General features: G+C 37.9%; 3 protein-coding genes across 12 annotated transcripts; 1 reads left to right on the forward strand and 2 right to left on the reverse strand.

The window, feature by feature from the left end:
• The first annotated feature begins 15,859 nt into the window (after positions 1–15,859).
• On the forward strand, positions 15,860–22,752 carry LOC113299582 (DNA-binding protein RHL1-like). 10 transcript variants are annotated; one of them, XR_003335124.1, is made up of 14 exons: positions 15,860–16,212; positions 16,302–16,412; positions 16,893–16,979; positions 17,085–17,317; positions 17,566–17,690; positions 17,854–18,020; positions 19,690–19,729; positions 19,820–19,875; positions 20,014–20,062; positions 20,677–20,711; positions 21,564–21,605; positions 21,811–21,884; positions 22,019–22,057; positions 22,380–22,752. XR_003335124.1 is itself a non-coding variant. In XM_026548627.1 (13 exons), exons 1-12 carry the CDS (start codon positions 15,901–15,903, stop codon positions 21,841–21,843), a joined length of 1,290 nt encoding a protein of 429 aa, XP_026404412.1. In that variant the 5' UTR covers positions 15,860–15,900; the 3' UTR covers positions 21,844–21,884; positions 22,380–22,752. The 10 variants fall into 10 exon arrangements, 7 of the variants coding, with proteins under 7 accessions (XP_026404412.1, XP_026404410.1, XP_026404413.1 ...); XR_003335123.1 differs by having other exon boundaries at positions 21,811–21,864; XR_003335122.1 differs by having other exon boundaries at positions 21,811–22,057.
• A 2,256-nt stretch (positions 22,753–25,008) lies between these two features.
• LOC113293363 (pentatricopeptide repeat-containing protein At1g08070, chloroplastic-like) lies at positions 25,009–27,672 on the reverse strand. The gene is made up of 3 exons (XM_026542019.1): positions 26,658–27,672; positions 25,738–26,280; positions 25,009–25,555 (listed from the first exon to the last, which is right to left on the reverse strand). Exons 1-3 carry the CDS (start codon positions 27,662–27,664, stop codon positions 25,048–25,050), a joined length of 2,058 nt encoding a protein of 685 aa, XP_026397804.1. The 5' UTR covers positions 27,665–27,672; the 3' UTR covers positions 25,009–25,047.
• A 27,635-nt stretch (positions 27,673–55,307) lies between these two features.
• LOC113295953 (uncharacterized mitochondrial protein AtMg00810-like) lies at positions 55,308–55,800 on the reverse strand. The gene is made up of 2 exons (XM_026544283.1): positions 55,615–55,800; positions 55,308–55,445 (listed from the first exon to the last, which is right to left on the reverse strand). Exons 1-2 carry the CDS (start codon positions 55,798–55,800, stop codon positions 55,308–55,310), a joined length of 324 nt encoding a protein of 107 aa, XP_026400068.1.
• Positions 55,801–72,089: the final 16,289 nt, after the last annotated feature.

Here is a 72,089-nt window from a genome sequence, read left to right on the forward strand (position 1 = left end):
CTATTCCTGAAAAGGATATTGTGATGAAAATTCTTAGATCTCTACCAGCTAGATACGATTCTAAGAAACATGCCATCGTTGAGGGAAATAACTAGAAACACTTTCTAGAAATACTCTTGTTGCAAAGTTAAAGATCTTTGATCACGAGCATTTATCCAAGGCCAGAAAGGATATTACATTCAAAGTAGAAAAGAACACTAGCCTACTTGATAAAAGTAAAAGTGTTGGCAACTCTGTGAATGATCTTATTGATACTGGATCATCGGATGAAGATCTTGACAACTCAGTCACTCTGATCACAAGAGAATTTAGAGATATTCTTTTGAAGAGAAGTAAACGCTTCACTAGAGACAAACCCAAATCATCAGTTAAGGCACATGATCGTGTTCCTCCTAAAAACAGAGATATTATTGACACTGATGATAAAGATATGCCACAGTGCTTCAAGTGTAAAGGTTTTGGGCATTTTGCTAACGAGTGTCCAAATCATAGAAAGTACAGTGCCAACAAGGGGCTCGCTGCAACTCTTGATGAAACATCTGATCACTATGATTCTACAGAGGATGAAAAATCAAGTGTAGCTCTCTTTGGTGAAAACTTCAATTTTGATGGTTATGGAAATACCCATATCAATCTTGACGTTCTTCCTGATGATGCATCATCAACAACACTAGATGGTGTAATGGATTTTTCATTTGTTAATGAAAACTCTACTTCTCATGTTTCAGGTACCCAGCTTTGTCTAACAACATGTTCTACCCCGATGTCTGAACTATCCTCCACATTGACATGTCCTTACTGTACTATTAGGGGTCACAAACTCTCAAATTGTTTTAAGTACAAACACAAAGTAAGGTATGTCAACAAACTACAACGGAGAGCTAGTCTATTAGCCAACAAGCTCAAACTTATTCTGAAATCTAATCCATCTGAGGTATGTAAAATTAACTCTTCTCCTAAAAATTTGATTTCTAAGGAAAAAGTTAGATATCTACATAAAAGAACTAAGTCTAAATGATCTATAAAGAGGGATGTTGATAAATTTGTGGATGAATCTTGTGGTGAACAAATTTTTGTTCACCCCAACACAGCCTAACTGTGTTGAAAGTGCATCTTGTCTCATGTGCTCAAAAGAAAAAGAGACAAGAACCGTGCACAACCGGGTTTTAGGGTCAGAAACTATTCTAGTATGTATCTTGAATATTATTATTTTTTTTTTAAGTAATGGTATTGAAAATATTTATCCATATAATAATAAAAGGTTAATATCGACATTACCACCCTTTTAAGGGTTTTCTGTGTTGATTTTACGTGAACCCTACGTATCCTGTATATAAGTTCTGTAATCCTGCAATTATATTCCTTATCTGAAATTCTTTCATCAAAAGTTTCTTCTAGAGCTGTTATTTGTGTATTCACAAATCTATACTTCAAAACTATAGAGACTCCAAGCACCATCCTTCCCGAAGGAAAAGATGTCAATATGATTGTCAAAACTTCTATCATGAAGGAAAAAGAGAGATGTTGTTCCTCTAAATCAACTTTGAAAAGAAAAAGGAAAAATATGAAGAAACCAAGAGCTAATAACTCAAATATTAAAAAGTTTTCTATTGCTCTTGAAGAGTTAAAGCAAGTCAGGATGGAGATTCAGGAAATTAAGGCTCTCTGGAGATTCAAAAGGCCCTGATTCGACAACAGTCAAGAAGGTTTGTTGAAACTGACTCATTTCTTCATGAACCTTGTGTTCCAGTGTCTGTTGACGATAAGGAGTTCGGGGACGATAAAGAATTCTTCAAAAATCTTAATGTCTAGGAAATTTCTTTTTGAGAATTTATTCTTATGTTTAAGAAAGATAACTAGGGTTTGGTATAGCAAATATTGTGAATACACATAGCTATTTCCAACGTTTTTCATCTTGCAATATTTTTAGATTTATTTATTTTAATTCTAAGTTTTTGGAAGATGATCTTGCAGTATGTAATCTTATTGATTTTATATATTGCAAATGGTTATGAGATATATGTGCCTTTACGTTCGTGAACTGTGTTATTATCCCATATTGCTCAAAAGTTAAGTCTATTATGTCTTTATGCATATATTGATAAAAGATAGAATGAACTTTTTGAGAAATTCCGCAAGTTTTCTTATGTTGAGTGATTTCCGGCTAAATTAATCAATAAGATCTTATTGTGGTTAATTTACTCGAGGTTTACTAGATACAAATCCATGTGATTTTTTAAAGTCCAAAGAAATCCTTCTTTTCTTGTAAAAGTAAGGTCGCTCATGTTGTTCTCTTGGGAATGACATCTAATGGGAGAGAATTCTTAAATTAACTTGTGCTTAATTGCCATATCTTTGTGGGGAGAGCGGTTGTGGAATTTGAAGGAACTAACTTGTATCTTAATAAACTCCTTGATGAGTACACTAAGTTTCGACTATGTGAAATCATTGAAAAAATTTGATATGTTTCTTTTTAGTCATGAATTATCTTTTTAGAATTCATTATAATCCCATAGTTTTCGTACCTTTGCCAATTTATATTGACAAAATGGGGGAGAATTATTTAGTAGTTCACACTACATACATATGGTTTACAGAGTGGATTTCAATCTAAGATGGAAGTATTGACTAAAGGGGAGTATTATTTCAATCTAAGATACATATCACCATAGTATTATTTCTAAGTTTTGATGCAAATGAACTCTGATTCTATATAATAATATTATGACACTGAATAACAATGATTGAGAACTTTCGTTTTCACATTGTTATTGCTACGGATCTTCAACAACAATGATGCTGAGTTGAACACATCCAAAATTGATGGAGAACTTAAAGCAACGAAGAATTCAAGGAAGTTGAAGAGCCAAGGAAATCAAGCATGATAGATCAGAAGCTACAAAGTTTGTTTATTTTGTAATTCATATGTATTGATAGTTTTGTCACTAAAATTGACAAAGGGGGAGATTGTTAGTGTTAGAGCACTGCTCGGTCGAACTCGCAAGCGTTGTTATCTCAAGCTTGTGTGTCAAGTTTAGTTGTCAAAACTATAAGTCTTGATTTCTAGTCTACTTATAGCTAAGTCTCAGATTAGGGTAAAAAGTGTAGTTGAGCATTAGACTTCACGACGTTCATCGATTGAAGACGAAGAACTACTAAGGGGATCTTGTGGAACTTCATCAACAAAAGGTATGAGGAGACTTGAACTCATCTATCACTCAAAAGCCTATCTACCATATCTCCTATTTGAGACAAAAGTCGTATATCTATATAGACTTCGATTATACACATTTGATATTTCGAGCTGAGTTTAACTCGCTTACATATTTCTCGAAATATGTGTTGGTAAGTTTTCGCTTTAAACAAGTTCATCTTATATTCATTGACGAAAGTCAAAAGATGATCATGTGAAAATATCCTTGTAACATCTTACATGATTTGTGTGAGACAGTCATTTGATGTAGACTCGGAATGTTTCATATTGATCATTTGATCACTTGAAAATTGCTTTGAAGCTAATAGTTTGTGTGACGCAGCTATTGTCGTATTCCAAGAATGTTTCAATAATTGAAATGAGGGTTTAGAACATGTAACCATGATTGTATATAAACATAGTGTGTATTCACATTTGTGTAATGTCCAAAATCGGGAACCATGGTATGCGTACCCGTACGCGTACTGGTTGGTTGTTGGAAGTCCGAAAACTAAGTATGCGTACCCATACACGTACTGGCGGAAGTTCAAGTCCGTGAATTTATGCTGGAGTTTGGAAGAGTAAATGGTATGCGTACCCGTATGTGTACTGGCGTAACCAAACTCAGTCCGGCTACTTAGGTATGCGTACCCGTTTGCATACTTAAGTAGGTTATGTTCTGAAATCGATTTGTTCATGAACTAATACATTTATATAATAAGGAATGCAATCTTTTGCAAACCATGGCTATAAATTATAATGTTCATGAAATGATTCGAGTGAATCAAAATCGATTTTTCTTCAATTGTGTCTTGTATACTTTTATGAGAATATAAACAAATGAACAACTCTCTAACTAGTTTCATTTGAGTCATTTGAACTAGTTACGATAAAGATGAATAAGGTTGATATGAAAGTGCTCATATGGATAACCATTGGTTAACTACTGTTGAACCAACTAAGTGTACACGTTTAGGTACGGTTACCTTTATCTAAATGATGCTACATTTTATTTCTGCATAACAAGCTAAGTTCGATCTAACGGTTGAAATATATTAGCTTGAATCTAATCAGGTTTCATCTAACAGTGAATATTGAATGCTTTGTTGCCAAGGTAGCATTGATTGCAAACCCTGATTTGGAGACTATATAAAGGAAAACTCTAGCAACTGGGAAACCTAATCCCCACAGCTCCTGCGTGATAGTAGTTACGACTAGAGTCGATTCTCCTTTAACCTTATGTTTTTCACGAAACCCTATAGGTTAATGACTTGAAGACTTCATTCGGATTGTGAAGCCAGACCCAATTATTTCTCTGTAGTTGCGTGTTATGATCTTGTTGTTTTCTATTGTGTTGAGTATTTTTTTTTAATATTTACTCGTGATTTATTCTCCGATAGGCAAGATTGAAAAGTAGTCACAAACATCTTCGTCTCATCGTTTGTGATTCCACAATATCTTGTTTCGTTAATAGATTAAGATTATTGAGAGGTGATTGATAATACTAGGTTGTTCTTCGGGAATATATGTCGGGATTATCAATTGGTTCTTGTTCACCTTGATTTATCAAAAGATGGAACAAAACTCATAGGTATATATGTGGGAGACAGATTTATCTATTCAATAGACTTTTCTGTGTGATACAGATTTATTTATCATGTCTTCGGCTTTGGGTCGTAGCAACTCTTAGTTGTGGGTGAGATCAGCTAAGGGAATTAAGTGCGCAGAATCCAGCGTGGTTCAAGAGGCGTAAGGAACCCAACTGTACCTTGATCAGTGTGAGATTGATTAGGGATCAACCACATTCCAGACCGAAGTTAACTTGGTAGTAGGCTAGTGTCTGTAGCGGCTTAATACAATGTGGTGTTCAAATCTGAACTAGGTCTCGGGGTTTTTCTGCATTTGCAGTTTCCTCGTTAACAAAATTTCTGGTGTCTGTGTTATTTCTTTTCCGCATTATATTTTGTTATATAATTGAAGTATCACAGGTTGTGCGTTGAATCGATCAATTGGTAAATCCAACCTTTGGTTGTTGATTGAAATTGATTGATCCTTGAACACTGGTCTTTGGTACCGTTCAAGTTATTTATCCTATATTCAATCGGGCTCGCAAATTCCTATTTGCTGATTGCAGATTGAATTGAGAAATTGAGATACAACTCTTGGATATACTTTTCTTGAGATTGAGTCTGACTGTATAGTTGATTCTCTCAAAAGTATATTGGAGTTTGTCCATACAGATTGCTAAGCGAAATATTGGGTGTGGTTGTTAGACCCCCACTTTTTCAGTTAGAGCACTGCTCGGTCGAACTCGCAATCTTTGCTATCTCAAGCTTGTTTGTCAAGTTTAGTTGATCAAAACTATATACTTGATTTCTAGTCTACTTATAGCTATGTCTCGGATTAGGATAGAAGTGTGTAGTTGAGCATTAGACTTCACGGCGATCACCAATTGAAGAAGAAGATCTACTGAAGAGCTTAGAGGAACTTCATCAACAAAAGGTCTGCGGAGACTAAAACTTATCTATCACTCAGAAGTCTATTCTATTATATCTTCCAATGAGACTAAGTCGTATAGCTATATAGACTTTGCATTATACACATTTGAAATTTCGAGTCGAGTTTATCCCGTTGATATATTTCTCCAAATACGTGTCGGAAGCATTTTAGCTTTAGCTAAACTTCATCATCTACTTGACAAGATTAGTCATAGACAATTTATTTGTTGGAAACTAAATATTAAGTCAAGATGATCATGTGAAAATTACCTTGAACATCTTACATGATTTGTGTGAGACAATCATTTGATGTTAACTTGGGAAGTTTCGTATTGATCAATTAATCACTTGAAAATTACTTGAAGCTAGTGGTATGTGTAAGATTACCATTGTTGTCTTCTAAGGATGTTTCAATTATTAAATGAGAGTTTTAGAACTACTACCAATGTCTGGATATAACACGGTATGCGAACTGTGAAGTTCTAGTTCAGGTCCGGAACTCTTGTATGCGAACTGTGTTTGCGAATGGGTTTACCTGTGAAAGGTCCGGAACTGTGGTTTGCGAATAACAAAACTAGTCCAGGTCCGGAACCGTGGTTCGCGTACTCAGTTTGCGAGAACAGTGGTTAGGTTCTAAAATCGGTATGACAATTCATACTCATAAACTCAGATTTGTTTGTGAACTCAGTTTGCAAACTAAAGTCCCTGGAACTTTAATGAAATAAGGTATGCGAACTTGTTTTGCAAACCGTGGCATTATGTTCATGAATTGGTTCTTGTATAAGTACTTTGTACAACTACAAACCAAACCGAATATGTTTCAAATTGTTCATGGATATTTCTATGAGATAGTGAACATTTGAATAACTCTCTTAAAGCACATTTAGATTCATTTGATTATCTGTCATGATTGATTGATCATCATATTTGATCTAGAAGCGTTAGATGAATATGGCTAAACTAAAAGTGTTCATATGGCTAACTTTGGTATCATCCATATCTAAATATAAGTATATTTTATTTCTGTTTATCAAGATAATATCATCTAACGGTGGAGATTGATTGCTTATTTTCTAAGCAGACTTGGCTTGAATCTTAAATCAGGTGTTCATCTAATGGTGGATATCAATTGCTTTGTTACTAAGCTATCTTAGCTTTGATTATAAGCAACCCTGATTTGAAACACTATATAAGGGAGAACTCTAGCATTTGGGAAACCTAATCCCGAAACTCTCGTGTGTCCTAGTTGCAAACTAGAGTCGATTCTCCATTAACCTAGGTTTTCCAAAACCATTATATTAGGTTAACGACTTGAAGAATTCATTTGGGATTAGTGAAGCCATATCCAACTATTTTATCCGTAGTGGTGTATCCTGATCTTACTTTTTTTTTCATGTTGAGTTTAATCTTCTCTAAGATTTTCTCGAGATTTATCTCTGATATGTAAGATATAAAAAGTAATCACAACAGTTTTTCGTCTCAGACTCTTGTGATTCCGCAATAACTTCTTCTGCAAATCAATTAGGTTATAGTGAGGTGACTAATATTTCTAGGCTACTCTTTGGGAGTATAAGAACGGATTATTAGTTGAGTTTCATGTACACCTTGATCTTTATCTTAAGACGTAACAACAAACAGAAAAGACTTATCTGTGGGAGACAGGTTTGTTTATAAGTCTTTGACTTTGGGTAGTAGCAACTCTTAGTTGTGGGTGAGATCAGATAAGGGAATCAAGTGCGCAGAGTCCTGCTAGGATTCAAGAGGCATAAGGAACGCGACTGTACCTTAATCGGTGTGAGACTTGGTTATGGCTCAACTACATTCCAGTCCGAAGTTAACTTATAGTATGTTATATTCTATAGCGGTTTAATACAGTGTGATGTTCAAGTCTGGGCTAGGTCCCTGGGTTTTTCTGCATTTGCGGTTTTCTCATTAACAAAATTTCTGGTATCTGTGTTATTTCTTTTCCACATTATATTTTGTTTATATAATTGAAATCTCTGGTAGGCTCAGAAACCTACAATAATAATACTGCAAGTGCACAGTGTCTAACTAGGAGAACAACGACAAGTACAGGTCGTTCCCACGAGGAGTATGAAATACTTCTACTAACTAATACCAAGAATCAACAAATTAATAAGGTGATGTTTAACGATTTTTCAGGAATTCGGGACAAAATGAAATAATAAATAATTGTTAACAATAAACGGAATGAGAGCGGGTTATTAGGATTTTCGTTTTCCACCAAATAACTATGCAAACTCTACTAATCTTTAAAAATATATTCCATGCTTTTATTTTCAAATACTGTTTCTCCGCTATAGTTTTCTTCGCTTCATGGGTAGTGATTCTAAAGCATTACCTATCAATCCTTGCATACCACGTCTAGGGATTTAACCGAAGCACGAAATATCAATTAAAAAGCATAAATAATCAAGAAAATCACATAAACGATTAAACACCAAGCTTTGTAAAGAAAAACTATTAATAAATCAAATAATTATTAAGCATATATCAATGTAGAGTTTTCACAATTAATTGGTTTCTACCTAAACCCTAACAAACAATCTAGCAAATCATGGAGAAAAGAAAATCAAAACAGCAAAACCCTCTTCTCTATAAACGGCCGTAGCCGCGCCTCCCCGTTTCTCAAATAGTCACCCCCTTCTTATACACCTTCCTTTTCTTTTATTTCATTAACCAAAGTATAAAAATAAATTATTCTATGAAATATCTTGCATGCAAGTTGATGTTGTCATCAATATCTTTCCCCAAATAGTATTGCCACCTCGTTCTTCCAATGAAATAATAAACTCCCCTTATTTCCAAAATCTCCCAAATGAAGAAAGAGTTATTTTATTTCCAAAATAGTCGTGTGTAAATATTCCTCAATTAATTCTTCACATGACAAATAAATTATCTTTCTCGGTGGAATATATTTGTAATAAAGTAAGAAAGATAAAATAGTTCCCATTTTCAGTTTCCATGTGCCAACCCCACTTTGATTCAATTCCTTTGCTGCGTTTCTGCCTCGCCTCTGAAACAATTCTATGCTGCTGATATATATGGAGATACCAGGCCAACTACATTTTGTCATTGTGGTTGCTGATATATGGAAATACCAGGCCAACCCATTTCATCATTGTGGTTGCTGATATATGGAAATACCAGGCCAACCCGACTGCTGATACATGGAAATACCAGACCATCATAATAAGTGCTGCTGATATATAGAAATACCAGGCCAACATAATAAGTGCTGCTGATATATGGAGATACCAGGCCAGCATAATAAATGCTGCTGGTATAGAAATACCAGGCCAGCATAGTAAATGCTGCTGATATATAGAAATACCAGGCCAACATAATAAGTGCTGCTGATATATAGAAATACCAGGCCAGCATATTTCATCATTGTGGTTGCTGATATATGGAAGTACCAGGCCAACCACATTTTGCCATTTTCGTCGCAAACACCATTAAGTCTCACATTTTGCTGTTTATTCGCTGGATGATCGAATTCACTTGTACTTTCTACAAAAGCACTAAAATAGTATTAGTAACTAAAATATTTTATCCTAGCTAATATAAATATGCGTATAAAATGTAGCATTTACATGCTTATCAATATCACAGGTGGTGCATAGTTCAATCATAATGGATAAATCCGACCTTGTTTGTTGGATAAGACTTGATTGACACTCGGTCATTGGTTTTTGGTACCATCCGAGTTATTCTCATAACAATCAGTCACACGGATTTCTATCTAGTTGATTTACTGATTGTATTGAGAAAGAGATAAAGCTATTTGATATCTTTCTTGATTGAGTTTCACTTTTAAGTTGGTGCTCTTGGAATGTTGAAGTTTAGTCCATAAAGATTGTCGAACGAATTAGTTGGGTGTGGTTGTTGTACCCCTGCGTTTTCATACTATATACCAGGTGGACATCTTGTGGTTGTTATCTTCTTGACAGTATCTGTCTATTTTAGAACACGCAAGGTGTGTCTTGAATAGGTTGATATCCAAAACATTATGGTGTTCTTGGTACCCTCGTCAAGGGGGTCGACTTGCGAAACTTGATTCGTAGTTGAAAAGGCGATTCAAGGATCTAATCTAGGACCTTTCTTACAAGGATATAATCCATGACCAAACTAAACCTTATTGTTATTTTAGTTTTTTGATTAATTTATTTGATTAAGAATTAACATTAATATTTATCCTTGATAGATCATACTTTTTTAATATGTCCTCCTTCTCTTCTAATATATAAGGCTCTTCAAGTTTGTTTGAGAATTTGATTATTACAGATCTAGTGATTCAAGATCTAATATTTTTTCGACCAAAGTTGATGCTACTTTTCAATAAATACTGAATCACCCCTCCAAATTTTTCTTCTTCTTTGGCTCACTCCTCCACTATCTAAGTTGTTGTAAACAAAATTTACTTCGTGTGTTATATTTTCAATAAATAATTGACTTGAAAGAATAGTAGATAGAAATGGAACAAGTCAAATATGTTGTTACTAAAATCGAACTGAAAGATGATTTCTATGTTGTTTCTGGTATGTCTTCAGGTTATTTTTGAGTAGCAAGAGCAAGTTTCAACATTTCTATGTTCCTAGTCTGACCTAACGAAGTTGACTCTAGTAATCAAGTGACTTCGAGTTTTGGAGAGAAAATTGACAACCAAACTTGACATACCAACGCTTGGTGAGTTCAACCAAGCAATGCTCTATCAACTGTATTTCCTAATAAGACAAATATCAAAGTTAACATGATTTCTTAATCTTTTACAATTATGTGTTCCTTAAATTAAAAAAAAAAAAACATTACAAATGAAAAATTACATTTTTTGGTTACAGATTTTCAATGCAAATTAATAAAAATGGCTACACCATAACAAAAAGATTTATCTTAGAATTTTGTGTATGAAAATAAGACACTTTCAGCTAATTCTTAGAGATAAAAAACCCGAGTTAATAAAGTTTATTTCCTAAAACTGAAAACTTCGAGAATTAAACACAACAAGGTTTATCAATATAGATTGATGGATGTTTATATAAGAAACCTTAACCATGAAAATTGAAGCATAACTTCGCTTTACGCATAGAACCATCTGACTCTATTAATCTTTTCAAAATCTAAATACAGTCAAAAAAATATATTCATGTTTCTCTTGATATAAAAAGGATAACAAATTTTAAGATCCAACTCTAGAACGCGTGTACAAAATCATAGATACTATAGATTATGAACATATTAACGACATGATAAAAGGCTACGTTGGTTATATTGAAGAATTCTTCAACAATATTAGCATGTTCCAAGGCATATCATTAGACTCAAGGTAAGAGTGACAACAATAATTATCAGTGATAGAATAATAAATATGACGTTCCTAACAGAAGCCCAACTTTGGTAAAAGCATTATATGAGAATATGATTAAAGCTGAAATACCAAGCGGAGAACAAGCTGGAAATAACATACCAAGAATTATATTCACTCTTATGTGTTATGGAATGCGTATGATAAACATTATTTGAATAACGGAATTTCCAATATTGTTAGTGGAAAACGATGAAGAACAAGAAGACGATGGTGATTTATATGGGTAATGCACTAATAATTTTATAAAAAGTATCATACGCAGTTTTTTGGGAATACATAAGTATTTTACACAATAGAATTCAAACTAGTTTTCAATAGTGTATACATATGTATCAATGATATGCAATCTAAAAAATATTGCAACAATGATATTTAAGGATTATATTTTACATATATTTAACCATATTATGTTGAATGTTTTAAGTTACAAAACGAATAATAGACATAAATGCAAACCATACAACATAAAATGGTAGATCAGGGTGATACCTATTGTATCTATAAAAATAAATCTATCCCTCAGGTCACTTTAGATATACTTATATTCAGATATGGATGAACCGTAAGAAAACGACGATTAAGTATTCGAGGTTCATGTAAACTCTCCAATAGAAATAACATACTTTTCCTTTTGCGGATTGAGGTATTTCATTTCACGGATATTCTCCATGACACGCTTTAGTTCATCTAAGTGTCATATAATTATTTTTTTTTGCATAAAAACATTCAGAAAATAAAAATTGCCAAATTCAATTGAAATACCAAATCAATGCTAAACCTAAATTACGTATCTTCACCAATTAAGATAAAATTCTCAATTCCAAGCTCATCGACTAACTTAACGTGCAAGTATTCAACACCCTTTAACTTTACCATTCCCAAATCAAGAGAACCGGTAGCTTTTGCAAAGGCCTAATAAAAAAAAAACAACTTAAATCACCATTCCGATTACCAAACAACAACACACAACCACAACATAAAATAGCTAATTAATTTTATTATAAAAAGTTGATACATTAGCATGTTACTAGTATTATAAAATGTCGGTAGAATAACTACCGACACTCCTTCAATTGCAAATCAGCTCATCACTCTTGCGGTAGTGATTCTTAAATCCTCAGTGGTGTTTAATAATGAATGATTAACTTTAATAACCAATGATAGTTTTGGTGGAAGTGTAACAGATAACGATACTCACAATCGGATAACTCCAAGTCCATATATCAATTATGTGCATTTCCTCTGTAGTTTTATCCTTTTCCGAAATCGGTGGATATGTTCCATATACATGTGTTTTATCCACCGATTATGTGAGATTCATTTTTTGGAGTTTTTTCCCAGTAAGAACCACCGTTTTCTCTCTATTGTTTTTGAAACTTTTATTTTCAATCATTCTTATATCTTTGTTTTTTAGTCATGCATTTATCAAGCTATCGAGCAAAAAGATGTGGATAGGAAGCCACGAAAAATTATGAGAACCACATTTTCCTATGGTATAGAGATAAAACTATAACAAGTTGATTTACTTGTCTATGAAGAGCTTATTGAGCTTATCAAATGTGCAACACAATATGGAGAGAACATGAGGCATAAATGAAGACGATGAAATAAGAAGTAGTTGTTGTTGATGGCGATGCTGATAATGTTAATGCTCCTGATAACTAAGATGTAGGAAAATAAGTAAAAATGGTTTTTTATTATAATCAAAACATATTAAATTTATAAGACTTGCCTTGGTTGATTTGGTTTGTAATTATTCTAAAACTTGTTTGGATTATGGTGTTTAATCATGGTTTTATAAATTTATGAACTTAGGTATAAATATGTTATGTGAGTGGTTCATTGATGACTACTAGCTCTATCATCTGTAAAAAAAAAAAAATTAACAATAAAATCGACGGTTATGGACTTGCGTAAAGGTCAATTGTTAGTCTTTGCAACTTCTTCTTTTTTCTGTTGCTTTTTGTGGACATAATCGGCTCTTATGGATATGTTCATATGCCGATTGTTATTGGTAACCATTTCTCCAAAATATTATAAGGTTAAACCAGACTATAATGTACTTATCAGCCGATTTCCTAAGGCTTATGTGTTACTTTTCCTTACTCATCTCTCAACCACTAGTTTTTTATGAAAATATAGATGTTCTCCCTTTATACATATAAATAAGTTAACCCATTCTCCATCATTTACTACTTCATTCAAAGAAGTCCTTCTCCGTCATTCACTACTTCATTCAAAGAAATCATACTACAGTGTCAAATCCATCTTCATTAACTATCAAGTCAATTGATATTGTGGAAGAAGAGATTATCAGAAGAAACAAACTAATTAAACCGATACCAAATCCATCATTATCAACTACCAAGTCAATCATTGCTATGGAAGAAGATATACGTAAAAGAAACAAACAAATAACTCCAAAAACAACCGCATCATCATTAACTAAAAATTCAATAACTGCTACGAAATAAGAGATACTCAAGAGAAATAAGCAAGTTCTAAACCAAATCAAACAAATGAATATAGATAAGGATGTTAAGAGAGAGACCGAATGTGTTAAATTTCTCTACACAATCATGGATCTTTCCGAAGAAAGCTGACATGAACAACTATTTTGGAATCTTGTTAGTACATGTCCTTTCATGCCCAAATAGAACGGTAAGTACAGGAAAGCACCACTATATTACGAGGGAGAGTATGCTTCTTCAAGGACCATTCATGTTAAAAAATTATTCAACAAGTACGACAAGTTTCTCGCTAGGCACAGAGGGGACATGTTTGCGGCATAAGATAGATATGCCAAATAGAGAGGAAAGTTGCTTTATCATCTTGAAGGTGCCTCATATTTGAATATCGCACTGGGAGATAGAGAAAATTGGTTGTGTACTCAGTACCCCCGTCTTTTCAATTGATATCAGAGCATGCAAATACGAAAAGATCTAAGAATATGTGTTTGCTGCGATTCAACCTATAAGATATGAATTCAGGTTTGTATGAATCGAGTTCAGTCAATGTACCACAAAAATTTGATGAAACAATTATCTTTGGTGGAGGACACAATTGAAGGATTTCTTGAAACTCCCATTTCCAAGGAATTATTGAAAGATGATAAAATCCACGACTTCTCTAAAACAAGAAATTTTTGATCTGCTAATGAGTAACGGAGATCCCAAGTACTTTTTATTTTCCTTCTTGTCCATAGGATTCACTCCCAAAATGCTACTTAGAGTGTCACAAACATCAGTGCTAGGTTGTCCCTGAAGAGGATGAATAATTCGTCAAAATTAATGATTTGACCAAATCGGGAACTAAACCTCTGCATCACTTGAAGGAGGTTAGTAATACTGGTTAAATTTTCTTCCGAATCACCTGCTAAGAGCAGATCATTAATTGGTTGAGTTCATCCTGTAGTACAAATTTCCTTAATAACTTTGTGTTGTGAGCTTGAGTCAGAGTTCTGGAAAGCCACTCCATAACTAGAATAAACAAATAAGGTGAGAAAAGATGGATTTATTTGCATGGTGAGCCATTAATTTATAAGAAGAGATAAATAAAGTACTTATGCGCAGGTGTATTGATTAACACCAATCTTCGTAAATTTAAATTTTTTAAAGCCTTGAGCAAGAATTTCACTCAAATCATCAGAGGCATTAGAGATATTAAGAGATAGCCAACCACTTTCACCTTTTCTCATTCTCACGGAGTGAATAAGTTTATGAGGAATGATTGACAAAGATTTAACCAGCTTGGTATGGGGAGACTATTTTCTTCCACTAAAGGTTTCATCGTGTGTATATTATAATATAATATAAAATGTATTGCACAATCCTGTGGATCTGAAATCAACTGAATTTGAAGGTTTTTTCTTCTTAGGAATAAGAGAAATATAGGTTCCATTCATGTACTTAAGAAAGTGTTCAGAGTTGAAAAATTGCTTGACCATATCATATGTATCTTTACCCATAATATTCCACCGAGACTTATAAAAACTATTTTGAAACCCTTCTGGTCCCGGAGCAGACCAACTATCCATACTTTTAGAGTGGCATGTATTTCATCATTAGTAGGTGGAAGCATTAAAACTCTATTCTCTTCATCAGACACAAGAATATGAAGAATATTTGTAGTGTTATTTTTGTACAGAGGGAGCTGTAGAACTACTTATATCTTGAAAATGACTTGTAACAAGGTTAGAAAGACAATTTTTAGAATGCATCCGAGTATTATCCTCATCTCCCGGAGAATCATTATTATTCCCAACTCTTTTTCAGTTCATAAGAGCATGGAAATGTTTGTATTATTGTCCAAATCCTTGATGAATTTGTCTCTTGATTTTTACCCGTGAAGATCAAGTTGAATTTGATGCCACTTATTGATCTCCCGAGTGACTTCATAAGCTTTATACTCTTACAGCCTATTATCTCTTGAATAGGCTCCAAAGTCCAAACCATTTGTTGGTACACTTCTCCAACTCTTTTTTTTTTTTTTTTTTTTTGTAAATAAGATACTTCATATTAAAACTAGGACTTCCTAAGAGTCGTAAATACAACAGGAGTAGAGCCATTTAATCTAGAGGTTTGAGCCATCCCCACATTAGATTTATCTACTAAGAGTTGTTTAAGAATACAAGAGGGGATTAATATCCCAACTCTCCAAAGTCTTCATGCTTGCATAGGGATTTTTCTGTAAATATGTCTTCAAAGTGAGGGTGCATCTTAAAACTTATAATAAATAGCGCCAAAAATTAGAAAAAGGAAAAATTTGTGTACAAAGAGTAGTCTCGAATTGGAGTTAGAAAAAAATCAGGACGAAACACAATGGTTAAAGCAACGAAGAAGAAAAGTGGAAACGAACTGCCAAATCCAGAAGCAGAAGAAAGAAAAAGATTAAAGAATTTAGGGTTTTCAAGAAACTTATTATCTCAAACTCCTGCAAAACCTTATTCAACTCTAAATCCATCGAAAACTGTAATCAAACATCATGGAAAAGATATAATCAAGAAATCACAGAGAAAAAATAGATTTCTCTTTTCATTTCGTGGTCTTATTTCTCCTCTTACTGGTGGAAAGATCGGTGAATTGAAAGATTTGGGTACAAAGAATCCAATACTTTACCTAGATTTCCCTCAGGTATTTTGTTAATTAGGGTTCTTTCATTTTGTTGGTTTAATTGTGTTAGTACTTGACTTCATTTTATCATTTGTTGTTGTTGTTGATAGGGTCAAGTGAAGTTATTTGGTACTATTGTTTATCCAAAGAACAGGTACTTGACACTTCAGTTCTCAAAAGGAGGGAAGAATGTGATGTGTGAAGACTATTTTGATAACATGGTAAGCTAGTTTTCCGATTTTGGTAGAAGCTCGATTAAATATGAACTAATATGCTTGGAGATTCAACAAATTCATATGTTTGCCTCCGATGCTGTTTATGAGTTGTTGTTATTCTGTTTTTGTAAGTGGATAGTTTCTGTTGGTGAAGTTTGACTTAAGGGAAACAAAAGTGCGTGTGGATTTAGTTTGCACTCGAAGCTGGTATGAAGTAATGCAACCTAGGAGGTGTATTGATGTCCTAAAGTGTTAATCAAGAGAACTCTAATGACAGTAAGCAACAGAAGTTGTGAAAAACTGAATTGTTAGACAGAGTAGAATGTACATGGCAATAATATGTAATTATGTCAATTTGAGTGTATGACCTTGGATATTTGTTTCATTTAGCTGATAGCATTTGTTAGTTGTATCTATATCTTCGCTTGTGTTACCAGTTCCCACTTACCAACTTGTATATTCTCACTACCTGTGACCTTTTTATAGATTGTATTCTCTGAAGCTTGGTGGATTGGGACAAAAGATGAGAATCCAGAAGAGGTCCGACTTGAATTCCCAAAGGAGCTCAAAGAGGTCTGCTTCTCCTACAGTTAGGCTTATTTTTGCATTTTTTAATTGTCAAAATTTCAGAAGATTCCTCTTATGTATTCTGCGGTTTCTCGCTATCTTTCTATACAGGAAAAACATGTTGACCATGATTTTAAAGGTGGTGCTGGTGCAGGACCTGAAGAAAAATCTGGTGGAATTAAACCTAGAGAGGAGAAAAGGAAACCACAATCTCCAACAGATAGCCTGGAAGATGATATTGATATCTCTGACGACTCTTGTCCTTCACCTGGAATAACTTTGAAAGATGGGATGGAGGTTACACCTGTTAGACAGTCGGCAAGAACATCTGGGAGAAGATTCAAGTAATAACTATTCTTAATCATTCAGTTTCATAGTATGTTTTCGCCCTGTTGAAAAAAGAAGCCTTTTTGGTTCCTAAAGGGAACAAACTAAGCACCACTCTTCTAATTTTATATAAGTAGTATCATAATCGAGAACACTGTTACTTGTGCATAATTACCAATTCATTTGGATTTACTAACTGAAAGTTCGTTATACCATACAAATCAAACACTTTTTAACATTTGTTTTTAATTTTGTGTGTGCATAGTTTTGCAGAAGATGATTCTGATGGAAGTGGTCCAACTGATGTTGACTTATCTGAAATCAAGGGAAAGAAAGTTATTGAGGAAACTGAAGATGCTAAGACTCTTAAGGGCATTCCTAATCTTAAAAATATCCAAAGTAATAAAGTATATTATGACGTGGACACACACTCTTAGTGTCTTCAAAGTGCATATTACATGATTTTTTACTTCACTGGAATTTCTTCTTCGTAGTCAAACACATTGATTGTCTCTCGGTCCAATAAAATATTCGATTCCTTAACTGATATTACAGACGGCAAAATCTAGGTTGGTGCTTCCTGATTCCAGCAATGATATTCCAGCAAAGGATAATCAGTCTTCTCTTTCAGTGTGCCGGTCTGAAAAAGAATCTGAGAGTAAGCAAGGTCCGCTTGTGCAAGCTACTATAGCATCACTCTTTCAGAAGGTCGACACTAAGGTAAACCATTATGCTTCAAGTGAACCTATAGCGTCAATCAATCCTGTGAAAATATGGTGAGGACTATGTTTAGATTTTATCTAACAATCTGCTGCTAAAGAAAATGAAAGAAAGAGAATAGATGGGTTTTGAGATCCATGTATCATTAATTCATTATAGACTATTAGTATTTCATGTGTTTCCCCTAAAACCTACTGGTTGCCAATGCTAAACTGACTTGCAGTGCATAGGATTTTCTTTTCAGGATGCATTGCAGTCTTAATTGGTTGAAAGTGCAGTGTGCAATATGCATCCTTTTGTCAAGAATTATGAGTGTACTCGTATATTAGGCAATCCAATAGCTTCCCTGTCAAGTCTGAAATAATTGAAACTGTAATGGATACAGTTGTCATTTATCTGTTGGCAATTGTGAATTAAGAAGTTGAAATCTGGAGTATGGATGGCTACCACACAATTTTCTTATCTTAAATTAGGATTGCAAGGCAAAGATAAAGTATAGGTTGTGCGACTTGAGTTAGGAGACAAATGAACAACACACAAGGAATTAACTGTCTTTGCGGCTCTGGTTCAGTTTTAAATTGCTGGGGTTGATGAGACAATGGAGTAGACATGTTGTCCAACCGAGCCAATTGACCATCAGAGTGCTCAGTTGGCTTGTGATAGACCCGGCTTACAAGATTGTTTTCAAGCTTGATTTGAATAGTTTTCTGAAGCTTGAACATGGCTTATCCATCTTGTTTCTGTTACTAGATCAAGACAAGATCTTAGTCGAGCTTTAGCTTGCTTCACTTGAGCTGAGAATTGTAACTTAAGCTTTCAATGCATTGTTTATTAACATAATCGATTCTCTGGAAATGTGAGATTTGATGCCTTCGACATATTGTGGTTAATTCAGAACAACATGGAGACAGATAAAATAGATTATATATAGAAACTTTATAAATCATTTTTGAGCATAAACCAACGAGTGTAGTTGAGAGAAACAAGATGAACTCAACCTCGAGTTGTCTCACGATAAAATGGTCACTCAGGAGTCACGAGCTACACAAGTATAAGACAATAGGCTCAGCCTTGGATTAGTTTTAACATAAGCTTCGTCCAAACCAGCTGCAATCAGGTGTAATTGTTTTAACGAACTTGAGTTGTATTGAGCTGATTGTACAGTCCTTATCTAGACAGCAGGTTTTTTGTATGTGCCTTTCTTGCGAGTATTTTTTAACAGAGGAGTACCTACCAAATTGAAAAGAAAACTAATGACAAATAGATTGAATATGGCTGTGAGCGAACTGTTGCTTACTGAAGAAACAAGATGCTCAAAGGGTGTGTAGTGATGGATGATGACACTGTGAAATATCAACATAATTGTAGCGCAGTTGTGCAAAATAATCTTAAGCATGCCTCAACTAAAGCTAAGTAGGGCCCATATTGTCGACCATCATTCGGGATATGACATTAGCCATTATAGTTATCTACTTATCTGGCATTGAATTCAGTCTACGCAGTATAAATTCTTAAAACTACACCTGTTTACACTCATTGATCGATGCATTAACTCGTTCTATCTTTAATAAAAGGTGCAATGATATATTCTTTAAAAAGCTAGAGATGATTAATGATCTTTCCGAGTCCTTGTAATTGTAATTTTCTTATACCTTTTTTGTAATTTCAGAAGTTAACTGGAAGTGTAGAAAAATCTGCAACTGCAAAAGGTTACTGCTTTGGCCTATTGTCTTCTTTTATCGAGTCATGTTTGGACAACATACATACTAAAGGAAACACAATTTATTGATACTTTCCAGTTGCTGTGAAGAAGTCAGCGAAAATCAACTTGAAACGAAAGGCTGATCAAGTTGGGGTAACTAGCTATTATCTTGTTGTATTTCGAATTACTGAATTGTGAAGAGGTCATTGTGATAATGAACTATGGTCATGAACTGTTTCTTATTGATTTTGTGGTAATGTATATTTGTTTTCTGTGTGTTCACATTTACAGGATGGAGGACCTAGAAAGAAAGGGACAGTGGCCAAGGAAAGCAAGGCTGGTTAGTGTTTGTTTCACATTTGTAAATAAAGATGTTTGGCTTAGATTTGATAGCTAATAGTGGCTGTAAATCAAGTCGTATAGTTAGTACAATAAGAATAACTGGATGTCAGACTAACTTTAAGATTAAGATCATAATAAACTCCAATATTTGGCGCCTCGTTTTGATTGAAAATAATGAAAAAGACAAACTTCGTGGGTCACAAAAATACTCTTATATCTTAACCTTTCTTACTTCTTCCCATTCTGTATATTTAGTGGTTGCACTTGTAAGAAAACATGAGGCAACAGAAAAATACATATGTATAATCAATATCTCGAGTATATGCTCTTTATATGACCAAGACACGTCTTGGTGTGGTGTATGCTGAATGAAAAGTCGATGAATTATGTTCACCATTTAGCTTAAGTGGATCAAATAAATTTCATCTAGCAAGAGTAGATGTTAAGTTAAAAAAAGTACCGTGCAACCTTTTCCTTTGTTTTGGATAATTCTAAGAAGTGTAATTGATCCAGAAATAACTGACCCGTCAGAGTAAGCCCCTAGAACAAGTGCTATTCCTACACTGAGTTGTAAGTTTAGTGATTTATGTCCTTGTACTTGGTGAACTGCAGAGAGAGGATCCTCAACCAAGCAAAAGCAGCAACAGGTACTTTTTGATGAACTTGAACTTATATAGTTGCAGATTTGGTGATTAATTTTCTTTTTTGCCACGTGTTCTGGTTCTCAATATGCATTAGAGTATAGTTATTCATCTTTTCGGCTACAGAGGAACAGTGGTGGGTCGAGCCACCTAGTATGATTTACACTGTGATGAGGGAAGACAGAAATGTCTTGTCCACCTAAAGATTTAGTTAATAATTTTTCTTTCTCTTCTTTCTCTCCTTTCTCTTTTGGAGTTAAGGTTCTTGCCCCTCCTTTTTTGTTTTTAATTTCCTTTATCAATAAAAACAGCCTCTCTGTAGGTTTCTCTTTTTAAAAAAAAGTTATTCATCTTTTAAATATGCATTAGAGTAGTTATTTACCATGTTCAGTTTAGTTGTGATTCTCCATAGATACTTTTATGTTCTCTTGTACAATTGTCTACTACCCTTCAAAAAAAAAAAAAAAAAACTAGGGTGCAGAATGTTTACTTTCCATGTATGAACTACTGACCAGATTAGGTGTGCTAGACACTACAGTTTTGGCAATGTATTATGTGAGACATCTGTGGAGCACTAGATCACATTCACCCTGTTTTGTATACCTTAACTTTCATGAATATGTATTACAATTGAGAAATTTGTCTTTTTTAGTATGATGAAAATAATTTGCTCCATAGTAAAAAGGCGGGATTGGGTAACTTAATGCCGTTGTTGTAGAACTACCCTGCTTTAGGATTGTACAGACAACGTGTTGAATTCTGGGTTTGCTAACCTAACCATGAAGAGACATGAATCTTTTTTGCTTATTTGAGAATCCTCGGACTTATACTGACATCATTTATAAACCTCTTTTGCAGGTTGAATATGAATCCATAGAGGATTCCTCAAGTGAATCAGAGGTTCGATTTTCTGTCGATTATCTGAATCTTGGTTATGTTTTTCGGTGCGTTGGATTGCGTAAAAACTTAGTTGTTAGGTAGTGATCACTGATATAGAAAATGGCAATATCCTGAAAACCCCGTCCCTATTGTAAACCTTGCACTGGAATTTGGGTGTTAGTTGATTTTGCAGTTTGGTATGTTTTAATTTCAACATTATTTTCAGGGCATCGAAGAAAGTGATGATGATTTCAGCTGAATTGCAAAAGCATCACTTAATGTATGTGCCAAAAATTTCCAGTATGTGTGCATTTCTGGGCTGATTTTTAGTCAGGAAGTTCTCCTCACCACCTAGATCTTACTGAGAAGCAGATTCTAACACTTCCGACGCACTAACATTCAGTTGCACTAACATTGAATCAACTGCTTGACAGGATTAGAAGTTTCTAATGGACTGATTGAAAACATACAAGGTGAGTAGGAAATCCTCGACAAAATCCGACCCTATAAGAGTCTCCACATTGGCCCTCAAATGCAGGATATATATTGCTAATAGTCCTCGGAAGTAAAATAAAAAATGAACAATAGTAATGCCAGGTCTCTATCTGTACAAAAACAATCGAGCCAACAAGAAAAGGGATAATTTTGTTTACCTTACGTGTAATGTTGATCCTCGAAAACTATCTTATTCTTCATCTTGCTTTTGTATGAACATCTGTCTGATGATATCTCAACATTGATACTACGTAATTCCAAAATAAGTTTCAACTTTATTCTTTATATTTTCTGTTTCAGTGATGTTGCTGGATGTTGGTATCCTCTTTTTCACAAGGTTTCGTTTTGAAGACCATGGTTATCTTGATTCTGACTTTCATGGCCACCATTCTGAAGGAGTAGGGCTCGAACTACAACTCCATGTTCTTGCGGGATGTTCTTGCTCTCCATTTTCCTTGTTGCGGGGTTTTCACAAACCTTAATTTTCTGCCTTAGTGTCGTGAGCAAGATTTAAGTCGGTCAATGTTCTTTGGCTATCTGTGCTTTGGTCAAATAAAGCCGATTACTTATTGCTAGGGATATATAATGGTTATTAAAACGCTCATAACACTTCTTATCTCCACATTTAACCGCTAATATCATTGGAGTTATTTATTCATATTACACCGCAGCATTCTATTTGTCGCAAACGTTTAAGTTTAAGATTCTTTAAAATGTTATTATTATTCAGCTTCGGAACCATGATTATTGTTATTGGGGCTACCCTTGATCAGAAATGTGGTTGAAGGCTTGAAGCCTTATGAACTGTTGTTTACCTTTCCCTCGAAGGCTCAAAGCTTTGCCTGTGATCTTTTTTTGCAAAATTCCATATTGTCCCAGTTATTGCTAGTGGCAGCATATCTCCCAGAGCTGCACCAGCTGTTGGCACATTTTTCATCTTCCGAACTCTTGACAAGTCAAGTAACGCACTTGAGCTTTATCCAGTCAATCAGTAAAACCGCTGAGGGATCCCCACCTATGGTGGCGAGTGCAGTTAAAAGGTTCCCTACGTCCAACAATAGCTGAGAAATGTGAGAAATTGCCATGAGCCAAGTATACAAGTCTTGATAATTTTCTTGGCTTTTACCTTCCACCTGCGACTGTAATACTTGTTTACATCTTCAATCATCTTATCTAAGAAAGGTACTTCCGTCAATCTAATTGATTTACACATCCCGTTCCACAACTTGGCTACTTCTTGGTCTCTCTTAAAAATGGTCGACAACTATTCCACTTTGTCTAAGCAACATCGCATCCTCTCCCGTGTCAATAATCCCATTCATCAATTCAGTATAACGTGCAAAAACTAATGGCCCGGATGCATTTGAGGACTCATATGCAACTAAATTTCTTAATACCACCTCCGAGTTGACATCCAAGTCCATTTATTAATACCACCTCCGAGTTAACTTCCAAGTCCAATATAGGTAGGTGAATTGTCGCCGTTTTCTCATCAAAACGCACACTTTCGATATTACCGTTTGTGGGTACGAATCGGATGCCAGCAGGTTTATAGAGCTGGGAAACTGATGGGATGTTAATTTCTCCCATAGTTGGAGGTTTACTCATCACTATCTCATCAGATTTTATCTTTTCTTTGTCCTCTTCATGAGAAAAGATGAAATTTTTTATGGGTTCTGCTACAAAGCCTAGTAGATACCTTCTCTGATAGCACATATTTGAAGAAATTCGACTAAAAACGAAGCATCCACTGCCATTATCCAAGCCAGAACATCAGGTTTGAGTTCAATATACCCCTTATTGAACAAGATGTTCAAATTTGAGGTACGCTGATGACGACGATGAGGTGCTGTTATCAAGAATGTTAATGTTGAGGTGTTTCTGGATCCTCCTGGCAGCAGCAACTTTGTGTCTCGACATCTGGTAACACTTGGGACGCATGTAATGGTAAGAGCAACTGCAGTGGTGCGAGTATAACCAAAGATCAAAGACCAAAAAAAATGATCAAATTTGAGTTTACTCTGTACTGTGACGTTAGGGGTAGAAGATTAAATTTGGTCGACCGTAAAATTAATCACCGTACGAAAACGGGCGTAAATTTGGTGTACGCTTGAATGGGGCGTAAAATTGGTTTACGCCCGAAATTTGAATGGGGCGGATGGTTTGGTGTACGCCCCATTGAGTAAGTGAACGGGCGGATGGTTGGGTGTACGCCTGATGAGATTTCATTTTGAATGGGGCGGATGGTTGGGTGTACGCTCCATTGAGTAAGTGAATGGGCGGATGGTTAAAGTCACGCCTGATGATAAGCGTAACTTTGGTATACGCCCAGCAACAAGCGTACTTTAAATTTACGCCCGACTATATTAGAATTTGGGATTTGATCGCGACCAAATATGGTCTGGAATTTGATTTTTGGCTGGGATTTAATCTTTACTCTGTCCCACTGCGTTACGATTTCATCCCAAATTTATGGTTATACTCGCCCAGTGTGGATGCTCTAAGGACCTATTGAAACATGCTGAGGAATATATGATTCTGGTTTGTAAGACATTAGTACTTTAGGGACATTATAGATGCAGACGGGCATTTCGCTATCGTTGTCATCTTCATTCTCTTCGCTTAGAGCTTCACGAATGTGGATTAACCACTAAGGCTCGTCATCAGAACAAGAGGTGGCGGTTGTCATTCTGGTGTTGCAGTTGCTTTGATATTGGAAGCTAGAGACAGGATGTTATATATATATATCATATATTCGTGGATGGGTAGTAATGTTGGATGCATATCAAAAGAGATCGCAAGGTAGTTTATTAGATATATATGGCTTCAGGTAACGAAAAAGAAAATATGTCATGTGGATGTAGTTGTAACGATTCCTAGCCTCCATTCAGTTGAACTAACAATGCTAACTTGAAGCTATTCTGTCGTCAAGTACATGTTTCATTTTTATTTTTTTAAGCATAATTTTTTACCAATAATCTTTACAAGAACATTTACCTTCTTTGAAATGGTGGAAACGGTTTCGATCCCTCACTATTATCTCTCGCTTATAAACCTTAGAAATCAGTTTTGTAACATCGTGACAGTCTCTGCAAACTCGAAGATTCTTCACAATTCGAATGACATTTTCTTGAGGCAATTCTAAAATCCCAAAAGCAATTGCTAACCTTTCACTATGAATTGTTAATGCATGTTCCTTTTCTTCTTCTTCTATGTCAAATAACACTTGATTTGTATCTGGTAAGTAGCCACCAGCGTTCTTCACACGCGCAGAGATCTCAGCCAACTTTTCATAAATGCGGATCGAATCAGAATGGGTTTGATCACTTGCTACGAATCGATGTACAATCCCTTTCAACTCTATAGTGCTCACGCCTGGCACTTTCACAACATTTTTGGTTTTCATCAGTTTTCTCACTTCTGTAGCATCATCCCATCTTTTTGCAGCTGCATATATGTTCGATAACAGTACATGCCTATTGAAAAAGAAGAAAAAGACAGCGAAAAAGTTAGTATAGTTTGTGTGAACCAAACCAGAAACCAAGACCTTCCCATCAAAGCAATCCAAAAAGGATGAACGGCATTACTACGTCGCAACACAAACTTAACAAAGGGAACGGTTATATTCTTCCAAAAACTAAAGAGCAGCAAATTTTACCGGCCACTATGATGAGGTTGGAGGCTAAGAAGGTGTTTTCCAACATGCTCCCCCACGTTGATGTTCCCGTGAATTCTGCACCCTCCAAGAAGCGCCCCCCATGCGTTTGGATTAGGTTCCATCGGCATAGTCTCAATCAACTCCACAGCCTCCTCAAGAAGTGCGGCTCGGGAAAGAAGATCGATAACACATCCATAATGCTCAACTTTTGGCTCGATTCCGTAATTTCTACTCATGCAAGCTAATACTCTTTTACCTTCCCCGACCATCCCTACATGACTGTATGCACTAAGAATGGCTCCAAATGTCATATCGTCTGGGTTCACTCCTCCTTCTTGCATCTCTCTGAAAAGCCGATCAGCTTCTTCTGCATACCCATGCATTGCCATACCCGATATTATGGTGTTCCAAGCAAGTACATCTTTGTATTCTATAGCACAAAACACTTTTGATGCTGTTGAAATGTTCCCACACCTGGCATACATATCTACCAGTGCTGTCCCAAGAACTGTATTAATCGAGATCTTTTGGCTATTGACGTACCTGTTGGCATTAAGCATTTAGATGTGAATCACAAGATACACATAATACACTATTAACTTGTACATACATATAAATTGTTCCTGGCTGTGATCAAGATTCAAGAGGCAACTCACTGGTTCTTGACACAATGATTACCAGAAATCCCAGAAAATGTTTGGTTTAAGAAACTAGCTTTATATCCAATCATACAACCACGAAAATAGACGAAAAAAAAAGTAAATTTGTTTGTAGAGTTATTGATATACTTGACGAAAAATGGTTTCAAATATCAGTAAAAACTTATTTTTGAAACTTCAATCAAATCTATCTGAATCATGTTTAAAGCTTGGATGCAGTAAAAAATAGGACTTCAATTTTCAATAATTCAGACTTTATACCTGTGTAAACGTTCCCCTTGATCCAGGGCACCTAAATGAGCACATGCCGATAACATGCTGACAACAGTAGCCTCAGTCGGCTTTACACCAACACTCTTCATTTCATCAAATAACACCAGAGCTTCATTTGATAACCCACTCTGTGCAAAACAAGCCAGCATTGTGTTCCATGAAATTATATCTTTTTTAGGCATTTCAAGGAAAATTCTGCGAGCACCTTCAATATCCCCACATTTGACATACCCTGCCAGCATTGAATTCCAAGAAACCACATTTTTCTTGGGCATTTCATTAAATAAATTCATTGCTTCTTCGATATTCCCCAACATTGCATAACCATTAATCATCGTATTCCATGATATCACATCTCTACAAACCATCCGCTCAAATATCGCTTTAGCGTGTTCCATTGACCCACATTTCACACACCCATCAATCATAGAATTCCAAGAAACAACATCTCTGTCAGAACATTTATCAAACAACAGCTGTGCAGTATTCAAATCTTTCCCATTGGAATACATGTGAATCAATGAACTTTGAATATAAGAATCATATTGTAAACCAAACTTAATTACATGGCTATGAACTAAAACACCGAATCGGATCATCGAAGACTCTGTACAAGCTTTAATCACAAAAGGAAAGGTATAATTATTAGGTTGGAAACCTTTTTGTAACATATTTAAGTACACTGAAACTGCTTCAAGTGGGGTTTTACTTGAAGATAAACCTCTAATAAGTGAATTCCAAGTAATAATTGTTGGACACCGAAGCCGGTTAAATATAAGTTTAGCATAATCTAAGTTTCCATTCGTTGATATCGCACAAAACGAAACCAACTTTGAATTTGCAATTGACGATTCATGAGGAGTTAGGGCTTCTTCTTTAATGATTTGAGCATGAATTTGTTTCAGTTCTCTTATGCTCTTGCATGAATCCAACAACGGAATTAGTGTGTTTTGAAGGGATAACTTTGCTGCTTGAGCGAGAGTCTTACTATTCATTTGGCAAATAGCGGTCATAACTGTAATGGGGCACTTACCTCTAGGGATCGATGTTAACGAAGTTTGGTAGAGTAATGGCCGAGATTCGCGCGGGAACATCACCTCTAAGTGAGTGCGAATTCGTGCACACTCTTTAACGAGTCTATATTTCACATTTTAATCTCTACCCTTAATTTAATTTAGGGAGTTATGTAACGAGGATCGTGATTCTAAACATGGAGGATAATGAGACCATCAGTTAAATAATCAACCAATCAGAAGAACATGTGAAATATACACTCGTTAGAGGAGTGTGAACAGATTTAGACTCCCTTTAAGTTCAAGTGAAGGTTCGTAGACATACTTATTCTGACGCAGAGACAGCCAGGAAGTTTTCCGAGAAGCAGCCACCCTTGAAATAGCTCACTAGTAGAGCGCCCTTGTGCCGAAGATGAACGAGGCTAAGCAATTTACCGAAAAAGAATGTGCAATGAAATAGAATGAATGGCTCGCGTTGACCATTGTTAGGAGTTAGGAGCAGGTAATCCGTTCATGTTTTGTTTTTTTTTTTTGTTTTTTTTTTGTTGAAGAATGAAATTTTATTAAAAACTAAGTAGTGACTGCACGAGGGTATATTTTACCCCGATGAGTCATTTATTATAGTTTGGTTAATGCAAGATGAGGTTATGTGGTCCGAGTTCGATGTTGACAGGTTTCTCAACTAGCTGGTAGTCACAACAAGATTCGCTAGTCCACCCGTCGCTTAATGTCTTTCTCTTTAGTTGTTTTGGATGGTGAATTATATTATTTAGCTCATGGCCAATTTGATTTCAGTGATTATGCCCGAAATGTACCATGGTGGTTCAGCGTCTGAAGTTAGGAAACGAAACAGGTTTTCCAAGTCAGTTTCAAATTGTATTTTTGGCCAACCATGTTCTTTTACTGTCTTTGACGTTGTTAGCATCGCCCAAGATTTAGTTGTTAGAGCTCTAACACGTGATTCCCAGCAGTTGCCCTACCGTTAATAGGGTTCTAGTTGTTGCATCTCTGCATATGAAACCTGTTCTTACTATTCCAAGGTGTCCTCGCGTTGCTTGCCCATGTTGATCTTGATCCAGTCTAACCTAGGTCTGATCTAGCCTACTCAAATTTTTGTAGACACCGGTGCTCAATTTCCAGGGTTTGTAAGAGCTGGAATTCCAAGTAACACAGAAGGGAGGTTTTTCCTTGTGCCTGAGAAAAATCTTGTCGAAGACTGAGAGCAGTCTGTGCTATGTGTCTCGAGTTTGGTTGTTTTTGGCAATATATAGATGCATTCCTGGCTATCCTTAAGGGACAAAAAGAGGGAAAAAAGAAGCAGTATCGATAGTGGAGTGCAACTTTATTTTTAGAATTTGTAAGGTTGTTTTTCGAGGGATCAGAATGTTTGGAAGATTTTGGACAGTGATTGAGTGACTAGGTAGCCTCTTTAAGAAAATGTTCCATGAGGCCACAATAACTTGACAGTGAAGGAGTATGTGACCAGTAGTTTCCGGATCAAAATTGCATTGGGGAAGATATTGGAATAGTTGAAGTGGATATGGCTCAGAATATCGAGGATCGGGATGCCTTCGTTGATTGCTTTCCACAAAAGGAATCGTACTTTTAGGAGATGCAGAAGTGTCCAGAGTAACTTCGATGTTGGCAACGGGTTTTGATGCAATTGATGTAAAAAACTTAAGCATTTTGTTTGTGGGTGAAAATTGTTTCTGCTGGTCTTGGTAAATTTGGGTGTGTGGATGAGAAACGAACCTAAACCCTAAGCAATACACTGCACGGGAGTACTTTTGATTCGAGAGATCTGTTAGAGCATAACTCGGTCAACCTCGCATGCATTGCTATCTCAAGCATGTTTGTCAATGTTAGTGATCAAAACTATAAGTCTTGATTTCTAGCCTACATAGCTAAGTCTCGGACTAGGATAGAAAAGTGTAGTTGAGCTCAAGAACTTCATGGCGATTCATCATACAACGACGAAGATCTATACAAGGAACCGTGGAACTTCATCAACAAAAAGGTATGTGGAGACTTGAACTTATCCATCACTCAAAAGTATATCTCTTCTATCTCCTACTTCTTATGAGACAAAAGTTGTATGCTATATAGACTAGATCATACACATTTGACATTTCGAGCTGAGCATTCATTGCTTATCTTTTATCTCGAAATCGTATGTTGGTAAAGCTTTCGCTTTGATCAAGTTTATATTCACCTAGTGAAGAAAGTCATGAAAAGTTTCAATCACTTTGAGAATTGCTCTGATGTGAATCGGTCTGCGAATAACGGCTACATAGCGTCCTCTGAGAATGTCTCAATGATTGAAATAAGAGTTTAGATTACATAACCATGTATTCCTTGAACCGAAGTTTTCGAACTTTGTTGATCAAGAGAAATCGGGAGGATTGTGGAATTGGCTTGCCAAGTCCGTGAACCCAGTCCGCAGACTCAGTTCGCGAACTGTCGGAAGTTCTTGACCCAGAATTTCTGCTGGATTTTCCAAAACTCGTCTGTGTGCTAAGTCCGCGAACCCAGTCCACGAACTGGCGGAAGTTCTCTTTCCGAGAATTTCTGCTGAGTTTGGAAAACTCAACCGATTAACTTAAGTCCGCGAACTTGTTTGTGAACTTAAGAGGTTATGATCTAAAGATGTGCTCTGAACATGAAACATTAAATTACTAAGGAATGCTTTATGCAAACCGTGGCTATAATGTTCATGAGCCGATTCAATTGAATCGAATCATCTTTGTTTTAATTGCGTCTTGTGTAGTTACATAAGATCTCATAGCAATTGAACAACTCTTTAACTAGTTCATTTGAGTCAATTGAACTAGTTATGGTGAAGAAGAACAAGGTTAATATGAAATGCTCATATGGTTAACCTTTTGGGTTACTATGTTGAACCAACATACACGTACACGTTTGGGCATGGTTTTCATGTACCCAGTAAACGTCTACCCAAGTGTGTGTGACAAGCTAAGTATTCGATCTAACGGTTGAGAAATATTAGCTTGAATCTAAATCAGATGAGATAAGGATTGCTTTGTAACTAAGGCAAAACCATGATTTGAAGGCTATATAAAGGAGACATCTAGCATTGTGCAAAACTAATCCCCACACGTCTGTGTGCTACTAGTGCGCCCGCTAGAGTCGATCTCCATTAACCTTTGATTTTCTTCTCTAAAATCAGGTTAACGACTTAAAGACTTCATTGGGATTGTGAAACCAGACCGATACTACTTTATCGCAGTGTGATATGATCTTGCATCTTCTATCGTACGAGTACAATCGATTGATTGACTTGAGATCGTGATAGTTCTCCGATAGGCAAGATAAAGAAGTCACAAACATCTTCGTCTCACTGTTTGTGATTCCTCGACAATCCGCTTGTGTAGTCAGGAAGGATTGTAGAGAGGTGATTGATTAATCTAGGCTGTTCTTCGGGAATATAAGACCGGATTATCAATTGGTTCCTGTTCACCTTGATTTTATATCAAAAGACGGAACAAAACCTAGGGTTTATCTGTGGGAGACAGATTTATCCTTTGATAGACTTTTCTGTGTGAGACAGATCTGTTTATTATCATGTCTGTGATTTTGGGTTGCAACAACTCTTGGTTGTGGGTGAGATCTGCTAAGGGAATCAAGTGCGCAGTATCCTGCTGGGATCAGAGGCGTAGGAGTACAACTGTACCTTGGATCGGTGGGAGACCGATTGGGGTTCAACTATAGTCCAGTCCGAAGTTAGTTTGCAGTAGTCTAGTATCTGTAGCGGCTTAATACAGTGTGTATTCAATCTGGACTAGGTCCCGGGGTTTTTCTGCATTTGCGGTTTCCTCGTTAACAAAATTTCTTGTGTATGTGTTATTTTTTTTCCGCATTATATTTTATATAATTGAAATAATACAGGTTGTGCGTTCGTGATCATCAATTGGAAATCCAACCTTTGGTTGTTGATTGATATTGATTGATCATTGGACATTGGTTTTTGGTACCGTCCAAGTATTCCTTGTATTTGATAAAGACTCGCTATTGTTTTTAGCTTGAGTAAAAATCAAATCAAGAGAGAGATATTAACTCCTTGAGATACTTTTATCTAGATTGAGTCTGACTGTCTAGTTGATTCTCTAGCAAAGTATTTCGGAGTTAGTCCATACAGCTTGCTAAGAGAAATATTTGGTGGTGTTGTTAGACCCCCGCTTTTTCAATTGGTATCAGAGCAGGAAAACACATTTAAGACCTCATCAGTCTGTGTTTGTAGCGATCTGACTCTATGGACAAGAGTACTATCTCTGATAAACGCGTCACCAGTAATAAATATTCTCTCTCGTCTAATTCTATTAAAGAGAAAAGCTATTCTATCTCGAATATAGAAAAACCTTGTGGTTCGACGAGACAGACAAACAATGGCAGGTGTGTTCTTGATCTCCCTTCGAAAGAGACCTTCTCTTCTAATGAGTGGGATACAGCTGAAGAGAGTAATTTGATTCTAAATATTGTTAGAATTCAAGTTGTCAGATTGGATCAGCTAAAACACCATGTCAATATTCTTCTTGGTGTTGTAAGAGATTGCAAAGTCCATGGCAATGCTGAAGATCATTCTTCGTGCTTAACTCTTGAGGCCAGCCTCGAAAAAGATGCCTTGGATATTGAACACCGTTTGAATAAAATCTCCGTTCAAGGTTGTTCAAAGCAATCTAATATACCAAGAACTTCTGATGCTTTACATTCAGAAGTAAAAACAGGTGTTCCTAATATTTCCACCAAACTTAGGACATTCTGTAAAAAGCAAAAATCTTCTGATGATGATATTAAGACGACTTCCTCCAATCATTCTTATGATCAAAAGGTATGTCTCGTCTGTGAGACCAAGAGTTCTGTTAGACAAAAGAGAAACCCTAAGTTGAATAAAGACTCCTTAGTTCAACTTCAACACACCCTAGATTTGATTCTCAAAGGTGTGACTGACATACGTATGATTGAGCCAATTGGTTTGCGTACCTATCCTTTGAATGCTACCAGGAATGTCAGTACATTGAGTTCCTCCGATGTTCAAAGGCAGAATAAACGTCTTAATAAACATCATCCTAAGGAAGTTAACCGCTGTGCTTCTGAAAGCAACGTTGATCCTGTTGAGAGAGTCATCCCAGAAGAAAGGAAAATCAATGAGATGAGAAAAGATATTAAAAAGATAGTTGGAAGATATAAAGAGCTTGTCGACAGATTATCCTCTTCCTCATGTCAAGGCACTTCTGGTAAGAACTCCAACTATGTCTCTTATTTTGATGACAGTAAATTTTATGATAATTTCTCATGTCAAACATGATCCCTCTCTAAGACTAAGAGGAAAAACAAACTTAACCAAAGACATAAACCTCGTGATGAGTCTGTGGCTCGTACTTGTGCTAATTAATCACAAGGATCGAGAACTTACTCATATAAAATCCTGTTGAGTAAGTAGTGTTAAAAAACAGGTATACTTGTTGCTTGCATCTGTTAAGTTAAGCTATTTTCTTATCGTCCATAACTAAACTTATGTTGACAGATCTGCTAAGATCAAGTATTGGTTAAGTCAAAAGAAGATGTTGCATACTGTCTTAAAAGTTGTGTTTAGGTCATGTTTTTCAAAAATCTTAAGGACTTTATTTTTCAATGGGTATTTGTTGTACTCGAACGGATTCTGTTCTGGCCCGATTCAATGCTTTAGATGAAACCCTAAATAATCGTCCCCAAGAACAAATATCCAACTTCTTAGGGTTACAAGTCACGTACATGTATTCCAGGTAGTTTTGGTTTTCAAGGGATGTCTTCCTCCTCTTCTTGCTATGGTGGTTTTGCAAAAGGATTTCTTGACAAAAGTGTTGAGGTTGATTCCAAGACGAAGATCATCCCAATGCCTCATGCTTCTTTGCTTATACTCATGAAGATGCTGAAAAGGATGATATGATCTCTGCTGAAGTTGTTCATGACTTTCTTAAGTATTTTGGGGAAGCAAAACAACAGCTTGTTGATACTCTTAAAGGTCTTGATATGGTGAAAACTGAGTTGGAAAAGGTTGTGTCTGACCTTGGTCTCATAAAATCTCAAATCAAGGATCTTCGAAAAGAGAATCATCTCTCCGTTGATACTGAGAAGGCTGTCGATTACAAGCTCATAGACTTCATGTCTCATGTGGGTCATGTACCTCATGTGTCCATGTTCGCTGTTGAGGATACACTGGAATCCATTTCCCTTTAAGCATGTCATCTTTTGAAGTTGTTTTCCTAGTATGTCTTATTTTTGGATTAGTTGGAAGAATAACTAGTGCTTTGAATAACGATGATTGTGACTACACATAGCTATTTTTGTTTTCATCTTCTTATGTTATTTTTTAGGTTTATTGGTATTAAATTCTAAAAATATTTGGAGGATGATGTTTATTGCAGTATTTTAATGGTTTGTGATATTGCAATATTTTATGGGATATGTATTATTTACGTCCGTGAACTTGAAGGTCCCATGTTGCATTCAAAAGTAAAGTCGTTCATGAATCAATATTCGTATTGATGAAAGGACGAATAGACTTTTGACATATACAAAAGATATGCCTGTGCAGTCATGTATTTGATGGAAAATAGGATAAAATCTTTTGTTCAACAAGGATAAAGTCTATTATGTCGTTATGATGGAAAATAAAATAGATCCTTGTATGTCATCCACGGTATTGATCTTCATTGATCCATTTTATTATGTTTTACCGTGAAGGATCCATTGTGTGTCTTATGTTGAGCACCTTACAACTAAGTCGATTTACCTTGGCTTTGTTGGTTGTTCCATATGATGCTATATGTCGAGCATTAAGAACTAAATTAATCAACTAGTTTGATTATTTAGTTAGTACTCCATAAGTCTTCTTTCTTATGTTGAGTACATGTACGGTTAAGGTTGTCATATTCTATGATGAACTTAGTCGGGGTTCCATAAGTTCTTTTATTTTGAGCCTAAAATAATTAAATTGATTACTTCGGTGATTAGTTTGGTTATTTGTATTCCAATTAGATTAATTATAGGTTCTCTTGTAATTAATCTAGTTGAGTTTTCATATATTCCACAAGTTCTTGTGTTGAGTATATGAAAGGCTACACTATCATGTTTTTTGGTTAATGTAGTCATATATTCCATAAGGTTTTCCTTATGTTGAGTATTTGAACGGTTAAGTTAGTCATCTCCGTGTGATTGACTTAGTCGTAGCTCCGTGAGTTTACTTATGTTGAGCACTTTCAATTAAATTGATCACTTTTGTGGTTTGATTTAGTTGCATATTCCAATTGAATTAATCATGGGTTTACTTGTGGTTAATTTGGTTGAGCTTTGGATATAGAAAATCATTCCTATGGTTTTTGGTGTCCAATAAAAAATCATTATTTTCTTTCAAAATTAAGGTCGCTCTTGTTGTTCTCTCGGGAATGACATCAAATGGGGGAGAGTTCTTTTGAACTTGTTCTTAATGGCAATATCTTGCGGGGAGTGCGGGTGTGGAATTTTATAGGGGTTATCTTGTATCTTAAAACTCCTTGATGAATGCTGTTAGCTTCGGCTATTAGATTGCATCTAAATTAAGTTGGTATGTATTTTTCTTTTGGTCATGAAATGTCTCTTGTGGAAATTTCATTATGATCCCATTCTTGTACCTTTGCCAATTTTATTGACAAAAAGGGGGAGAAATATTGTTGTAGTTCACACTACAAATACATATGGTTTTCGGATCATTGTGTAAGGCGGAGTGGTTTCCATGATCGAGATGGAGTATTGACTAAGGGGGAGTGATACATATGACACTGTATAATAATGATCGAGAATCTCGATTTCTCTCATTGTTATAGCTACAGATCTTCAACAACGATGGTGCTAAACTTACAACCTTTGGGATCATTGGAGTACTTGGAAGGACGAAGATTTCAAGGAATGTTGAAGATTAGACTATGGAATAGGATCCACTAAAGTTTATCTTTTTTGTATTCCATATGTATTAATAGTTTTGTCACTAAAATTGACAAAGGGGGAGATTGTTAGAGCATATCTCGGTCAACCTCGCATGCGTTTCTATCTCAAGCATGTTTGTCAATGTTAGTGATCAAAACTACAAGTATTGATTTCTAGCCTGCATAGCTAAGTCTCGGACTAGGATAGAAAAGTGTAGTTGAGCTCAAGGAATTCATGGAGATTCATCATACAACGACGAAGATCTATACAAGGAACCGTGGAACTTCATCAACAAAAAGGTATGTGGAGACTTGAACTTATCTATCACTCAAAAGTCTATCTCTTCTATCTCCTACTTCTTATGAGACAAAAGTCGTATGCTATATAGACTAGATCATACACATTTGACATTTCGAGCTGAGCATTCATTGCTTATCTTTTATCTCGAAATCGTGTGTTGGTAAAGCGTTTCACTTTGATCAAGTTTATCTTCACCTAGTGACGAAAGTCATGAAAAGTTTCAATCACTTTGAGAATTGCTCTGACGTGAATCGGTTTGTGAATAACGGCTACATAGCGTCCTCTGAGAATGTCTCAATGATTAAAATAAGAGTTTAGATTACATAACCATGTATTCCTTGAACCGAAGTTTTCGAACTTTGATGATCAAGAGAAATCGGGAGGATTGTGGAATTGGCTTGCTAAGTCCGCGAACCCAGTCCGCAGACTCAGTCCGCGAACTGTCAGAAGTTCTCGATCGATAATTTCTGCTGGATTTTCCAAAACTCGTTTGTGTGCTAAGTCCGCGAACTCAGTCCGCGAACTCAGTCCGGGAACCCAGTCCGCGAACTGGCGGAAGTTCTCTTTCCGAGAATTTCTGCTGAGTTTGGAAAACTCAACCGATTAACTTAAGTCCGCGAACTTGTTTGTGAACTTAAGAGGTTATGATCTAAAGATGTGCTCTGAACATGAAATATTAAATTACTAAGGAATGCTTTACGCAAATCGTGGCTATAATGTTCATGAGCCGATTCAATTGAATCAAATCATCTTTGTTTCAATTGTGTCTTGTGTAGTTACATAAGATCTCATAGCAATTGAACAACTCTTTAACTAGTTCATTTGAGTCAATTGAACTAGTTATGGTGAAGAAGAACAAGGTTAATATGAAATGCTCATATGGTTAACCTTTTGGGTTACTATGTTGAACCAACATACACGTACAGGTTTGGGCATGGTTTTCACGTACCCAGTAAACGTCTACCCAAGTGTGTGTGATAAGATAAGTTTTCGATCTAACGATTGAGAAATATTAGCTTGAATCTAAATTAGGTTTTCATTTAACGGTGAATAAGGATTGCTTTGTAACTAAGGAAAAACCCTGATTTGAAGGCTATATAAAGGAGACATCTAGCATTGTGCAAAACTAATCCCCACACGTCTGTGTGCTACTAGTGCGCCCGCTAGAGTCAATCTCCATTAACCTTTGATTTTCTTCTCTAAAATCAGGTTAACGACTTAAAGACTTCATTGGGATTATGAAGCCAGACCGATATTACTTTATCGTAGTTGTGTGATATGATCTTGCATCTTATATCGTACGAGTACAATCGATTAATTGACTTGAGATCGTGAGAGTTCTCCGATAGGCAAGATAAAGAAGTCACAAACATCTTCATCTCACTGTTTGTGATTCCTCGAAAATCCGCTGGTGTAGTCAGGAAGGATTGTAGAGATGTGATTGATTAATCTAGGTTGTTCTTCGGGAATATAAGACCAGATTATCAATTGGTTCCTGTTCACCTTGATTTTATATCAAAAGACGGAACAAAACCTAGGGTCTATCTGTGGGAGATTTTATCCTTTGATAGACTTTTCTGTGTGAGACAGATCTGTTTATTATCAAGTCTGTGATTTTGGGTTGCAACAACTCTTGGTTGTGGGTGAGATCAGCTAAGAGAATCAAGTGCGCAGTATCCTGCTGGGATCAGAGGCGTAGGAGTACAACTGTACCTTGGATCGGTGGGAGACCGATTGGGGTTCAACTATAGTCTAGTCCGAAGTTAGTTTGCAGTAGGCTAGTGTCTGTAGCGGCTTAATACAATGTGTATTCAATCTGGACTAGGTCCCGGGGTTTTTCTGCATTTGCGTTTTCCTCGTTAACAAAATTTCTGGTGTCTGTGTTATTTTTTTTCTGCATTATATTTTATATAATTGAAATAATACAGGTTGTGGGTTCGTGATCATCAATTGGAAATCCAACCTTTGGTTGTTGATTGATATTGATTGATCCTTGGACATTGGTTTTTGGTACCGTCCAAGTATTCCTTGTATATGATAAAGACTCGCTATTATTTTTTAGCTTGAGTAAAAATCAAATCAAGAGAGAGATATTAACTCCTTGAGATACTTTTATATAGATTGAGTATGACTGTCTAGTTGATTCTCTAGCAAAGTATTTCGGAGTTAGTCCATACAGATTGCTAAGCGAAATATTGGGTGGTGTTGTTAGACCCCCGCTTTTTCAAGATCAATCTGTACAATCCTGGACTAAACCAAGAAATGACCGTTCCAGGCTTGCTTCGGTCACAAAGTGAAGCAGAAGGGTTGGTCTTAGGGAGGGAAGCAAAGAGAGTGTTGAGACCAGAATGGTTAATTCTGAAGATGTGGCTTGTTTTATGACTTGTATCAGAAAGTGGAACTGGCATGCAGAGTGAAAAGCTATTAGTTCTTGGTGATTTCTGGATACTATGTTGTTTCCGACCAAAAACTTGTTGTTTGGTGAAAATAGGTGAATCCTATTTATACAAGTCATATTGAAACGTACCCTGGTCTCGTAGGAAGTGGAAACGATTGAATGGTGGAAGAATATAGTAACGTGTAACCGTCAGTCATTATGCTTCCATGATGAAGGAAGTGAATTCGTTTACACCGTTACTTTTTACCACCACTAATTGTCCTGCTTCATGACACTTTCTTGTAACGGGCGCATTGCATGCCGCACGCTGTAAAGCGCCAGACCAATACCCTGATGAGTATCCCCCAGTTTGTGACATATTTGAGGTCTCGAGTGTTTTTGTGGAAAACATGTAGCACTTTGCTACGTGTGGCAAGTTAAAATCAAGAGGTTTGCCGTAGGAAAATAACATGCGATGCTATTAGGCTCATCTTGGCCGGTCACCTAAAACTTTCCACGAGTCTGTTAGTTCGGTGGCGAACTTCGATGGCTGAGATTGCATATCATGAGGAAGGGTGGCCTTTGATTATGGCTACCTTGTGTTGGCGCCTGATAATGGCGCAATGGCATTTTGGTGTACACCAGTGGCAACGTGGCATGGCTGGCGTGGCTCGTGCATGGCGGTGGCACGGTGGTGTAAGTGGCGCCTGACATAGCCATGGCCACTAGATGTAGGCAGTTTGTCGCCTGAAGCTTGCCACAAGTCTGTCAGTTTAGTGGCGAACTTGGATGGTTGAGATTGCATCTCATGAGGAAGGATGACCATTGATCATGGCCACATCTTGTTATATGGCAAAGTGGCGCCATTAGCATAGAGACGTCTGGCGTAGCCATGGCATAGCGGCATGCCAGTGGCGTAGCTGTGGCAGCTGTTTTGGCATATTGGTATTAGACCCAAATATGGCTCTGGCAACATTGGACCTATTGCTAAGTTAATCTTGAGGTCTCGGGAGAGTCACTGTACCCAGTTGGCATATCAACTTTTAGCTAAATTAGGGTTTGGCGTATCACAACTTTATTTAGCACGTGCAACATGACTGTGGCATGGTGGCGTGGCTGGCATAGTTAGCACATGCCAGTGGCACGAAGTAGCGCCTGGCGTAGCCATGGCCGCTAGACTTTGGTACATCGGTGTTAGACCCAAATGTGGCATGGCAACATTGGACCTGTTGTCACATCAATCCCAACACTCTGAGAAACGTTATTTGGCTTGGTTGGCGTAGCAACTTTGCCTAAATTAGGGTTTGGCATGTCGAAACCCTAATTGGTGCGTGTAGCATGCGGCCGCGGCATGGCGACACTTTTTTGTGCAAACGGTACCATAGCTATGCCAAAGGAACTATGACAAGGCCGTAGTGTGGAAACGACCATATGAGTAAGGATTGCCGTGGGTGGCTATGATATGGCGCCATTCCTAGGGCTTTCTGGGCTCCACACGGCTCGTGGCATGTTGTGGGGCCGAAGTGGCATAATTTGTGTTGCGAAAATTAGGGTTTTGGTTAATGTAGGGTCGTGCTTCTGACTATAAAACCCTAGTTTGAGCTAATCATGGTGTTGGCCCCGAACAGGAGGTAGGTTAGCACTTAGGGGGCTATTTATGGCACGTTTGGCGTGTTTTGGCATGCCGTTAGCATGTTGACGCCGTAAGTGGCATGTTTGGCACGTGCACTTGGCATGCCCGTTTGGCGTGTGCGATTGGAATGCTTTTGCTATGCCGTTAGCATGTTGGCGCGGTTTTGGGAAGCCAACATGGTATGGCGACATCTTGACACCTCTTTTAAAGCTGTGGCAGGTTTAGAGCAACCTGATTGGTCGAAAAAGGGAAGGACAACCAAACATAGTGTGACGTCACATCAGATGCAAGGTTTTACAATTTTAACCCTAAGCTAAAAACCACCATCAACATTAAGTCCCCTGCTTAGCACGTAACAGTGGCATTGTTGCTGGGTAAGCATGAGACGGTGACAGACAAGAGTAAAATCTAAGGGGAAAGAAGTGAATAGATTTCCAGGGAAGTTCGACTAAACTTTGGCGGAAGCCATGAAGAATCTGTGATCCTTGTATTGGCGGCTCTGCGTAATTCCAGTTTGGCCATGGGGTGCTGGCGTGGGCGTTGGAATTCTGGCTACTGATCGACAGAGATAGCGTTGCAACTGGGTCCGTGAATCGGTGGATGGCGCAAGCTGGATAGGTCACGGAACGTATGGATATGGCGCTTGGCTTCAGTCTATGGAATGATGGAAACTGGCCGCAGTCCGTGGAATGGCGGGAACAACGCTTAGAACGGCTACCAAATGTGAAGATGGAGCCGGCTAGGTCGCAGAATGGGCAGAGATAGTGCGTATTTGATGGAGTGCTGGAGTCATGGCGCTGCTTGCTAGGCTGTGGAGTGGGCGGAGATGGCGCTGCTTGTCTGGTGGAGCGCGCGGAGATTGCGTTGCTTTGAGCGGTGAAGAAGGCGCTCCTTTGTCTAGGTCACGGAATGGCAGGGAGAGCGCCTAGCTGGTATTGCGGGTCTGGTTTCCTTCTGTGCATGACCCGAAAGAAAAAACCTTTTTCTACTCAAACTTCAAAATACAATGTATATAAAAGACGTTGTCCACCCTTTTATTTTCGCATCATTGGCTTTATCTCTGTAGCGGCAAGCCTCTTTCCATCAGCAGTCCAGGTGAGCCAATTATTCTTTCTTTCATATAGGTCATCATAGAATTGCATTCATCCTCTTCACAGGTATCGTCTCGCGTCTTTTCTCATAGTTCTCCATTTTGTGTTCTTCATCATGTAGATTGCCGATGCAGACATAATGTAATTTTTTTTGTAGTGCACAATGGGACCTTCCGGTGATAATCATACCTCTGACTCTTCGTATAAATTTGTAGGAGTTGACGAACCCAAGTTTTCTTCACATGAGGAGATATTAAACGAAATCAACCCTTTGTTCCATGCAGCCGGTCGGATTATACAAGGCATGTCTCTCACCCATCTACGCATCGCGCGGGTGCGTTCTCAGGCTTTCATGGATTTGATGGACATGGAGGAGAAGTGGAGACATGATGAAGCATCCCAGCAAGTCGGGAAATATCAACGTGATGAAGCTTATCCACATCCCAATATCAGAGCTGAGCGATTCGCTTCTCGGTTGAAACGGCGAAAGACTGAGCCTGAAAAACTTCTGGGCGAGAGCCATTTTGATTACCCTGTCCATAATGGTATCGTAATCCTTGATTCTGACGTGAATGAACTGGAGCATCCTCAAGAGGTTGTTGGAAAAGTTCCATAGGAAGATGTTGACACGACTTACGAGACTGAGGAAGCTTCCGGAGTGGGCGTCGTAACCGCTGCTGGGGAAGTTGAAGCGATCACTGAGGATGTTGTCAAGGTAGATGGGGAGGCGGTGGAAGTATATGCTGGAGTCGTTGGAGAAGCTGTGAGGATATATGCAGGAACTGCTGTCGAAACAGATTCCGGATGGGATGTTGAAGCTGCTGCTGAAACGACTTCTGAATGGAATGTTGAAGCTGAAACAACTTCTGGATGGGATGTTGAATCTGCTACTGAGATAGCTTCTGGATGGAATGTTTTCTGCCGGAGAAGGTGCTGGGACAAGTGCTTGAAAAAGCTCTGATGGAGGCGTCATTGACCAAGGTGTTTGTCATTGACAACAGGTTTTCCCATTTTGCGATTTCCTTCCGTAGAGAAAAACAATCTTTTCATAGCTTGTAGATGTATTTGATACTTCAGTTTTTCTTTTTGTTCGTGCGACTGAAGCCATGTTTCACCAAGTAATATTCTTTCATTTATGCTGCTTTGATAATTTCACATCTTTGATTGAATGAATAAAATCTCCCGGAAGAGACCTAAAACCCCTTTTGTGAAAAACAAGTTCTTCCACCCTTCCAAAGCGATTCAGTGGATGGGAAGCCAAATCACATAAATGACGCAGCAGTAATGCTATTAGGCGTGTCACACTCTCTCTGTTTATCTACTTCCATGGGAACACCTCGCATGCCGTTGGCAACAGTAACTCAAAACAGGGAAAAAAAGTAGCAATGATTAAGGATTTTGACCAACCTTTTATTGGATTTTCCCCCGCAAATTATACAGGACGTCTGTGACATGCCACCTGGGTATGTAGAAGTGTGAGCCGTCACAAGCTAGGAAGCACATCGTGAGAAGTAGAGAATCCTCGTCGGGCAAAAGTTGAAGCTAGATGTTATTGAAGGAAGGTGTCCGTGCCGCTACTCGATGATCTTCTTCCTTGTACATTCCCTTCTTCAGTATTTTTTTTGCGAATAAGATATTTCTTGTAGGGTTTGATTTTTTCTGGTTTTTAATTGATGGGTAATGACTTTGTGGGTTTGCTAGATACTTTTTCCTTGAGATGATTTAGGAAAACTTATTTTGAAATAAAGATGCATTTAATTAAAATCGAAACCCTAATTATGAATGCAAGCAGTGCAATCATTTTGGAGGGATTACAAATATTGCAGGGAAAATGGAAATTACTGAAGGAAATACTTAAAAGGAAAACGCTGGAGAAAAAGGTAGCACGGCGTTTTAGGTATTGAAGGGCTTGAGCCATCGTGAATGAATTGTCACGCCTTCCAATTTATAGGCATTGATTAGTTTGCAGTAACTACCCAAGATAACATCTGCCACCAGGTATGACTCGTCTTCCCTTTCTTTAGGCGAATTAGGTTGAGAGGCTAGCTTCACTATTACATCTCCAACTTGAAACGCGGTCGCCTTGATTACCATATCTCCAATTTGAAACGAGTTTGGGCTTTGTGCGACCACTTGATTTTTGAGCTCGTTATCTTTGACTGAGGCAGCTTCTAAATTTTTGACAAAGTATTTGAAAGGCCCATCATCCCATTCACATCTCTTAATGACGCCCGAGTTGATAATTGGACCGAGTTCCCATGCCTGACCGAGAGGAGAAGTGACTGGGTGCAGAAAGGGTTGTTCAACAAGACTTACTTGTGTTCGGAATATTCGGATGAACGTCGACGGGCTTTCTCCAGGTAATTGAGTTACCTTGGTAAGTTGTTGATACGACAACATGTGATCTTCAGGGTTGGATGGATAGTTGGAAATTCTTTCGGGTATCGACACCGGCAGAGGGGATACTCCTAATTTTGCTTTATTGCCATGTACCCATGAGCGCCCCAGAATCATGTCGTAATTTCAGAGTTCTTTGACAATGTGGAATTTTCCATGTGTTAGAGCATCTCCCACCTTAATTTCAAGGTTGATGTAGCCATATGCGTCTATTGCTTCTCCTTCCAAGTTTTTGACCACAATTGTAGCCTCCTGCTTAGAAATTATCGCAGCTCTCAGAGTCTTGATGGTAACGATGTTGAAGTCAGAGGCCGCGTCGATCAATGTGCTATCAAGCTCGGCGCCCCTCAAATAAACCGTGGTCAGTAGTCCCCAGTTGTATTTTCCAACACCGCTTCCTGAGAGAGCTTGGGATTCTGGTGTAGTTTCTTCAATAGAAAAAAAGTCGCTTGCCCGACACAACGTGATTAAGGGCTGCGAATATATCTTGATGCTGCGCCTTGGAGAAATAGAGAATTTCGCATACATGCTGCATCATGGATTGCACGGTTTTGTGAACAGAGTCCCCAGAGAGCATGCAACTCCTGACTGGAAGAGGATCTCTGTGAACTCCCTCATTGCCCAGTTGAAGTTCCCCTGCCTCCATACTTTCTTTGAATATACTCTTTAATCTATTGCAGTCACTAATCGGGTGATGGAACCTGTGGTAGCGTCAATACTTAGGGTTTTCCATTTCCTCTTCAGTTGATGGGAGCCTGATAGGAGGCAGCTTGATGGCGCCATCTTGGATCCATGCTTCCAAGAGTTCAATTACTTATTCGATTGGGAACGGGAAATCTAAGGCCTTTTCTCCGGCTTCTTGATGCTGCGCAGGAGCCTTAGCTGCGGTCTTTCGCGGTGGAGCCGCCTGATGTACTGGCATTGCACGCTTGGATTGTTGTTCTGCCGCTGGAGCCTTCCTTGTTCCTCTTTCACTTACCACGCTCACAAAGGGTCCGGTGTTATATTGCTTGTTGATGAGACGTCTATTTCCTCGAGTTTCATGTGCGTCTTCAACCTTGGATGGCCTGGTTCTTTCCAACAATGTTGGTGCTGTTGTGGCCGACCGTTTAACAACCTCATGAAGTTCAGAGAATATCTGGAATCGCAGATTCTCCAGTAAGGCACGGTATATGGGAACCATGCCATTGATTCAAGAATCCACTAATTGTTGTTCGGTCACATTTGGGTCATGACAATCCAGCGCTTGAATTCTGAATCTTTTGACATAATCATTTGGATGTTCATTGTTTCGTTGAAACATCCTTCCTAAATCTGAGAAGGTAATTTGCTCAGACAAAAAGAAGTACTTTTTGTAGAAAGCCGTGACCATGTCACCCCAGTTGGATATACTATTTGGTATAATGCTGTTGTACCACGTGTATGATCTTCCGGTAAGTGACTTCGAAAACTCTTTCAAACGGAGAACATGATTGTATTCGTGCTTGTCCAAGGATTCCAAAAATCGAGAGACATGTTCACGCGCATTTCCGATACCGTCATACAGGGAGAATTGAGGAGAAGAGTATCCTCTCGGAAGAGGAATTTTTGTACTTCAGGAGGATACGGGGGTTGATGCTGATGCATGTCCGCATAATCGCTTTTGTCTCGGTTTCGAAGAAGTCGTTCCAAATCTTCTGGTGTGGAAAAATTAGATGTTTGATTCCTCTCTGCTGGAGCTCCTGAACGAGTCCCTTCATCTACAAAGGTGCCCCCTGCTGAGTTATCGGCGCCAGGAGTATTGATGGTGTTCCTCGTTGGATCTGGTTGGCGTGATGCCTGTGGTAGCCGCTCCGTCAGTTTCTTGAGGAAAATAAGCACTTGTTTCTGAGTCGAAGCCATATCCGTCTGAGCTCTAGCGAGAACCTCCTGTCTTTCCATCAAATTAGCAATGGTAATATGGGATCGGCTTCCTCTGGCTCCCCCAGTTTCTCGTCCTGATGGTGGAGTAGCAGCGGCTCTGGTGACGGTTGGAGGTGTCAATACTTGAAGAAACGTTGGGGGTGGAGGTAGCGTCCCTGGCTCTGGTGACCGGAGGTGTAGCGCCTGAAGGAACGCTTTCCGCGCCGCTGGTGTTGATAGGTGGCGTATTAATTCCACTGGAAGGAACATTAATACCGAGTGTATTTTCAGCGCTAGTGTTTTCAGGGTTTGTTGCTGATCCGGACCTGAGTTCTACCATCTTGAGATCGGGATTGAAAAATGAAATTGGAAATTAGAAATTGATATTGCAACCGAGAGATTAATCTCCCACTGTGGTCGCCAATTGTTTGTGGGTGAAAACTGTTTCTGCTGGTTTTGGTAAACTTGGAAGTGTGGATGAGAAATGAATCTAAACCCTAAACAATGCACTGCACGGGAGTACTTTTGATCCGAGAGATCAATCTGTACAATCCTGGCCTAAACCAAGAAACGGCCGTTCCAGGCTTGCTTCGGTCACAAAGTGAAGGAGAAGGGTTGGTCTTACGGAGGGAAGCGAAGAGAGTGTTGAGACCAGAATGATTAATTCTGAAGATATGGCTTGTTTTATGACTTGTATCAGAAAGTGGAACTGGCTTGTAGAGTGAAAAGCTATCAGTTCTTGGTGATTTCTGGATACTATGTTGTTGCCGACCAAAAACTTGTTGTTTCGTGAAAATAGGTGAGCCTATTTATACAAGTCATATTGAAACATACCCTGGTCTCGTAGGAAGTGGAAACGATTGAGTGGTGGAAGAATAGAGTAACGTGTAACCGTCAGTCATTATGCTTCCGTAATGAAAGAAGTGAATTCGTTTACACCGTTACTTTTTACCACCACTAATTGTCCTGCTTCATGACACTTTCTTGTAACGGGCGCATTGCACGCCGCATGCTGTAAAGCGCCAGACCAATACCCTGATGAGTATCCCCCAGTTTGTGACATATTTGAGGTCTCGAGTGTTTTTGTGGAAAACATGTAGCACTTTGCTACGTGTGGCAAGTTAAAATCAAGAGGTTTGCCGTAGGAAAATAGCATGCGATTCTATTAGGCTCGTCTTGGCCGGTCACCTAAAACTTTACATGAGTCTGTTAGTTTGGTGGCGAACTTCGATGGCTGAGATCGCATCTCATGAGGAAGGGTGGCCGTTGATTATGGCTATCTTGTGTTGGCGCCTGATAATGGCGCAGTGGCGTTTTGGTGTACACCAGTGGAAATGTGGCATGGTTGGCATGACTCGTGCATGCCGGTGGCACGGTGGTGTAAGTGGCGCCGGGCGTAGCCATGGCCACTAGATGTAGGCAGTTGGTTGCCTGAAGCTTGCCACAAGTCTGTCAGTTCAGTGGCGAACTTGGATGGCTGAGATTGCATCTCATGAGGAAGGATGGCCATTGATCATGGCCACATCTTGTTATATGGAAAAGTGGCGCCATTAACATAGTGACGTCTGGCGTAGCCATGGCATAGCGGCATGCCAGTGGCGTAGCTGTGGCAGATATTTTGGCATATTGGTGTTAGACCCAAATATGGCTCTGGCAACATTGGCCCTGTTGCTAAGTTAATCTTGAGGTCTCGGGAGAGTCACTGGACCCAGTTGGCATGGAAACTTTTAGCTAAATTAGGGTTTGGCGTATCGCAACTCTATTTAGCACGTGCGACATGACTGTGGCATGGTGGCGTTGCTGGCATAGTTAGCACATGCCAGTGGCACGAAGTAGCGCCTGGCGTAGCCATGGCCGCTAGACTTTGGCACATCGGTGTTAGACCCAAATGTGGCGTGGCAACATTGGCCTTGTTGTCATATCAATCCGAACACTCTGGGAAACATTATTTGGCTTGGTTGGCGTAGTAACTTTTCCTAAATTAGGGTTTGGCATGTCGAAACCCTAATTGGTGCGTGTGGCATGCGGCCGCGGCATGTCGACACTTTTTTGTGCGAACGGTGCCATAGCTATGCCAAAGGAACTATGGAAAGGCCGTAGTGTGGAAACGGCCACATGAGTAAGGATTGTCGTGGCTATGATATGACGCCATTCATAGGGCTTCCTGGGTCCCACACGGCTCGTGGCATGTTGCGGGGCCGAAGTGGCCTAATTTTTGTTGCGAAAATTAGGGTTTTGGTTAATGTAGGGTCGTGCTTCTGACTAGAAAACCCAAATTTGAGCTTATCATGGCGTTGACCCCGAACAGGAGCTAGGTTAGCACGTAGGGCGCTATTTATGGCGCGTTTGGCGTGTTTTGGTAGGTTTGGCATGCCGTTAGCATGTTTGGCACGTGCACTTGGCATGCCCGTTTGGCGTGTGCGATTGGCATGATTTTGGTATGCCGTTAACATGTTGGCGCGGTTTTGGGAAGCCAACATGGTATGGCGACATCTTGACACCTCTTTTAAAGCTGTGGCAGGTTTATAGCAACCTGATTGGTCGAAAAAGGGAAGGCCGGCCAAACATGGTGTGGCCACACTTCCAGCGTGAGTGTGGCAGCTTTAGAGCGACCTGATTGGTCGATGGAAACTAGAGCCTGCAGGTATGGGCCCATCCACAACTGGTGTGAGCGTGGCGGTTTTAAGGCGACCTGATTGGTCGACGGAAGTAGGGCCGGTTTAGGATGGGGGCGTGGCCAATGGAAAGTGGCGCCGGCTGGCCTAAAGAATGGACACGCCTCCCTTTGCTGTCATGTGGCTCATTGTTTTCTGATTCTGGGAAAGGTTTTGCACCTACTAATCTATGGCGGATTAATTACCTAGTTTGCCCAGACTTAAATTTCGACAAGCAAGGTCTGATATACTGCGCAAGGCGCAAAATCCTAACTTTTGGAAATTAGTCAGGGTAATCGATTGAATTCTATGTGTTGACACAGAGTTCTTTTAAGTTCATTGCCAGAGAGCAACATGCTTTCTGATTGAATACCTTATCCTTGATATTTGGAAATTCGTGCTACTCTACTGCGAGTGAACACAAATTGTCATGCCATACCAACATTAAGGGTTCAGCCGGGAAACATAGTATAGAAAGCATTCAAAGAAACTTATATTAAGTGAATATAGGCAAGGCGCCGAAATTTACAGAACATCTGGGATGGTTGCTACATGCGCCAGTCTGGATAAATTTCATGTAAATATATTGAATGGCTCAATAAATATGTCAGTAGAGAGGTTAACACTCATGGATCTGTTTCCTTGCAGAGTGACGTCACATCAGATGCAAGGTTTTACAATTTTAACCTAAGCTAAAAACCACCATCAATACATTTATATCCAAACGTTGTGGTGTATCCTCCAGATTTGGTGAAAGGGCATATGACTCTTTCGGTGGGGTTGTTTTGGAGGAGGTGGATATTCATGATTCGTTGGATTGTGAGGAGAAAAGGAGGTTTAGCTTATCATGGTTCAAGGTATGGGTTAAAGGATCGGCGAGGTCAACAACTGTTTGGATGGGTTAACAAAGCGCAGGATCAAAAGTATTACTAAATAGCGGAATCCAGTTTGCTTGGATAGGGGGTTTTTATGAGGAAAAAAGAAAAAAATATGTTATTTAATTGTAGGAATGAGGGATGCTAATTGCCTTTACTATGGGCTGGCTAAGGATGAGGTGTCAGGAATTTGATCTGCAAAAATGGTTTGTTTTTCATTATAAAGGGTAGCCCCAATTGAATCTAGTTTCTCATGGATGTTCAAAACACTTTTCATTATTAACGTTTTTTTATGATAGTTAATGCTTTGGATGCCCATCCCGCCTTCTGATTTGATCTTGATCGGCTTATCCCAACCTAAGGGATAAGTTTCCTGATGAAGGAATCATGTCCCCATAAAATTTTTCTGGTGATATGTTTATTTTCTTATGCACGTGGGTAGGATAAGCTCCACTTGCATGCTCCGGTTGGCAGTAGGGGCTTGTTAAGCATTTCACCATCCATTATTTTGCTTTACGTGCTAGAAGTAGAAGCAAAGGTTCAAAAAGATTACGAGAATATGTACCTTGTTTGAATTGGAATTCTAGGTGGATACGGGGAGTTGATGTTATAGACACGTCGAAAGATTAGTGAGACCAGCCACTTGTTGATGATCACTCCTTGAATAGTGAATAATGGAGATTTGATGTATTAATATGATGTTGAGGTGCGCTACACTTGGAAAAAGTGTTTGAGTTAATTAGTGCCTTCTGTTGATACCTTATCTGTTGTTAGGAGATCATCTGCATACAAAAGATGAAGAATTGGCGGGGATTTTTATGGGATGCGTAATCCCTTCACAGCGTTTTGGGCCTCCAGGTTTCCCAAGTTTGTTGAAACAATTCCCGCATAAGCAAAAAACACATAAGAAGAAAGTGGGTATCCTTGTCTTATTCCTCTAGCTGGAGCAATGTATCCATGCGGTGTCCTGTTGATGTTGATCGAGTATGTGACTGTTGAGATGCATAACATGATATGTTCTATAAAAACTGTTGGGAAACCTCACTTGGTAAAAGCTTTTCTACCCCAATCTAACCTATAGTAGGCTTTTCGGATATCCAGTTTAAGCGCTACTTTGGGATTTTTGGTGTTGGTTGAGGTTTTAATATGGTGAGAAAGCTTTCCAGCGATTGATATGTTATCGCGAATATACCATTGGGGTACAAAAGCACTTTGATAAGGGTTTATTAGGAACAGGAGGACGGTTCGTATGCGGTTGACCAAATTTCTGAGATGCTTTTATACAGGACATTAAATATCCCTATAGGCCTAGATTATGATGGTTTAGATGAATTGTCTTTTTTTGGATTAAAGTCGGGTTTGTGTGGTTCATATAGCGATGGACATTGATGGAATTGAAAAAATTATACTATTCATATCAGCATTGTATGGATTATTTCCCAAAACAATTTGAAGAACTTACTAATGTATCCACCCAGACCAGGACCACGCTCAGAGCCGATAGAGAGTAAGGCTTGATTGATTCATGCAGAAGTTACTTCCTCAATGAGCGAGGTGCATTGTGGGGCATTAACCTTGGAGTTATTGTTGTAAATATGCTTTCTCCTATAATTATATTCGGTGTCATATATTAACCAGTGAAATGATTAATCATGAGTCCGAAAATGACATCCTTGTCTGCAATCTAATATATTTTATTGGTCTTGCAGTTGTCGTATGTTACTGCAACTTCGATGTAATATTGCTTTGGCGTGGAAGAAGATGATGTTGTAATAGACCAATTGGAGCCATTGGATTATTGATCTTTGCTGCCAGTTAGTTGCATGGCAGTCAAGTATAATCATGTTTTCTTTGAGTTGTTTTTCCCAGAGCAACCAGTATGTCAATTAATTGTCACTCAGTGTAACACACTGGTATTAAGCCATTTTTATTCGAGCAGTTAATTTCTTAATCATAATGGGGAAGTGACCGAAAGTTTCCTTCTTTCAATCTGTAAGGGTTTCACGGGTTGATGTGACCTTGAGATGTAAATTCACCAGAATACCTGTATCACGAATCCTAGTCCGTACTGAATCACTACTTGTTGAAGTTGTGGGCGAGTAAGCCATAAGTGCTCGATTTTATAGTTCTTGTTATCGTTCCAGTCAATTGCCCTTGTTTGAAGCAGGATTGGGGCATGATATGAGGTTATTTATGGTGGGTGAGTAACTCTTGCATGCGGGTTGGTAGTTCGCCAATGCTATGTTTCCATAGCTCTGACGATCCATTCTCGAATATTTTCATGTCCTTGATGATTGTTTGTCCAAGTGAACACATCGCCTCATAAACCCATGTTCATGAGTCCCATTTGATCAATTAGGTTAAATAAATGCCGAGTCTGCCCACATGTTACATGTATGCTTCCCATTTTGTTCTGTTTGATCCATAACTTCATTGTAGTATCCAATTGGGATCCATGGTATATTGATGTTTGAAAAAAATTGATGGATCATTGTCCCAAAGATCTCTTCTCGCATCGGGATCTAGCGGGCCATCAATATCCGTGCACATTCATGGTTGCTTAGGTGTTGGAGGAGTAACAAGGACGTGTACATAACTTTCAGATTGTAAGATGAGTTTTACATTGTGGGTGTCTTTCCACGTTAAACAATTCCTTCCATTAAACTTGAAGAGCGTATATATATATAAAGGGCGACCAAAGTCATTGGCAGTTTTCCAGAAGTTAGGATCCATTTCTTATCGCAAATATTCACTTGTAGCAGCTTACCATATCTCAAAGGATTGATATAATTTTTCTATATATCCATAATTGTGTTCTTTTTTTTCCAAAATCAAACTTTCCCGGCTTGTGACGGTTTATTATATTATAATATTCTTCAATAGATTTGGGTGTATGTGCAAAAATCTTTCTCGTTATGACAATAGATCTTAAAAAAATATATTCAGAACTGGTAGAACCAAACTTGTTAAGAAAAGCATGAAAAAAGGCTTGAATGATACGTTTTGTGGTGTTATCGTAATTGTTAAGAGCATGTTTGGATAGTGGGATAAAAATAAAATATTAATATTTTTTAAATTATTTTTAGAAAACTGCTTAGCCAGAAAAGAGAACATCGGGAAAAAATTGAAGAAAAACAAACAAGCAATAAGTTAAGCATTTATCGAATTAAACAATTACATTGTTATACTAACTCATGTCAAAACAAATTGGAACTGTACAAAGTTCATTTGGTTAGTCTCTGCATCAATTTCATCAATAAGACGATGAATTCGCTAACAAAAGAAGTTACTTTTGCACACCCCCCAGTATGAAATTTTGAGAGTTAATTTCTAGGCAAGATCAAAGCCAAGAATGAAGCTATGCACTTCATCCGCTCTCTTTTGGTTATTTCCTTATTCTTTCAGACTTGCTTTGTTGCTTCCATTCATTGTTAGGTCCCTCAGGTCCCAAAGGATTAGTAGTGGCGATAGTACCTACACCAACATCCAAAATGACACCATTATTATCTGTCGCTGTGGTTGTTGCATGTGCTTTAGTAAAAACGACATCAACGTCAATATTGAGTTATCCACCATCATGTTTTGTAGGATATACATGCAGCAAGCAAGGACAGAAACATCTGGAATAAAGTTAAAACTGATGTTTAATAAGGATGCATATTGTACATACCATATTCCATATGTTTTCCTAATCCCATGACGCTAACATTATGTAAAGGCATCAAGCCCCAATTGGAAATCTAGGAGAACTCTAGAATGTCTATCATTGAGGAGGTGTTCCGTCAAGCCTATAAATATGTAATCTTAGCCTCAAAAGATTTAAGCCATTTGTTGGTCATTTAAAACATTGCAATGGGTGCCAAAGAAAAAAAAAACAAAGAAAAACAACAACAGCTAAATATAGTTATGTTTTCATGTATAATAGAAAAAAGATAATTTGGCATATGTGAAATTTGTCATGTTTGACAATGAAATTTTACATTTACGTTGATGCGCACTAAGTGTGACGTTGACTCAAGAAAAACTTCAGAATGAGCGTGATAACAAGATCAACCTTAATATGTAACATGTTACGAAACTGGATTCAAATCTCCAAATGTCTTACTATTTAATAATTATTTTAAAGTGCAAATAAGAATATTGACGAAGAGGAAATCCAAAGTCTGTTATATTATAAGTAGTCGTAAATCCAATTTAAAAAAAAAATTTATATTGGATTGTGGTATTAAAATGGATTTAAAAGCCATATACAATCCCAAAATACTGTTCACCTTCCTAAACCACTCATTACTCTTTTTCCTCTATATCTTCTCCCTCTTCTCCTTTGAATAACCATCTTTCCCAAAATATTTTTCTTCTACAAGTTTTTCAATTTTAGAGCTAGATTTATTCAAATTTGATTTGAGATATCTGTCGAGTAAATTTGGGTTTGTGTAATTAGTATTTAATGCTTTTAATAAAAAAATCATATTATTTGTGAATTTAGATTTTTTTCCTGATAGGTCTGATAGCTTATTTACGTTAGTACGACGTGCTATATAATGGCCTTAATGGCATTTTCTGGTGGTGTTTTTGCATTATTATCAAGTATGTTTTGAGAAAACGATCTAATTCGACAAATAAGACCGATATCAATTGCTATGATATTCATTTGGGTATATTACAGCACCTGACATATACGATGTCAATGATCAAAAAAACAAAATGGTTTGAAACCATTATCAGGATGTCAATTTCTTCAGTGCAGAATGTAAAATCTAAGTACATTTTTCATTTTCGTTTCTTTAAATTTCAAAATTCATAAACTTGGCGCTAAATGAAATTATGAGGCATGACCTTTTCATAAATTATGGCGCTAAATGTAAAAACTTAGATAACAACAACTTATGCATTTCGCTTTAAAGTATTTCTTTTTCCTGATATTCAGAATGGAAAAAAAAACACAACATGAAAATAAAAGGCAAAGTGAGCAAAGAAAGAAGGGGGTGTCGGAGAAGTCCACCATAGAGTGATATCACAACGTGTTGCATTGTGAGAATATGAGCTAAAGAATTAACATCTTGTTCAATGTGGTTGTAGGTGACGAAACGGAATTGCAGCATGAGAGAGTTGATATCTTTAGTTAAGCGTCTAATCCTCCCATGGAATAACAGGATTTCCTTGATTCAATAGCTTTATTATCTGAAGGAAATTTCTCTTGATGATTATACTAGAGAACTACATTCACTTGGCCAGCTTAAGAGCTAAAACAACTCCATGCGTCTCAGCTACAAGCGTGTTTATCTGCTATATAATAATTGAAGCCGCAACTAGAAAACTTGTTTCAGAATTCTAAGCAATGACTGCACCTGTTGACTTAGAATTCTTGACAGCACTATCAAAGTTCAGTTTAATCACGTCAGTTGGAGGTGCATCCATTGATCCCTTATTACATTAACTTCTACAGACTCGACCTGGCCTTGTTCCTGATGAGTATAATACTCACGAAAAAGCTTATTTGAATCATAAAGTATCGTCTGTATTGGTTGCAACTTGTATTCAAAGATAATTAAATTCCTCGACTTTCATATTCCCATAATGGATTGGCTCCTTGAAAAAGAGTCTCCAATCTATCTCTCATAAGTAACCATCCATCTACCAACTCCTTAACCATCGAGTTTGTCAGTTGTTGAATTCTTAGGCCTGGGGTTGAGGCAAATAGGATTGCTCTAGCTCTTTGGCAATAAAGAAGCAAGTGTACCAAACTTTCTTCTTGGTCTAGACAAAAACAACAGTATGGCTATATTTATTGTATGAATCTGTTGATTGACGTGTCTACATCCAACTCCCTTGTGGAGAATACGCCAAATAAAGACTTGAACCTTGGGAGAAATAGTCTTGACTTGCTAGAGCTTCTTCCACGGGGACGGATCAATATAACTAGATGAAGCTTGATTTTGACCATCATAGATGAAGCTTGATTCTGACCATTAAAGTTGAGTTTTTGAAAAGATTTAGGAGAGAACTCACCTGATGGAATATGTTTCCAGATAAGTCTGTCCTTCTCGGCATGCCCTTTAATGTGTATGCAAAACAAGGAGGAAATTAACTTCTTATTCCAAGATAGAGCGCCGTTACCAGTGAGTCTCATTAACTCGTTTACTATCACAATTTGAGAGTGATCCATATTGTCAATTTTACGTCTGAAACAGGTAATAGTTGGGATCCATAGGTCTTGCCTATTGAATGAGTGGATAGGAATGGTTTGATCACATTACAAAGAAAATAAAATAAGTACAAGCCTTTATAGAAGAAGGCTAACACACATACAAAGACAGGCTGTCAAAGCTAGCAGTCACCGTTAACGGAATTACAAGACATGTACGGATTCAGACAAAACTATTAACTAGTAAAAAAATGATTAACAACACACACAAACATATATCATAGCAGACACTGAAGAGAGTTATACTCTTGTACTATCCCCCCGCAAACTGAAGTGACTGCACTTTCAGTTTGTCACGTAAAAACTCAAAACGAGCTGCTGATAGACCTCTGGTGAAAACATCTGCAACCAAAGCATCTGTAGAGACATAGTGAAGGCACAAAACTTTGGACTGAACCATCTCAACGAATGAAGTGAAAATCAATAGCAACATGCTTCATTCCGCCATGTAGAGTTGGATTAGAAGCAACAGGGATAGAGCTTTTGTTGTCACAACCCAGTGAAGGAGAGGAAGAAACAAACACATTGAGATCCTTGAGAATTTGACACACCCACAATACCTCAGCTGCAGTGTGAGCCAGAGAACGATACTCATCTTCTGTAGAACTCCTAGCAATTGTTGGTTGCATCTTAGAAGACCAGGAAATAGGATTAGGACCAAAAAACACACAGTACCTACTGGTAGATCTCCTGTCATCTGGATTTCCTGCCCAATCTGAATCTGAGAAAGAAGAGATAGCTTGCATTCATTTCTGAAGGATAATTCCATGATCAAGAGTGTGTTTTAAGTACCTTAAAATCCTCTTAGCAGCTATTAAATGAACATCAATAGGATTGATCATATGTTGACAAACTTGGTTAACAACATAGCTAATATCAGGTCTTGTCCATGTGACATACTGAAGAGCACCAACTAATGATATATAATCTGTAGCATCTGACAAGGGTTGACCATCAAACTTACTCATTTTTGAATATGCAATAGCTGGTGTGTTACATGGTTTTGCATCTAACATGTTGGTCTTCTTGAGTAAATCCAAAATGTATTTGGTTTGAGAAAGATGCATTACATTATCATTTCTTTTAATTTCCAGTCCTAAGAAGTAATGAATAGGGTCTAAATCTTTAACTGGAAAAGAAAGAGATAGTTGAGAAATGACCTAACTACAAGCTTGCAGAGAAGAGCCAGTAATAAGTATATCATCCACATAGATGCGAATGATGATAAAAAAAGACCCTTGTTTGAAAGTAAAGAGTGAGGTATCAGCTAGTGATGTCTCAAACCCCAAAGCAAGCAGTGACTCCATAAGATTCTCATACCAGGCTCTAGGAGCCTGTTTAATCCCATAGATAGATTTGTGTAATCTGCAAACACAATGAGGCTTCTCTGGATCTTCAAATCCTGGTGGTTGAGTCATAAAAACAGTCTCTTTAAGATCACCATGAAGAAATGCATTGCTTATGTCAAGTTGTTTAACTGGCTAGTTGTGATGCACAACAAGAGATAAAACAATTCTGATTGTTGCTGGCTTTGCAACTGGACTGAAAGTCTCTTGATAATCTATTCCTTCTTGCTGAAGATAACCCTTTAACACTAATATGGATTTGAATCTATCAATGGTGCCATATGGATTGTGTTTAATTTTGAAGACCCATTTACATCCTACCAAATTCTGAGATGGATGAGGAGGTTCTAATGTCCAAGTACCAGCTGTTTTGTGAGCAGAACATTTAGAGACTAGAGAATGAAGCCATTTTGGATGTTTCTTAGCTTGTGCTACTGTCTTAGGAATACTATCTTCAACTGAGGCCAAAAGAGCTGCAGATACTGGATACTTAGTACTGAAGAGAGCTTAGGTGGTTTAGGTTTGAATATCCCCATTTTACCCCTTGTTGTCATTGAATGAGCATTTGTTACTGTAGGGGTTGAAGTAGTAGATAATTCAGTTGATGCGGGTCAAGTTGCAGACACTCCAGGTGAAGCAGTGATTAATCCAGGTGAAGCAGTTATTTCAGGTGAAACATTTATTTCGGGTGAAGTAGTTGAAGTAGTTATTTCAGTTGAAGCAGGTAATACAATTAAAGTAGTGGTGATATCAGATGAAGCAGAAGCTGACTCAAAAATTGTAGGCTGTAGCTGAGACAACTAAGAAGCAGTATTGGAAATATTGTCAAGCTTGAACTGTAAAGCAGGAAATTGATCTTCATGAAATGAAACATGTCTTGAAATAAAAAATCTTCCTGAACATGGCTCAAGACACCTGTAGCCTTTCTGAGAAGAAGAATAACCAAGAAAAATACACACTTTGCTTCTGGGTTCTAGTTTGGAGTGAGTATAAGGTTTGAGCCATGGATAACACACACAACCAAAAACTCTAAGAGTAGAGTAGTTGGATAAACTACCATAAAGTTTCTCATAAGGTGTCTTAAAAGAAATTGAAGCTTTAAGTAATCTGTTAACCAAATTATTTGTTGTTTGCAAAGCATCTACCTAATAACAATATGCAAGATTGGATTGAATCAATAAAGTTCTGCATAAACCAATAAGATGTTTGTGCTTGCTCTCAACTACTCCATTCTGTTCTAGAGTATATGCACAACTGTATTGATGAAGTACTCCATGAGTAGATAAAAATTTACTAAGTTTATTGTTTATAAACTCTCCCCCACCATCCGATCAAATCACCTTAATTTTAAGATCAAAGTAATTCTCAACTTGACTCTTGAAAGAACTGAAGATAGATATAAAACCATACTTTCTTATTAATGGAAATATCCAACAATACTTACTGAAATCATCAATGATATTACAGTAGTATGTGAAACCATTACAAGAAGTAACATGGAAAGGTCCCCAAAGATCCATGTGCAATAATTGCAGTGGTTTATTGGACACGATACTAGAAATAGTAAAGGTAAGCTTATGAGCTCTTCCTAGTTGACATTCTCTACATGTAAAATGTGACTTGGAATGAAAGGATTCTAGATGACTCAATATTTGCATAGATTGAAATGATGGATGTCCTAGTCTTTTATGAAGTAAAAGTGAAGAAGTCTTCATAGCAGATAAAGCTGTAACTCCTGAAGCAGAGAAAGCAGTAACTTTTCAAGTAGTATCTCTTGAAGTAGATGTTGGTGAAGATGTCAGATGTAAAGGATATAAACCATTATCACTTTGCCCTTGGAAAATGTTCTTCCCAGATTTGAGATCCTTCACAAAATAATAGTCACCCTCAAATGTTATACTGAGATTATTATCTCTAGTAAACTTATGGACAAATAGCAATTTATGTGAAGCAGTTGGAACATGTAATAGTTTAGGTAAACTGACAACATTAGTATTTAAAAATTTAGAAGAATTACCTATATCAGATATTGGCATGCCTTCACCATTTGCCTGTGTAAGAATGGAAGTCTTGAAGATCAGAAGAATCTGAAGTAATATGAGTTGTTGCACCTGAATCACAGTACCATGGATTCTCACCAAGAACATCTGCTGAGGCTAACATGGCATGAATATTTGAAGGAATTGGTCGACCTTGATAAGCAAAGTTCATGGTTGAATCCACTCAATATCTGAATGACCAAACTTGAAGTATATTTGACAAGTTGGTCTATTTGGTCTCATATTGAAAGATCCACTGGTAGAAGCGGGAGATGGTGGTTGTGGTGGTTGTGTTGGTGGAGTAAATGGATTTTTAGACTTTGAATGAAAATTGGATGAAGATAGATGTAGTTGGATAATATGAACGAGTTTGAGGTCTTGAATGATAATGAAAATTGGATCTAACATTGTTATTCTTATGAGAGAAAGACCTATTTGCTCTAAAAGCAGCAAAAGCTTTTGCTTCTTCTGAATTAACTACATGTTTAGCTCTTTCTGACAAGACAATATCTTCAATCCACAAAAGGTTGTGTAATTCTCCTAAAGTAACTGGTGGATTACGAATTCGAATTAAGGTGGATAAAGAATCAAAAGCAGATCCAAGTCCATTGAGAACACTTACAATCATTTCAGATTCACAAATAGGAGAACCAGCAGCAGACAAGGAATCAGATATTTTCTTGATTTCATTAAGATAGTTGATCATTGTAGAATTACCTTGCTTAATAGATGAGAGCTTGGTTCGTAGTTGAATAACATAAGTTGAATATATTGTAGCAAATTGTTCTTCAATTGATCTCCAAAGTTCATAAGAGGTAGTCGGACCAGCTATATAGGAGATAACACTCTTAGAGATTGTTGATTGAATCCATAAGATGAGTGTTTGATCTTCTTCATTCCACTTGATCCACTCAGGATTAATAGTATTAGAAGGAGTTGCACCTCTCTGTGCATACAAAAATTTGTTTGGACATATTTTAGATCCATCAATATATCCAAGAATATTGTATCTCTTGAAAAGAGGAAGTAATAACGATTTCCAGGTTAGAAAATTATGATCTTGAAGTTTAGAAGGAACTATACTAGCTATAGTATGTAAAGGAACTTTAGTAATACTTGATTCCATATCGAATCAGAAGAAAAAATCAAGAAATTTTCAAGAACAGAAGCTTGAATTGAAGGTTTAATGGCGGAAGCTCTAAACTGGTTATCAGTCCCTAATCGGCTCTGATACCATATTGAAATGAGTGGATAGGAATGGTTTGATCACATTACAAAGAAAGTAAAATAAGTACAAGCCTTTATAGGAGAAGGCTAACACAGATACAAAGAAAGGCTGTCACGGAATTATAAGACCTGTACGGATTCAGACAGAACTGTTAACTAGTAACAGAATAACTAACAACACACACATACATATATCATAGCAGACACTGAAAATATTTATACTCTTGTACTATTGCCAACATTTATATCTCTAACATCCCCAACTATCCATGAACACCTTTGTTTGAGATCATGCCTAAAAGCTAATATAGTTTTCCATGCACTTGAAGCTCATACAACTTTATTCATATTCCACAGGTTCCCATTGAGCATATGCTTGGCACATATCAACTGAACCTATAAGGCCTCAGGTTCATTGAGTTCGTCCGAGATTTGGTACCACAACCCTGTTTATGTGCTCTAGCGATCTTAATCTCATTCCCCATCTTCTTTGTGCTTGTAAGCGTCTCAACTCTTTGTCATGTCCCCACAAGAAGTTCATAATAATTTGGTTCAATATCCGATGACTTGCTTAGGAATAATCAATTTCACCGTAATATAAACAGGGATAAGACCTAAAACATTCCTAATGGGTTCACCACGTCCAGCATGTAAGATGTCTTTAATTAAAGCATTTTAAAACCGTAAAATGTGTTTTCCACCACATAATTTATCAAGTATGGAGGGGGATCTGACTTTTCAACCATCAGATGTACCTCCATAAAACATGATGTATTCTAATACTCTCTCTCTATCTCTCTCATCCTTATCTAGAGAAATTCAAACTGAAAAAGTCAACCAACCTTTAATTCCCATCAATCCTATACAAAATTTTCCGTTTACTAATTATCCGCTTCTCTTCTTATTGCATCTATATACTTGTTATTTCCCCCTAAATTTTTGGTTCTCTTTGTTAGAGCACTGCTCGGTCGAACTCGCAAGCGTTGCTATTTCAAGTTTCTTTATCAAGTTTAGGTGGTCAAAACTATAATTCTTGATTTCTAGTCTACTTATAGCGATGTCTCTGACTAGGATAGAATGTGTAGTTGAGCTTTAGACTTCACGATATTCATCAATTTAAGACGAAGATCTACTGAGGAGAGCTTGGAGTAACTTCATCAACAAAAGGTATGTGGAGACTAAAACTTATCTATCACTCAGAAGTCTATTTTATTCTATCTCCTATTGAGACTAAGTCATATAGCTAAATAGACTTTAAATTATACACATTTGATATTTCGAGCTGAGTTTACTCGCTTATATCTTTCTCGAAATATGTGTTGGAAAACTTTTTGCCTTAGCTACATTCATCATTATTCTTGACGAGTTTAGTTGGAAACGATTTATTTGTTGGAAACTAAACGACAAATCAAAAGATGATCATGTGAAAATTGCCTTAAAACATCTTATATGATTTGTGTGAGACAGTCATTTGATGTGGACTCGAAATGTTTCGTATTAATCATTCAGTCACTTGAAAATTACTTATGAGCTATTAGTTTGTGTGAGACAACTATTATCGTCTTCTAAGTATGTTTCAATGGTTGAAATGAGAGTTTAGAACAATTAACCAATGTCTGGATATAGCACAGTATGCATACCAGTATGAAAAATGTTGTAGTGTGATTCAGATGCGGGAGCCAAGTGTGCATACCAGTATGCAAACGGTTTTTACTGTCGAAGTCCGGGAACCAAGTTTGAATACCCATCTGCGAATGGTTTATCTGAGTTCGGTCCAGAGCGACAGTATGCGTACCCGTTTGCGAACTGTCGTACATGACCAATGTCCGGAACTTAAGTTTGCGTACTCGTTTGCAAATTAATTTGGTTTAAATTATAAAATTGGTTAAGTATGATTTCATACTCATGAATAAATATATTTATAAAATAAGAAAAAAATATTTAAATGTTCATGAACTGATTCTTTTGAATCAATCCGATTTTTCTTCAATTGTGTCTTGTATACTTCTATGAGAATATAAACAATTGAACAACTCTATGAGTAACACAATTAGATTCATTTGATTATCATTTGATCTAGAAGTGTTAGATGAATGAGGTTAATAGAAAAGTGTTCATAGGGATAACTTTGGTTAACTATTGTTGAGCCAACTCAATATACACGTTTAGGTACGGTTACCCATATCTAGATGAAGGTATATTTCATTTGTGTGTAACAAGCTAAAACCATCTAACGGTGGAGATATATTGCTTTAGTTTTAAGCAAACTTAGCTTGAATCTTTAATCAGGATTTCATCTAACGATGAATATTGATTGCTCTGCTTCAAAGTTATCAAACCCTAATTTGAAGACTATATAATGGAGAACTCTAGCAACTGGAAAACCTAATCCCCACACCTTTTGTGTGATACTAGTTGCATACTAGAGTCGATTCTCCTTTAACCTAGATATTTCCTAAAACCATTTGTAGATGGTGGATTTTCGACAAGGGTAAAATTTTAAAACCCTAACTATTTATACTCCGGATCCGACAATTGGATGAGTATTGAGACTCATGTCTCTTAATAAAGCATGAAAGCTCATGCCATAAAATCTCTGATTGAGAAGGCTGTCTCTCAGAGTATATGTAGATGTGCAGTCTACCATCTGAGGCCACCACACATCTCATAAATACTGAGCAATTTCAGTAATTATTTATGCTCCGGATCCGGCAGTTGGATGAGTATTGAGACTCATGTCTCTCAATAAAGCATGAAAGCTCATGCCATAAAACCTCTGACTGAGAAGGATGTCTCTCAGAGTATCTGTAGATGTGTAGTCTCCCAGCTGTGACCACGACACATCTCATGAATATTGAGCAATTTCAGTAATTATTTCTATATAGAATCGAAAGATTGGGCGGCTCCTAGACAACATGCCTGCTAGTATAGAGCGACAACGTCTTCAGGATGCAACCAGGTTTTCCCTGACTATATATGAGAGATATGATACTCCAGCAAGTTCATATTCTCAACTCTCAGATAATTAATGCTCCTAGATAGGAAGCCCTGCAAGTATAGATCCATCATTTAATTATCTCTAATCTCCTGAATATCCAACAATATTCTACGATTCTTCGTTATATTTCGTCACTTCAATTCGTGGTTATTCCCAGCAGAATTCCAAGGGTTAGTGATAAATATTCAACGAAACAGGCATCTGAGCATCGAATAAGCCCTGACTAAAATGGTGCAATGTACTTAGCAATAATGCACAACCAGCATTTGAATGCGCAAACGAGCATTTCAAAAATACGAATGAACGATGAACCTATGGAAAATAGGAAGGAAAAATAATAATAATTAAAATATTAGCAAAGGCGCCAGGGACTGGGCTCACCAGCCGGCCGGTCATGCCGTGACTAGTCCCACGCCCAATTTTATATTTTTATCATATTTTATTATTTTTCCTGATCTCATGAAAATTCTCTCGTTCGAGCAAATCTCCTTCGATTCAAGGAAATTCTCTAATCTCATGATATTTCTTTATGTCAAGAAAATAATAAAATTAGGGAAAGGTGTCACGGGATCGAGCACCAACCGGCCCACCATGCCCTAGCCGTGGCCGGTCCCACACCTCACGTCCCCATTATTTTATTATTTCTCTTAAACCATGAAAATTCCATGATTTCATGAATTTTCCCTAAAACCATGAAAATATTATAAAATTAAGAAAACTAGTGGGACCGGGCCCTAGCCGGCCGATCATGCCCTAGCCGGTCCCACACGCCTATTATTTTATTATTATTATTTTTTTGTTTTCCTCATTCCATGAAAACTCTGATTTCAACAAAATACCTTGGTTTCAACAAAACTCTTTGATTTTATGAAAATTCCCTAAAATCATGAAAATTACATAAAATTGGGAAGAATGCCCTGGGATCGTGCCTGTTGGCCGTCCGGCCATGCCTTGGCCATTGCTGGTCCCACACTCCATCATTCCCTATTTTATTATTATTTTATTTATCTCATCTCATGGAAGTTCCCTAATTTCATAAAACTCTCCAGTTTCATGGAATTTCCCTCAATTCAGAGAAAATACATAAAACTGGGAAAAGTGTGTGGGACCGTGACTGTCAGCCGGCCGGCCATGCCCTAGCCGTAGCCGGTCCCACACCTTGAAATTCCCTATTTTATTAATTATTTTTCATCATCTCATGTATTTTCCTAGTTTCAGCAAAACCCTGAATTCTTCATATTTTCTCAAAATGTTGCTCAAATGCGCATCGGAAAATATCGAAACTCTCAAGACTGAGACACGGACACCATGGTGACACGGGCGCATCCCCTTGACCGACCAAGGGTGACCCTGAGGCTTGCAAGTGGATGCTCCCACATGTTTTAACTATTTTAACCTAATTTGCTCAGTTGCTCATATTAGGTTCAAACTCTTTTCAAACAATTAAAGGTTTGCTCAAACGACCATGAATTGGTCCCACGACCACCAAGAGCCGGTCTCATGACCTCTTGGTCGGTCCCTCATCTTTTCATGGCTAGGTTTTGTTGTCTGTCGCTCACACGAGCATTATTTTAATAAATGATTAAACCAACATTTAATCATTTTTCACCAACTTGTCCTCAAGAGACTTTGGTATTTTTCTCATTCGAGCATCTGGGCGTTACATGGTGGAGTCATCATCCCATGTAGCCGGTCCCTGCTTCGTTCTGCGGTTGATTTTCAATAAATCATCATTTCATTAAAATTAGGGTTTTGAATCCAGAACTCTGAAAAAACATGATTCTGAGCGGATTCAAATACTAATAATTTTATGTTGATCTCGTGCTCAACACTTTTATTTATTATACTCGACCCAGCAGTCAGTATCTTAAATTGATATTTTATTGGTCATGCTACCAACAATTTATCAAACGAGTAATATTCGCTCAAATCGGCAATATTTGCTCGAATTAGCAATATTTGTTCAGATTCAAGAATATTGATTCAACTATCAATATTCAAAAATTCAGCAACACAGTTTGCTCGTCTTAGGTAATCAACATAATAATACCTCGTCTCAGCAGACATATTCAAATTCATGAGTTTCAGAATATTTGCAAATCATCTTCAACTCAGCAATACATGGACTCATCGTCCCATAAAGTCAGCAACTGACTCCACAATCACGAGATATCAATCATGCCACATGGGGGGATATTAACTAGGGTTTTGGTCTGGCGGTCTACGACACGTGTGTTCACCCACGACGAGAATGTGAGCAAGTCGTGCAATTAGTTGGAAGAGTCAGCAAAGTAGTGGGTGGAAAATTAACCAAGTCTCCGCACGATGAGCAACTGGTTTTAACACGATTTCCCACTTCCCCACTCTCTGATTCCAGCAACTCTCACACTTCATGGGATCATGGTGTTTTCAACTCCGGCATTATAAAATGTCTCTGAATCCTGATTGAAAAGACAAGATTCGAATACTCGAACATTCGTATAAACAAGGAATTTCTCGGCAAGTTCATACAGACAATCTTTCGTCTACACGAACTCATCGTCTGAGCAATCACTCTCAATTGAGCGAAATTCAATCATTTAGAGTGTTCTTACACTGAATTCACAACACACCTACAATCTCAGATCACCATTGATCTCACGCATTTCTCAGCTTTCCTCCTACAGATCAACCCATCCTCTCTTGTGAACGAATTGACTCTAGAACGACCATTGTTCTTGGTTTAGGCCGGGGTCTTACAGATTGATCTCTCGAACTTAAAGCACTCCCTTATTGCAGTGCATCTGTGTGAGGTTCAACATTTCGCTCGGTTCAAGGAGTCTCCACACGTTCGACTCTTCAATTCCGTAAAAACCAGCAAATCTTTTTTCCCCATCTACAGATTGGCGACCACAGTGGGAGATTAATCTCTCGGCTGCAATCTCACAATTTCACAAGATGGCTGGTCTTAGGTCTGGGTTAGTTACAGGTTCCAACACAAACGATGGTAGCACTAGCAACAACAACAATGAGGATATCCCGGAAACAATTACGTCCTCTAACACTGGCGGTGATGATATTACTCCTCCTCACGCTAACACGGAAGGTCATCCTCTGTTCGGCCGACACCCTGAGGAAATCATAGGAAACCCATCACCTACCATTGCTGATCTCATCAAAGTGCAAGAGACCCTTGCACAGAATCAAACCGATATGGCTACCACACAGAAGGAGCTGTTTAATTATCTGAAGACTCTAACTGACAAGATGTCAGAGAAAACTCAAGAAAAAGGAAAGGAAAAGAATAAATCCTAAGATGATGATCCTAAGGTGATTCCAATTCATACGGCTGATGACGACGAAGTCCGCAAAGCCGCAGACGATCCATCAACAAAGGAGCCATCAAATTTCATTACTCGAGAAAATTTGGAGCGCCTTTTGGAGAATCGTGGAAGGATAAGACATCACCTGTCCATCGTCACCAGCCTCCATATCCTGCTGCTACGCAAAGGATCCCTCTTCCGAAAGGTTACACTTCTCCGACTTTCACTTTGTATGATGGAACTGGCAATGCTCGAGAACATGTCTCTCGTTTCCTGGAAGCCTTGGGAGAACATGAACACAACCATGTTGTTCGCCTCAAAGAGTTTTCAAAATCTTTGAAAGGCAGGGCATACACCTAGTACAACAACATCGCATCAGGGACTATCAACAATTGGGGAGAAATGATTAACGCCTTCTACAGGAAGTACTTCTTTGTGTCAGAACAAGTCACTCTCTCTGATCTTAGGAGAATGTTTCAGAGGGTTAGTGAAAATCCCAATGACTACGTGAAAAGATTCAGAGTTCAGTCCCTAGACTGTCATGATCCAAATGTCACGGAGCAGCAGCTGGTAGATTTGTGCATCAATGGCATGATCCCGATCTACAGAGCCTTACTGGAAAATCTTCGTTTTCAGACTTTCTCAGAACTTCACGAAGCTGCGAAGAGATCGGCGGCTACTGCACCTGCTTTGTTGGAAAGGGCAAAATCTACAAAGACTGAAGAATCACGAGACACTCGAGGAAGCAGACGTCTGATCAACAAGAAGTACAACCTGCAGCCCTCCGCAAACGATGTTGCAGAAGGGAGAAAACGCAAGTCCGAACCTCCGAGTAAGCATACCTCAGCTCCTCCAAAGACACAAAAGAAGGACAAACCAGAAGCACAGGCCCATGGCCAACGTACAGAGACTCCTGATCAAGAGGCACCTGACTTTACTCTCCCCATTGGAGAAGTGATCGAACTACTGGATGCTTGGATCCAAGATGGTGCAATCAAATTGCCATATGTCAGGAGAGAGCCAATTGAGGAAGATATGGAGAATCCTCGTTATTGTCGCTTCCACAGGTTCGTCAATCACCCCACAAGTAGCTGCAAAGTTTTGAAACACATATTTAGGGAAAAGGTTGAGTCAGGATAACTTAATCTGGGGGCTGAAGGAGTACACATAGATCCCCTCCCAGTCAGAACTTTCTCCATCTTTGAAGAACTAGTCAAGGAAGCAGTCCAGTCATTGATAGAGCATGTCTGCAAATTATTCTATCTGTCAAGGGCGCAAAGGGGAGACATGTTCACGGATTTGAACTACATAGTATCTGGAAAACACCTGCTGATTTCAGAAGTACCTCCTGAACCTTCAACCACTGACAAAGAAATGTATGACTGGGGACTGCTCACCACAATGCGTATTAAAGGAAACAAATTCAAGAGAGCATTTGTTGATGTCGACACTGCCGTCAACATCATTCCTTTAAAACTCTCAGAGTCGCTGACATTACTCGACAAGAGGCTACTCACGATCCCATGGCGATCAGAGATCACGAATGGGTTTCCAGAGACGCGTATGGCTATATCATTCTCAAAGTCAAAGAAAATTTGGTCTGCACTGAGACCAAGTTTTACATAATCCGAGAAGATCCAGGATATGACATGATCCTTGGACGAGCTTGGATTCACGCCGGAAAGAGGGCTCCCACGCCTTCAACACGTCCTGCTGTTGAAGCGGGATATGACTCAGAAGAAATGGAGGATACTCCCCCGTTCGAGCATCTGGAGGAAGTTAAAGCCTTGACATAACTCATGCAGAAGCCTGGAAAGAGTGCCCATTCTTTCGTCAAAAGGTTCTGTATTCATGCAAGTCTTATTCCTCTTCATGCGCCAATAATACCAATGTTGAAATATACTACTCTGGTCCGGGGACTTCTCCCTACTAACAACTTGGCGATTACCAAAAGCTACGAATGGATAGTCTCACCTCAGCAATATTATACCAAATGGTTACGCTCAGAGCCTCTCCAAATTGATCATTCTATCAAGAGGTTTATTGCTGAAGATATGGCTAAGCATGACCGACAGTATGATGAATGCTCCCCTCTGCGTGAGTGTCCATATGTACCACAGCTATGGAATCAACAGAAAATATTCAAGGTGCGAACTACTAAACTGAACAAATTCGAGGAAGGAGATTTGGTTCTCAAGGCAACTAAACGTGATCTCTACTCTGCAAGGAGCTCCAATTGGGAAGGACCATTTATGGTTGCTAAATCCATAACCATAGGATACTACAAATTGATCAACACAGATGGCAGAACCCTGCCAATAATTCACGAGAATTGGCTTAAGGAATTTGACTGAAATTATTGGGTATTCGAGGTACTGGACGTTTGAGCATTCATGATGTCCGGATTTGGCATTTAGGATTTTCTTTCATTGTATTTCAATTCCTCCAAAACGTTTGCAATACTTGCAATCAGTATTTGAATTCAACAATTTATTAAAATTCAGTTCACATTTCTTAAAGAAAATCTCTTCAAATCCAAAAGAAAATCCTCAATCATCTACCAATCCAAAATCAGCTAATACCAAAACCCAAATAAAAACCTCGCATCTCTCAGAAGTTCAGAAGATCAAGAGATTATGAAAAGGAAATCAAAGAAAATCAGCAAAAAAGGATTTTTCTCCTCTGCGTCCTTCAAGACCTGCAAAGCCGCCTTCTCCTTTTTCAGCTCTTCAGTCAGCCTGACAATCTTGTCTTCTTTCTCCATCAAAGAATCATTGAGAAAGGGTATTGATAATTTATTTTTTGACGGGGTTGTTGTAGTAATGAGGATTCGAACTCTCGGACTTGTGAAGATTAAATTTCAAGATTTGATAAAATTATATATACAAAAATATTAACAATGGGTGCGAGAGGTAACCAAGACACTAGATTCCACTATTACGCAAAATTGATTGATAAATATTTCAAAACTCTATTTTATTCTTAAGTCCTCTTTTATCTTTAATTCACTATCAATCATACAAATTCTCAAATTTTATTTGTAAACTTTAAGCATAGATTATCAAGAAATTTAACCAAGTATAACCTATCAAACTGAATAACAAATAATTAAGACAATCGTTCAAATAATTTAAAACTCTGCAAAAGCAGCGATTAGGTGAATTATATAATTAAATGAAATAGTTACCCATTTATGTTGCGTGAATAGCTTCCTCCATTGCCTTGGTTACGAGGGAATTAGTCGCTCATCATATTGGAAAACCTCTCAAAGAATTTCATTGATGCTCAAAAGTGTTTTACAATGAAGAGAAAGATAAGTAAATAGTATAAAACAGGATTCTGCGACCCACAGAAGGCGTCCAGAATCAACGACACGGATATAGTGCTGTTGGTACAACGACTCAGTCGCGGAAAGGAGTGGAAAAGTGTCGCAATAAAGCGACGGTTTTTAACGACTTTCCTGCCTCGTCCAATGTTCTTCGTGTTCTTCAGTTCCAGCAGCAACAGGAACTTCTTCACAGCGTCTGGTTCTTTGATTTTTACGTCTCTAACTCTCTCCCAACTCTCGACAGCCTCTTCCTAATGACCGATACTTGTATTTATAGTGTTTTGGAGCAAGAAATCCGACCATTGATTGCGTATATTTTCTCTTTAATTCGATTATTCTTTGCTGCCCAGAAATGAGAATACTTACCATTTATAGAATTTCCACACGTTAACTCGCTCCCAAAACGCTCCAAATTAGTTTCTCCACGCCTCAGAAGCTTGCCCGCGCCTCCACATCACTCCATGCATAGCAGAAACACGATTGAGCTCGTGTTCAGTTCATGTTGCTCTGTTTTGAGCTCGTGAATTAAAACGAGCTTTCCAGCCAATGTCGATCAAATTCGATGCCCAAAATGTCTTCCCTATGTCATATCACATCTTTATACCAAAATTCAGCCATTGAATCGACCTACCACTACTTCATTTCTTCGATCGAAAATTCTCATGTGCTGTGAACATTTTCCCGCCAAAATCGATATTCAAATGAAGAAGAGGGGTGTCCCCCTATCCTGTCTTGGTGTCCCCTTAGTAATTTGGGCTGAAATAGTAATTCTTGGGTTGAAAAAGTAATTTTTGTGGTTTCCTCCGGGACATTTCTGGGACGTTTCCGGTACATTTCTGGGGCGCCTCCAGGACATTTCTGGGGTGCCTTTAGTACTTTTCTCCGGGGTGTAAATCATCACTTTTTGAGCAACTCTTTCCATACAAGGGTATTTTCTCCAAAAACACCTAAACAAACATAAAAACACCATAATGAGAACAAATGGGTACTAATAAAATACATAAAAGAGATCAAAATAGACACATAAATGCGTCTATCAAATACCCCCAAACTTATTATTTGCTAGTCCTCGAGAAAATTTTATTCTTGAAAAGTGACCGAGTTGATCTCGGGTGGGTTTATCAGAGGTGTACCCACAAAAACCAATACTCCAGACCCTAGCTATCTACGAAAAATCTTGGAAAGCACTAAAGAACCTCCTTGGTTGGCATACTTATTAATTAAAGGAGGAAGTACCCTGATGCGAAATTCCAATTGCTGTATACGAGTTTGCACTCAAGCATACTAAAATTCATATAAGTGACAGCTCTACTAAGATAGTTTCACGATGGACATCATACTCGGAGTCATACTAATCACATGAAAAGATTAAGAAGATGATTGAAAAGCGAACGGTGTGTCCCATATCTGTCTGAAGGCCTCTGCCAAGATGAACCTAACCTAAATGACTGAGATACCGGTCTGACTAATATTAACACACTGGCATATACAAGGGAACCAGTGGTCAATAACTTAAATCTAGATCAACAAACTGGCAAATACAAGGGAACCAGCAGTTGACTACACATAACAATAACCATTTTTTTTAACTTAACGGCATGAATAGATCTTTTTGATCCAAGCGCATGCTTCTTTTCAGCAGATTACACGATAGTTCCCACGGGTCCTGCATTCCATGCTTGCTTAGGCGACGGAAACAGGGAGGACACACGCATATTGCTATACAAGTGTTAATACTTATTCCGATTGGTCTAACTGGTCCGGCCTAATTTATTTTATTTTTTTTGAAAAGGTAACTCAGTTACTCTATTTCACCCTAGTAAAGGTAACAACTTGAATCGTGTGCCCCACCAAATCACTTGAAATAAAAGAAAAAATAGAAAGTGAAAAGGACTCGACGAGATATGGCGAAACTATCATGTTATTTCTAACACCTGAGCTCTGTGCTTTTATGAATAGACTCTATAGATGTTTCCATCTAGTCAGATTGGTTCCTCAACTCCTAAAACAAAAATGTTTCCATCCACTTAGATTGGTTAGTGCTATCCTTAATAGGCATAAATTTCTAGGCTCTGGAGTTTATTTATTGCAACTAAAAAGTTTCTCCCATACCCCCAAACTTAAAATTAACATTGTCCTCAATGTTCTAAAGATGAAATTAAAAGCATGCACAAGGAGAGACAGTTATTATTTGAAGCAAAAGAGTGAAGGAAGGATATTACCGGGTTGCATGAGATTGGGTTACCTCCCAAGAAGTGCTAAGTTTAAAGTCTTCATCCAGACTTAGGAAAGGATTAGTCAACTCGAACCGTAAAGTAACAGTCGGAATAACTGTGGGTCTTCAAAACGAAATAGAGTTGACCAAGGGAAACTACAATAGCCCAAGAAAGTGAACAAGAATAACATGCCCTTATCTAGTTTCCTGATTAAGATATTTATATCTAATTGTGGTTCAGGTTCTGGTTCTATGAAAGGGTCTAAATAAAATATTTTCCTCGGATGCATTTCCTCATAGGTTGGATCCAAATTATTAGGTCCTAGAGTCTGGAAAAACTCAAATAAGAACTTAGAATCACAAAAAATAATAACCTAAACTAAGGATCCTCTAAGTCAATCAAGTTTGACTTACATAATTGACCACACTGAAAGTAGTGGTCATTCTTAAGCAAATGTGTCGATTCTAATTCCTAAGGCATTTAGGTTTAGTCTCACAACTTAATATTCGACACATTTGAAATCTATATGTTCGCACATTTGGAAGAAAACTATTTGGTAGGAAAACAAAATCGATCTTG

The sequence above is a fragment of the Papaver somniferum genome, chromosome 7 (genome assembly GCF_003573695.1).
Source record: "Papaver somniferum cultivar HN1 chromosome 7, ASM357369v1, whole genome shotgun sequence".
NCBI classification, from domain to species: domain Eukaryota; kingdom Viridiplantae; phylum Streptophyta; class Magnoliopsida; order Ranunculales; family Papaveraceae; genus Papaver; species Papaver somniferum.

Coding starts and splice junctions, on each gene's coding strand:
- LOC113299582 (XM_026548627.1), top strand. CDS start 15,901: ATGGTTAAAGCAACGAAGAAGAAAAGTGGAAACGAACTGCCAAATCCA. Junction 16,413..16,892: donor AAGACTATTTTGATAACATG/GTAAGCTAGTTT, acceptor ACCTTTTTATAG/ATTGTATTCTCTGAAGCTTG. Junction 21,606..21,810: donor ATTCCTCAAGTGAATCAGAG/GTTCGATTTTCT, acceptor CATTATTTTCAG/GGCATCGAAGAAAGTGATGA.
- LOC113293363 (XM_026542019.1), bottom strand. CDS start 27,664: ATGAATAGTAAGACTCTCGCTCAAGCAGCAAAGTTATCCCTTCAAAAC. Junction 26,281..26,657: donor CAAGGGGAACGTTTACACAG/GTATAAAGTCTG, acceptor TAATGCCAACAG/GTACGTCAATAGCCAAAAGA. Junction 25,556..25,737: donor CAACCTCATCATAGTGGCCG/GTAAAATTTGCT, acceptor CTTTTTCAATAG/GCATGTACTGTTATCGAACA.
- LOC113295953 (XM_026544283.1), bottom strand. CDS start 55,800: ATGCAAGCTATCTCTTCTTTCTCAGATTCAGATTGGGCAGGAAATCCA. Junction 55,446..55,614: donor TGGCTCACACTGCAGCTGAG/GTATTGTGGGTG, acceptor GAGATGGTTCAG/TCCAAAGTTTTGTGCCTTCA.